We start from the raw sequence: 72,089 nt of genomic DNA, 5'->3' as shown, positions 1-72,089 counted from the left end.
ATCCGTATACCAATGTGCTCTTAATCATGGTGTTGTATATTCTCATTTTTCTTTGTTTCCCTATCTCGGTACTCCACAAAACTCCGTTCAATGATTTAATTATCGTTCTTGCTTTATTTATTCTGCTCTTAATTTCTGCATCGTCAGTACCTTCCTTGTTGAAATTAATGCCCAAATACTTATATTTATCACAGCTAGTTATTTTCTGATTATTGTCCAATATCATATCAGTTGAATCCTCACCTAGGCATAAATATTGTGTTTTTTCTACATTCATCTGCAATCCCCATTTTTCGTATTCTTCCTTCAATTTGCGAGTCATATATTCCAAATCTTCCTTATCGTTTGCACATATTATCTGATCGTCTGCAAACTGAAGGGTGTACAGGCAGGTGTTGTCGTCGATTTGGATGCCCATTCCACTGCATTTTCTTTTCCATATTGTAAGGGATTTGGCGACATAAATCTTAAACAGACTCGGTGATATGCAACATCCCTGTCGTAGACCTTTGTTGACTGTAAACAAATCTGTTATTTTGTTTCCTAATTTTACTGCAGATTTCTTGTCACTGTATAAATTTTGGACAGCTTTTATGAGAGTAAATAAAAGTTAATGTTGGAGTTTTGCAGTACTTCCCATAGTTTCGGTATCGGTATATTGTCATGATATTTTAAAATTAAATATACTAAAGATTTCCACAGCTTTCACGATATTACCTCACTCAACCGTTTTTTGCACTTCTTTCTGTTTTGCCAGTCCTCTTTCTGTAGATTTCTTCTCATAATTGCTTCGTCCACTTCATCTCTGAAGGATCTTCGGGCCTACCTTTCTATCTTCTTCCTATCGGGCTCCACTCTGTTATTCTATTTATCCAACGATTTTGTTCTGCTCTTCTGACATGTCCGTACCAGGTAAATCTCTTCTGTTCGATGTATTCTATTATATCTGAGTTAATTCCCATTCTTTTTAAAACGCTTTTCTTTAGTTCAATCGTTTAGGTAAAATCTTTAGACGTAAATTTGACTGCCTTTTCTTTAATGCAAATTGTGATGGTACACGACAACCCTCACGGAATTTTCCTAATTTATTTGTTATAAGAATAAGGTCAATATTATAGTTGCAATTTGTATAATTTATTACGACAGTAGCAAAGTTCAAAGTATTCAACTCATTCGCAAGACTGCAAACAAAGCACACGTCATTATTGAAATACGTATAGCATAACCATATATGGTAATACATATGGGCATTGTTTTTAATATAATAGATATAAGTGGGAAGGTCGAGTACCTGAGACATCGTTGTTGGATCAGTGTATTCGCTGAACTCTGCTGGCGCGTAGTCAGGGGATATAGTTACCGAGATATGGGTCACCTTGACCTATCCTAACGATAATGTCGGTCGACGTAGTTGTAATTGTACCTTTAACCTTGTAAGAATAAAGTTATGTAAAAAGTTTAAGTTTGTTTGTTCGGGATAGTGTCTTCGTCCAGCAACCCCCAACATCACATGGAGACCCGTGCCTTAAGTTAAAGAATGGAGTTTTCTGGTTCGCATATAGATTGAGGTATGCAGCTCTACACGTAAGATGGGAAACAACCAGAATAAAGAAAAAGAGGAACAGATCTTCATAAACCAAGCAGGCAACAGCGGAGGTGTGACAGCTGAAACCGGCAAAACGAGAAGCTATCAATCCCTGGAGTTTTGGGAATTGTATCGTTCAGCCTGGCCATAATCATCGTCGGATGGCTACTGTATCGACGATGGAAGAAGCAGCTTCGACGCCACATCCGACAGGAAGTATCTAAATCAATGGAGATGCTGAGGTTAGACGCCCAGAATCCAGGACCAATTTTTCTTTTTAATACAATACAGTTTAACTGCTTCTGAAGTAAGTTTGATGACTATTTTTTTTAATTTTCATATTGACATTTTTATTTTTTTTATTATATAATTACTCACTTACTTATTTACTGACACTTTAAATATTGACGGTTATCCAATATTATTGATCCTTTTATTTTACTTACATTTATGTTTTATTATAATATTTTATATGTTATATTTTGTTATATTTGATAAACTTAACGGCAATGATAAGCTTTACGAAGTAATTGAGACTTCGAGACACTAGGCCATATACTATTGAGTAACGTAGTCAGGCCAAGCCGAATTTATGTTCGAGGAAAGATTTCAACGTATTCTGGAAGATATGACTATATTAAATAGGAATCTCACAAAAGACACTATAGAACGAAGGAAAAATAAGCTAATCACAGATAAATGGGTGGAAAAACTCAGGACTATCACGGAACAGTTTAGGACGGTGCATAAAATATACAAAGGTGACAGCTGTAAGGCAGCAGAAGACAAATTCATTGCAGATATTATTGCAAAAATTGGAGAAAAAATCGAAAAAGTCCAAACAGAACTACGGAAAAGACAAGTTGAACATAACAACGACAAGATGGGAGAGAAATTCGAACTGAAAACAGCAGGGAACCTGATCCCTCACATAGGAAACACCGAAGAATCAATTAGAGCATTCATAGACGCAATTGAACTGTACGATGAATTTTTAGATAATGAGGGAAAACCGCAACTAACAAAGTACCTGTTGAAGGTGAAACTAACGCAAGCAGCAAAATTACGACTGAAGACTACTTACAACTCAAACGCGGCACTAATAACCGATATTAAAGAAAAGTTTCTAGTAAAACAATCTATCCCTGTTCTGTCAGCGGAGATCAACTCAGCGAAACAAGAGAATAGGTCAATAGAAAAATTTGGAAGAAGTTTAGAGGAGCTCATGGCTAAATTAACAATAGCACAAGCAGAGGGAAACAGAGATGCAGAAGAAGTGCTGGCCAAAGTAAACGAAAAAATTGCAATAAGCGTGTTTACTAACGGTTTAAAAAATGACACGATAAAGACAATTTTGAAAGCCAAGAACTTTAGCACTTTAGCGGAAGCGATAACAAGCGCAAAGAACGAAGAATCGCTAACTCGAACGGAAACTGCAGGAATGTACCACATGAATAAAACATATAGAGGCGGAAGAAGAAATACAACAAACGGATACAAAAATAGTTTTGACAGGAGAAAAGAAGGTAACAAGACATATAATAATAGAAATACAAATGGAAACGAAGTAAGACAATATCATAACAGAGGTAGGTCTCAAAGAAACAGAGGAGCAGGACATGGTCAACGAGGGAGAAATAATAATTGGTCGCAAGGTAGAAACCCCAGCAACAGAAATTCACCAGGAACATATTTCGCAACAGAGGAGCAGCCCCGCCAAGAGCAGCCACACACAAGCACAATACAAGAAGTAGATTTTTTTCGTGGCCCATCGAATGGAGGCAGATAATTCCACAGCAAGTGGATTAAATTATATTAATGTTTATTACAGAGGAAAACGCAAAAAACTATTAATTGACACTGGCGCAACAGTCAGCGTTTTATTTGAAGAATGTTTAGATAAAAACTACACCGACATAAACAAAACCCGACGTATTAGCTTGCGAGGCGTTACCGGAAAAACTGTATATACAAGGGGAACCTTATTGTGTGACCTTGAAATATTAGATAACTCAGAGAAGATAACGTTGACACAGGAATTTGCAGTTATGAAGAGTTTCACAAATAAAGTCGATGGAGTTATTGGTAGCGATTTTTTATACCAATATTTTGCTACAATAAATTACGAATCCTTAAAATTATCGTTACATGTAGAAGGAATGAGAAGAGATTTGGAAATGCTATCTATGGGAGAAATTTATACGATAATAATACCTAGGAGATGTGAAAAATTTTTTTTTTTCGAGATCGGGACACACTACGGAGATTTTGTAACTATACCACAGGAGATAGCGGAAGGAATTTTCTCGGCAGGAACAGTCTCAAAACCAGTCGACGGAAAAATACCAATAAGGATATTAAATATATAGGATAGAGAAATAATTGTTAAGAATTTTAGACCGAAGGTCGAAAGATTAGACAAGTTCGACGTTTTCCACATGGGAGAATCAAAACAATCGGTGAGTCGTGCCGAAAGACTTTTGAATATAATAAACACAACAAATTTATCGCTAGAGGAAAAAAGAGCAATAGAAAAAATATGTGTAAAATATTCCTATGTGTTTTTCTTAGAAAACGATCCATGCACAACGACGGACGTATACAAAGCAAAAATAAAATTGCAAAAAGGAGTATCACCTGCTTATACAAAACCGTATAGATTACCACATGGACAAAAAACGGAAATAAATAGACAAGTAGACAAAATGTTAAAAGACGGGATTATTGAAAATGCAATATCAGAATTCTCATCTCCACTACTTATAGTGCCAAAGAAAAACGATGAAAATGGAAACAAGAAATGGAGAGTTGTGATAGATTACAGACAACTAAACAACAAAATTGAGAATGACAGATTTCCATTACCATGCATAGAAGAAATCCTAGACGCTTTATCAGGAGCAACATATTTTTCACATTTAGATTTATACCAAGGATATTACCAAATAGAACTCGATTCTAAATCCAGACCGTACACAGCATTCGCAACCGATAGAGGTCAATATCAAATGACACGACTTCCGATGGGGTTAAAGACAAGCCCAGGATGTTTCTCACGAGCCATGACTATGGCAATGTCAGGTTTAAATTATGAAAACATGTTTATATATCTTGATGATTTGATAGTCTTTGGCAACAGTCTACAACAGCATAATCAGAACTTAGTGAAGGTATTAGAGAGACTAAGGAAGGTAAATCTGAAATTAAATCCAATTGAATGCTAGTTTATGAAAAAATAACTATTATATTTAGGACACAAGATTTCGAATAAAGGTATAGCACCAGATCCGGAAAAGATCACCGCATTGGAACAATATCCAATACCACAAAATGCAAAAGAAGCAAAAAGATTCGTAGCCTTTCCAAATTATTACAGAAAACATATCAATCATTTTGCAGAAATAGCCGCACCTCTAAATAGACTATCAAGGAAAAATGTAAAATTTGAGTGGACAACAGAATGCCAAAAAGCTTTTGAAAGCCTCAAGACGTCATTATCAAACCCCCCCGTAATGGAATTCCCAGATTTATCGGAGGAGAACACGTTTATTCTACGGACAGATGCATCTGGCATCGCACTAGAAGCAACTTTGTCGAACGGGAATGACAAACCGGTAGCATATGCCAGTAGAACACTTAATAAAGCGGAAATGAATTATCCTACGATAGAAAAAGAATTACTGGCAATAGTATGGAGCATTGCTAAATGGAGACATTACCTTCTACAGAAAGAATTTATTATTTTGACAGACCACTAACCATTGGTGTACCTATTTGGTATGACAAACCCTTCCAGCAGATTAACCAAATTTAGATTGAAGTTAGAAGAATACGACTTTACAATTAAATACGTAAAAGGAGCTGAAAATGTAACAGCTGACGCCTTATCACGAATAGAAGTTACATCAGAAGAACTAAAGCAACTAAATAAGGACTCAGAGAAAAGTATATTAGTGATGACGAGAGCACAAACGAAAAAGCAGGAGGAAATAGCCGATTCGAAGAACGAATGGACTGATCAACCAGACGTAGTCGAATTGTTGAAATTCCCGAAAAGTGCGGTAGAGGTAAAACTGATAGACAAGGACGATTGCAAAACAATGAAGCTAGATTCGGCTGAAGAAAATACAAATAGTAGTATATTGTACAACGAAGAAGACGATATTATTTATCTGATTCGAGATTTTCGATCAACGTCTGCACTACGAGCGTCGTTGAGAAACTCGACATATCAAGAACCTCGATCAACGTCTGCGCTACGAGCATCGTTGAGAGCCTTGATTCAAATGTGCGCACAAAAGAATATAAAGGAACTAGTACTAGTAAAGAATAATAAGGATCAGCCAATTATTGAAGAGATAAGAAAGGATCCTAAAATATTTAAAGAAAGAGATATCAAAATATGTATAGTACAAGACAAACAGAATATAGCAGATGAAAAATTAAGAAGAATTATAATTAATGATTTTCACATGTTACCAACAGGAGGGCATGCCGGAATAAATAGAATGTACAAAAATATAAGGAAATATTATTTTTGGAATAGTTTACGAAAAGATATCGAGGAATTTGTGAAGAGATGCGACGATTGTCAAAGACATAAGCATTCTATCATAACCAAACAACCTCTAACTATCACATCGACTGCCACCTGCGCATTCGACACAATATTTATAGATCTAGTAGGACCATTTGAGATGGATGACAGTGGGAATAGATATATATTGACACTGCAATGTGAGCTAAGTAAATACATAGAAGGATATGTAATAAAGAACAAAGAAGCCGAAACAGTAGCCAAGGCATTGGTAGAAAATTTTATTCTGAGGTATGGAGTACCCAGAAAAATAGTGACAGACCAAGGCTCAGAGTTTATGGCAAGAATATTTAAGGAAACATGCTCATTATTGCAAATAGAGAAACTAAACTCAACAGCATATCACCACGAAACAATAGGAGCTTTAGAAAATACTCACAAACATTTAAATGCGTACCTTAGGATACAACTATCAAAATTCCCTACAAATTGGAGTACATGGGTGCAATACTTCTGTTTTTCGTATAACATTTCAGTACACTCAGCAACGGGTTATACACCGTTCGAATTAGTGTTCGGAAAAATATGTACACTGCCGACAAATGTTCAAAACGAAATAGAACCCCTGTATAATTTTGACGACTATCCCATGGAACTGAAATACAGACAACAAGTAGCCGCAAAGGAGGCCAGAGAAACACTAACACATACAAAACACAGCAGAAAAAAAATATGTGATGCCAAAACGAGTAAAATAACTTATAAACCAGGAGATAAGGTATTAATAAAAAATGAGCCAAACACAAAACTTAACTCTTTGTTTTCGGGTCCATATACCGTAATTAAAGATGAAACGCCTAACGTAATTATTGAGAAAAAGGGTAAACAAGTAGTCATACATAAGAATAACGTTAAGCTGTATAATATATAAAAAGAATAAGTACTGAAAAGTGTTATAGTGTAAAAGTGTAATAATAGTCCACCATAAGACTTTTACTAGTACTTAAGGTTCAGTTTACATATTTATATATCTCATTTTTTTCTTTTCTCATTTTCTTTTAATATGTTTGTTTAATTTTCTTATAAAGGAGAGACGTCAGTCAGCATAAATAATATAAAATAGAGATGAAAGGAAATTGTTACTGAAATTCCCTTTCATCTTTTCCCCGCCCAGAGAGATGTGATGGTACACGACAACCCTCACGGAATTTTCCTAATTTATTTGTTATAAGAATAAGGTCAATATTATAGTTGCAATTTGTATAATTTATTACGACAGTAGCAAAGTTCAAAGTATTGAACTCATTCGCAAGACTGCAAACAAAGCACACGTCATTATTGAAATACGTATAGCATAACCATATATGGTAATACATATGGGCATTGTTTTTAATATAATAGATATAAGTGGGAAGGTCGAGTACCTGAGACATCGTTGTTGGATCAGTGTATTCGCTGAACTCTGCTGGCGCGTAGTCAGGGGATATAGTTACCGAGATATGGGTCACCTTGACCTATCCTAACGATAATGTCGGTCGACGTAGTTGTAATTGTACCTTTAACCTTGTAAGAATAAAGTTATGTAAAAAGTTTAAGTTTGTTTGTTCGGGATAGTGTCTTCGTCCAGCAACCCCCAGCATCACAAAATGAATGAAAATTAATTTCATTCGCGGGAACAATACACGAATAGTCAATATTTTTTTTTGCGTTTATTAATTGTTTAAATAAAAAAAAACGATTTTAATAGAAAATACTTAAATTCTCTTATTTTTTACAATGAATAAACTTGAAGCTTTTACAGATTGTAGCTAATTATATGAGCTATACATAATTTCAGGTTTTACGTTAATTGTTTACGTTATGCTTCATAAATAAACAATAAAGTTGTGAATTTTTTGCCGATTCCGACTATTTTTCATGTTTGTACATCATATGTTTTATACATAATATATTTTAATAAACATGGCGATATATTTTTTGGTTTAAAAAGTGTACGACTAAAAAGTAAAAAATAAAAAAAAATGAAACAAGAATGTGTGTGTACTTTGTACGCACGTAAGAAGTTATACTCCTACTACATATTATGTGATTTTTAAGACTATACCAAAAATTTAAAAAAATAAAAGAATAAAACGCACACAAACACATTGAAAAATGCCACAAAGAAAAAATGATTTCTGGACGATAATAATTGTTGGCAAAAATTTTAAATACGCATTTGCTGAAAAAAAAAATTATATAACAAATATACTTACAATCATAATATGCATAAAAAAATAAAAAAATAAAACTTGCATCGGGAATTGAACCCTTGAACTTCGTGCCGCTTTGACTCGTAATCGAAGCGTAGACTCACTCGTCCAATCGCACATTATTTATCATGTGGAAAAATACGGTAACTGAACGTTTTACTGTTTGACAATTGTTTTGAAAATTATGTAGTTTAAATTTTCTGGAAGAAAATATAAAAATATACCAAAAAACAGTAAGAAAACAATATATTAGATGAAGATTGGTAGAACTTTTGTTGGTAATCAAATTAAGTATGTAAATCAAAGCATTACATACCTACTAGATAAATAAATCTACGCGAAAAAATCATAATTTAAAAATAAAAAGCGAACCTAATTTGGGATTTCTCTCTAAAATCCGCATTCTTGAGAAAATAAATGTATGTATTTCAACCTAATCCAAATGTATAATTACAATATGATTATAATAAAAACTAGGTACTTACCAAATTAGAATGAGTTTTCCTTTTCCAAAATAGTCCAAAAGTCCAAAAATATAGGTATATGAAAACTATTTAAAAAGGCAGTATAAGTATTAACTAACTTTTGTTTGTTGTTTCTTTTCACACAAATTTTAAAACGCAACAACCATAAATAATCTAACTACAGCTGTGCCACAGTCGCCATATTGAATAATTTTTGACATGTCATTTGAACATCCAATCAGAACAAAGTTATAATGCGCATGCGCCCGGTCGCTAGGTTTTCCCATATAAAAATTTACCCTCTATCGCCGGTAAAGAAGTATAACTTCAAAAACTTAGGTAAGTCCATCTGAATTAAGGAGGCCGTTGTACCCCCCCTGTACTTCAAAAATTTTTTTAAGAAACGCTTTACTTTAGTTACGAGTTACTAAATTTAAAAATATAAAAAATCAACTAAAAAGCAAAAAATAAAAAAAAAATTCAAATTCTAAAGGATTATTCGAAAAAACTGTTAGACATATTGAATATACAAAGTCTCACACATTCGTTAAAAAATTTAAAAAATCTAGCACATTCCTTAAAGAAAAGCGTGGGGTGAAAACCGTTTATTTGATAAAGGCGCTTTTCTTTAACGAATGTGTTAGATTTTTTCAATTTTTTAATGAATATCTGAGATTTTTGTAGGTATACTTATTTAATCTGTCTAACAGTTTTTTCCAATATTCCTTCGAGTTTGATTTTTAAAGTGAAAACTTCTTTAGGGGACGTTGTGCGATTTTTGGATAGGGGAAAAAGCATTGAATTCGCGACCGTCATCGGGACCTTCATTGCGACCGTCATCGCTTATTCTATATATAATTTGTATCTATATATAAACTGTATAGAAGTATTTAAATTTAAAATAAATGTAAAACCTATTTTAGGATGGGGAAAAAGGAATTATTTCGCCACCGTCATCGCAACCGTCATCTCTTCGTCGAAATAAATTTTGTACGTATCTATATTATGTGTATTTATACATAAATTGTATAGAAGTATTTAAATTTAAAATGAATGTAAAACCTATTTTTGGATGGGGAAAAAGACTTTATTTCGCGACCGTCATCACGACCGTCATCTCTTCGGCGAAATAAATTTTGTACTTTTTGAAGTGAAAACTTCTTGAGGGTCGTTGTGCACTTTTTGGATGGGGAATAAGTATTAAATTAGCGACCGTCATCGCTTCGACGAAATAAATATTTGAAGTAAAAACTTCTTGAGAGAAGTTGTGCACTTTTTGGATGGGGAAAAAGTATTAAATTAGCGACCGTCATCGCTTCGACGAAATAAATATTTGAAGTGAAACTTCTTTAGGGACGTTTTGCACTTTTTCGATGGAAAAATGTATTAATTTAGCGACTGTCATCGCTTCGATGAAATAAATTTTTGAAGTAAAAACTTCTTGAGGGACGTTGTGCACTTTTTGGATGGAGAAAAATTATTAAATTAGCGACCGTCATCGCTTTGACAGAATACATTTTTGAAGTGAAAATTTCTTTAGGGGCGTTGTGCACTTTTTGGATGGGGAAAAATTATTGAATTAGGGACCGTCATCGCGACCGTCAGCGCTTCGACGAAGTCAATTTTTAAAGTGAAAACTTCTTTAGGGACGTTGTGCACTTTTTGGATGGGAAAAAGTATTAAATTAGCTACCGTCATCGCGACCGTCATCGCTTCGACGAAATAGATATTTGAAGTGAAAACTTCTTCAGGGACGTTGTGCACTTTTTGGATGGGGAAAAGTATTAAATTAGCGACCGTCATCGTTTCGACGAAATAAATTTTTGAATTGAAAATTTCTTTAGGGACGTTGTTCACATCTTGGATGATGAAAAAGTTTTGAATTTGCGACCGTCATCACTTCGCTGAAATAAATTTTGTACGTCTATAAATTATGTATATGTATACATAAATAGCATAGGGCATACGCACTGCGTAGGTATAGCACTTCTTTTTGAATGAGGAAAAAGCATTCAGCTCGTAATTTATATACTATAAGATTCCACTTCTATCGGCACTCCCAGGAGTGCCTTATATTTTTTTTTTGCTTTTTAGTTGATTTTTTTATTAGTCCATTCTTTCACGGTTTTTGCTCTAAATTTTAAAGAACCGCTTGGATTGACATGAAATTTGGCATACGCATAGCTTACATGTCAAAGAAAAAAAGTGATATTGTGCCGATGTGTGCTTTTGCCCTGGGGGTGACTTTCACCCCCTCTTGGGGGTGAAAAAATATATGTCCAAAACAAGTCCGGAAATGGGTAAACTGACTAATTTTAAGTAACTTTTGTTCTATAGAGCTTTTCGCCGAGTCAACACTTTTCGAGTTATTTGCGAGTGAATATGTTCATTTTTCAACAAAATAACCACATTTTTAGACGGTTTTTCGCAAATAACTCAAAAAGTAAATATTTTGTCGAAAAAACGTTCTTAGCAAAAATATAGCCTATAAAAAACTTAAAAAAATTTGTACGAGTTAGGTCTCTGGATCTCGTGGAACCAGAGTTATAGCCAATGAAAAATAGATTCATATTCACCAAATTTCAAATAGAATATTTCGACGTTAAATATCCAAAAAATTAAGCACTTTTTGGGGAAAACCCATTATAACTTTTTTTAAAGTGTTTAAAAAAGGCTTTATTTCTGTATTTACAAAAAGTTTCTAGCATTAAATTTAAGCAAGTTACGCTCAAAATAAAGTTGGTCCCTTTTGTTTTTCCAAAAAAAAAATCGGGAAGACCACCCCCTAATTAGCAACTTAAATGAAATTAATCGTTGCCGCTCCACAAATTATTTTACTTATATTGTGTTTATATGATCTGTAAGTTTCATCGATTCAAAGTGCTTATTTTTGGAAAAATTTGGTTTCAAAGTAAAATTTTTAAAAATTTAAATTTTGAAAAATATGCTTTTTTTTCAAAATAACTTAAAAATTGTTAGACGTACCAAAAATCTCGAAAAACAAAAAAAGTCAGATTTGCTTTTCTGAATATCATGTATTTTTTTGTTTTTCTGTTAGACAAAACTTGATCAAGATTTGGTGTTTCTAAATTTGCATACATTCGTGATCAGTGACTCGTTCAACCCCTTTTAACTACAGCCCTTTCAATAATAAGGACTTTGAACCCATGAAACTTACAGATCATATAAACAATATATACACGAGTCAATAAACTTGTGAAGTCGTTACGATTAAGTTCATTTAAGATACTAATTAGGGGGCGATTTTCTCGATTTGTTTTACCAAAACCAAAAGGGAATAACTTTATTTTCAGCGTAACTTGTTTAATTTTGATGCTAGAAATTTTCTTTATAAAACAAAAATGAAGCTTTTATTAAACACTTTAAATAAGTTTTAATGAGTTTTCCCCGAAATGTGCTTCATTTTTGGTTATTTCACGTTAAAATGTTCCATTTGGAATTTGACGAATATGAACCTATTTTTCATTAGCTATAACTGTGCTTCTACTAAATAAAAAGACGTGATATATACACCATTTTAATTTTTTATAGGCTATATTTTTGCTAAGAATGCTTTTTCGACAAAATACTTGCTATTTGAGTTATTTGCGAAAAACCGTCTAAAAGCGTGGTTATTTTGTTGAAAAAATGAACGTATTCACTGCCAAAGAACTCGAAAAGTATTGACTTGGTGAAAAAACTCTATGGAACAAAAGTTACTTAAAATTAGCGAGTTTACCCATTTCCTGACTTTCTTTGGACGAATATTTTTTAACCCCCAAGAGGGGGTGAAAACCACCCCCAGGAAAAAGCACATATCGGCACAATATCACTTTTTTTCTTTGACTTCTTAGCTGTGTGTATGCCAAATTTCATGTCAATCCAAGCGGTTCTTTAAAATTTAGAGGTTTTGCAATATTTTACCGTTAAAGAATGGACTATATAAGATTTTTAATTTTAGTAACTCATAACTAAAGAAAAGCGTTTGTTAAAAATTTTTTTTTGGTATTTTTTTATTTATTCTTTATGTTATCTTCTATCTCTTCTTGCTACTCTACAGCTTCTCCTTAGGAATTTCATCTCTATTGCTCTCATTTGGTTTTTGGTTTTCTAATTTATTGTAAAATATTGATCCTATTTCCAAGGGACATCATCAGGTTGAAATTATATGACATAAAATATTTCCATTCAACCAAATTAAGTCTTTTCAAGAAAGCTGTTTGAAAATGGATTTCTACTCAAATTAAGTACACAAGTTTTATTAATATTAGGATGGATTCTTTTGAGTGACTAACCCTGTATATCATTATCATCATAACTACATACATATTTTCTAAAGAAATTATAATTGGCTTTATCGTTTCTTCTCTTATTATTTCGAATGACGATTCAATCCAATTTAAATGCTTTAAATTAACTTGTCATGAAATATTTAAAAAGTAAACTATATTCAATACGCCACAAAATTTAAATAACGCTATGAAAAGCTGACAAATCGAGATTACAAAACAAACCCTGAAAGTAATGAATAAATTTGGGCAGAATTACGCATTTTTTTGTCACATTGCGTTTGGATGAGTGTTGTCAATTTCAACACTCCATTCTTTTATTCTTTATTATCCATGTATAAATCATATGCATATTTTTGAAATTGTTAATGTGAAAAGAAGTAGAGACAATAAATTATTGTGTAAAAATATAACTAAAAAAATCAGAGAGCCAGTATCTTTACAAAAAATGTTTTTTATTGCAATAAAATTAAATTTTTTCCCATCGATCTTAAATACCTAATACATATGTGCCAGTATTAAGTAGTCTAAATTCTTTAGACCTCTTTGTACCCAAGTAGTTAATAAGTAAATACAATAAAATAGGCCACAAAATATCGATTTTGTACTGGAAAGTTTGCAAATCGAGATTGCAGAAACAATCCTGACAGTGAGGATACATTGGTAGAATTTAGCACTTTTTGTCACATTACGTTGTGGATGAGACCCATCAATTTTAATTCTTTTATTTTTTTATTTAGGTAGGGATTATCGGCATTTTTTAATAGTTATTTATGATACAAGTGTTAAAAGTACACGTTTAAGGCACGCATGTGAAAGTTTGCAGAATGAGCGATAGCGAATCTACAAAAACTTTTACTTGAACTTGACTGACATTCCAAAGCACTAGTGCCTTAAAGTAGCATTTGTGCATGGAGTGCTAAAAATTGCATTTTTAACACGGTTGTAGAAAAAATTATTTATTCGTTTTATTGATAAATATGAAAGATTTCAATGACTATGATCATTTGCATAGAGATTATACCCTACAGCTATAAGTTATACTATATTATGATGTTATATATTCTGCGTTTATTTTCTTTTGTTATATTTCTATCACGTTGTTCAATAAGACCCGGGCCTAACAATTTTTTGCAAACATTATTCTATATTGATCAAATTAATCTTCTTTAGCGCCAATTAAATCCTTCCAATGCCTTTTAAATAAAGGAAAAATTCCTTATTTACCTACAATTTGGAGTTAGTATGGGACAAACACAAAAAAGGTAAGGACTTTTCTCGCTCAGAAGCAACGGCCGAAGCATTACACACTCCCGAAATGTTGCCCCGGATGGCTTTAGTGAAGAACCCAGGTGTTTACAGAATGTTTATCCAGAAACAAAAGACTGTGTTGTTACTTTATATAGATTTGACTTTAGGTACAGTGAGCACGTAAAGGTTGGAATAATTCATTTTTTCGTGAATGGGTTACTTTGGAAATAAATCCTGAAACAGGTCGATTTTTATTTTTAAATTAAGATTTTTTGGCATATATCATACTAGTGACGTCATCCATCTAGGCGTGATGACGTAATTGATGATTTTTTTAAACTATAATCGGGGTCGTGTGATAGCTCATTTGAAAGGCTATTCAATTCTCTATTCAGTAATATAAATATTAACATAATTATTTATACAGGGTGTCCAAAGAAATTATTTATTTTATCCATTTATTTATATGAATCAAAAGCAACCTTTTTGAAGATGAGGAAATTTCTGAGTAACCAAAGACTCAATCTTCAAATCCGATATCGGATGGTAAAATGTTATATCCACTATATTCTTCTCTATGGTGTCGAAGCTTGGACTGTTTGTGTTAACTTAATGAGAAAGCTAGAAGCTTTTGAGATGTGGCTTTTTAGGAGAATTTTGAAAATACCTAATTACAAACGAAATGGTGTCATTTGACAAACCGAGTTTATTGTCCTTACGTATTATGTAGGGTAGGATTTGAACTTGTTTTCATATTTGTTGAGATTATCATTAAGAATATTATGTATAACCCCTCTCAAGAGATTATACGTCTTCTTAATGACTTACGAATTAATATGGAACTATGTTATTGTGGCCTTTTCTATTGGGCATTCTAGAGCAAAAATGGTCGTACCACCCTAGATTTTCTTAACCAATTTTTTTCTTCCTTGATTCCGCTAATACGACTATATCCACAATAAATTTTTGTAATTCAGGTATAATCAATCTTGTTAAGTTTTATGGAAATTAGAAGTTACACGTATCAATTATGTTACACGTTATATGTTTTCGTAATTTAAGCTGTCATCTTTTGATCCGTCTTGTTCGAGGGTATGTTAGTAGAATTTTTAACCTGTCTTCTTTTACGAGAGATTAGCACGGTCAGGCGGCGCGCGTCGTAACAGCGGCAGCTATGCTACGATTTAAAGTATTTGTATTTCGTTATTGTCAAATTTAGTCGCGTGTTGGCTGCTGTACGATACAATGTTTGAAAGTTATGATGATTTGTCTTTTGTAATAAATGCAAGTTTACTTTATCTTAGATTAAAAAAAAAGAAACGCAGATATTGGATACATCCTATCATAAAGGAACGAAAGTATAAGGAATTTTTTTACACAGTATATAACGAAATTAATATAATAAAGGCCCAGAGAAGTTTTTTAATTTTACAAGAATGTCTAAGAAATCTTTTCAGGAGTTATTAGAAAGTATTAAAGAGCCATGTTCAAGAAATAACACCGTTATGAGGGAAAGTATATCACCTAAGAAAAACTATTTATAACGCTAAGAGGCTGTCCATTCTATGGTACCCCACTGAGCAAATACAGGTGTTAAATTAATGCCTCTTTATTATACCCCATTAATTGGAAAATAGTAATGTTTCACAAATTAATATTAACAAAAAAATTATTTAACTTAAAAGTCAAAGTACGTATCGAGAAAGACGAAAACCAGAATATACAAAACCGTAATAAGAGCAACAGTCACCTACGGATGTGAGGCATGGGTGCTAAATAAAACAGAAGAAGAAACGATAGAGTTGTGAACGGATCGTACTGAGAGCTATTTTCCGGGGAAAGAATACAGATACAGAAGACGGCTGGCATAGAAGCACCAATCAAGAACTAAGGATGCTTTACAAGGAACCAACTATAACAAGATACACAAAGTCATAAAGAATCAGGTGAGCAGGTCATGTCGAGGGGATGGATAAGGAAAGAATGTGAAAGATGGTACTGCTAAGAAGACCAGTTGGGACTAGGAGACGAGGTAGAACAAGAAAAAGACTGCAAGAAACTTTCAGGAATATATAGTATCGGTGGAAATTATACACTGGAAAGAGAAGCCAAAAATAGGGTATAGTGGATAAACATAGTTCAGCAATGTTTAAATAGACATCAAATAAAATTATATATAAGTTATTAGTATAAGATTAAAAAGGATTCAAGGCAGGTTTTGTTTAGTATAAATTGTATTATGTAAAATTGTAAATACAAGGCCTGTAGAGCATAATAAATAAAATAATAAATAAGGTAAGATAACTTTTTATTATCTTTATTTCTATGGAGTCAATAATTTTATTTTTATTAAAGTCAATCCTTCTAACAAATAACTTAAGGGGGGGTTTGGTTTGAAATATTTATTTTTTTATTATTTCAAATAAAAGTGCATACTTTCAAGAATACTTTTTGAAAATTTCAGATTGATCGGAGTAAAATTACCCGAGATACAGAGTGTTGAATATCCCTACCTTCGACCCGCTTTGTCGCGGCTTCGCGCCAGCACGCTTGAGCGTAGTGAGAAACGTTAAACAACTGTTCGCCTTCTCTTTTGTAGATAACTCCGCAATTCAAGAAACATATTACAGTATTCATCACTTTACGATTTGGCAGACAAATAAGAAGATGAAAATGCAGTTGTCAAAACTTTAAACGCATTTTTCTCAAAACTGCTTTTTCAAATGCGGTGGACATTGTAACTGAAAAACTACTTGACCGATCTACCCGAAATTTTGCATACGTTTTGATGTTTTTCGTTTTTTGCTTATTTTTTGTTCAACAATATTAAATCTGTTGGTTTTTACAAATTTTTTACCAAAATTTCGTATTTTTGACTTCTGAGTGATACCAAAAATTCAAAAATTATTATAAATAAAAAAACTTGACGTTGTTACCTCGTGAAACTCATAAGCTAATTAAATCTTTTTGAATTTTTTGTTTCATATTAACCAGTGATGAGTTCTCATGTCCACCGCAAAATCCATTTTTTTTGTGTTGCCTGCCAAAATTTGTTACCAATGGCTTATTTTTCAATATTTTGGATTAAAGTTTTTCTTAAATATTCTTTGAATTATAGTTAATATACTTATTTTATTAAAAAATAAAATAATTCTACCATAGCTTTGAAAAAGATTCACAAAAATCTGCTTGATATGTTGATTTCAAACCATACCCCCCTTTAAGTCAAGTCAAACTGGACAATGGTTATAGATTTAAAAATTCTGTTTGACTGTTTGTGAAATTAGTTTCCAAGAGTTTGAAAAATAATTTATTTAGTAGATGACTTTTTTCCAGATAGAAATGTACCTAATTAAGTTGCCCTTTAAGCTATAAGATAAAAAAATTAAAAATACAATGAGTCCCATATAAAAATAATTTGATGTGGCAGTAAAAAATTCAAGTAAAAATATAGTTCGAGTCTGTAATTTCCATCATTAAACAATATTTGGCAACACTCACAACAAAATTCGCTAGAAAACAGCTCAAACATCTGTGTTGTACCACGATACACGCATATATGATGTGCCGTCGTAGTCGTAAAACCTATTGGCGACATATGGATTCTAGGATGGGTCGTGCAACTGCATTAAAGTATAGTAAGGGATGCGTCGCTTTCGACATCTCAGCGGGGGTTCAGTCGACGTACGCCGCGCCGCCCCGTCTGTGTTAGCGCTTAACCTTCAATCGGAGGTGCCACATATTTGATTATACAGTTTTCTTCTCCTAGATAAGATTTACTACGATTCTAGAGACTTATCTTCCCTATTGGTTATATACAAGCCCTAAAACCAGGGGGCTACCACCTTCGTCCACCGCACAATTATTGTGAAGACTTTTTTTCTCTGCCATGGATGCCGTTTTGAACTTCATACGTGACTCTGGACAAAGGAACCTTAGTAAGTACTAATTTTCCTTGCCAGGAAATATCTGGAATCTGCAGACGGCAGAGATTGATTCACTTCCCCTGGTGAGAATATCCAAAAGGATTTCCTATCTGGTACCGTCGTGAAAAGACATTTCTAGTTATAAAAAAAACAAGTTAATAATTATACCTATTCAATATAAAATTATAATAAAACGAATAATGATTTATCTTGGACTCCATTTAATTGCATTCTGGCAATTTTTCGGGTTCATTTATAGGAGAGCCACCTTGTAAAAGACCGGGATTAAGATTTATGCTGGGTTAATGCATAGTAAATAAAAAACCTTAATTCGAAACACACTATAAATGATAATCTTAATGCAATGACCTCTCTTCCCGCGATTCCTTTGACCGTGTTTTCAGTTGCCCTAGTAACGGCTTGTTTGCTCCCTGTCCCAAGTGGTAATGGTGCGAGAGCTGGTAGACATTCTTGGGTAGGTATTTCAGGCAATCTGAAAATTTGTCAGGTACTTCTTCCATAATATCCTGATACAACAACGCAGACCTGTTTGGAGGGTAACGGTCATTTACCCCTAAAATTAACCCCCTAAATTAAAGTGAATTCAAAGTTAACAAACATTTATTTTCCATTATTTAGTTACATAATCAGGCGTATAATCTAAAAAAATGTTAATAAAAAATTACTGGGATTTAATAATTGGTTCTATAAGTCCCGTGAATTCAAGAAAACAGTTGTTTAAAAAAAATCCACTTTTGTAGCTTGGTTCCCTTCTGCAAAATAACTTAAGTGAATTTGCATAAAGAAACCAACCCACATGGATCTGTTTCTGCAGAACGCTGTAATGCTGAAACGATAATGTTGGTTGGTTCTTTCGCTCATAGAGGGCGGAATATATCATATGTGGCTTGGTTCTTTACTGCACAAGTATCTACGGGGTATTTTACAACAATTTTATGAGACTGTTAATAGGAAAAATACATATTTGTGGTTTGGTTCCATTCTGCAGAATCCCGTCCCTTAAAGCAATAAACTTTTTAAAACATATATTGTTAATGATGTTACTGAGAGAGGTGTAAAATTGTTGCAAGACATTTCATTGTCCCTCACAAAAGATGAAAAAGCAAGCAAAGTGTATTGTAAGTAGTTGAAAACCACATAAAATGTTTTACCGATTTCAGAAAGGCAACTTTGATTAATATTTAAACAAGCTTTTACTGATGTGATACTAATTTTTTAAATTGTAGCAGCCTTGTGTATTCCTTTATATTCAAATGTATAATTAATTAGAAAAATGCGTGATACTATGAGGTCTACCGCCGTGTTTCTACTATAGCTAGCGGTATACCGTGAGAATCGGTGTATAAGCTATAATATTACAATGCCGAAAAAAAAAAATTTACAAAGTGAATAAAAATGTGATAGTGTGTGACATCCTCCATGTTCTGAATTCTTCTTGAATATGTTGTGTATCCAAAAATTATGCTTCATTTTTCTAGATTTTTTTCTTCTTATAAGTTGGAGCAGTTCATACTTTTGATTACTTACGATGTAAACAAAATATTGTGATTTTTATTTTTTGAGTTATAGATATTCTTATAAATTTTGTCTTCTTGATGTTTGTTATTAGTCCATTTTCTTGGCTATATACAACGATTCTGTTCACCAGTCTATGAAGTCTGGTCTTGATTGTGTTCGGCTAAGATGACAGTGTCATCCGCATATCTAATGTTGTTTATGGGAAATTCATTTACCTTTATTCCAGCTGTTTTACACTTAAGAGGATCGCTTCCAAGTAGACATTAAAAAGAATTAACGACAATACTCATCCCTGTCTCACTCCACGTCTACTTTTAATTTTGTTTGACATCTGTTTGTTAACAAGTACTTTTGCTCGCTGCTTATAAACTGCTCGTCAAAAGTTAGGGATATAGAAAATTATGTTGAGTTTCATAGATGGTTTTTTCGCGAACAGACAGATTCCGCTATTTGTTTTTATTTTAGCCTTTTCTTTAGTATTTACACAGTTGTGCAAAGGTTTACTCAAACTTATTTTTTGTACTTATACCGGGTGGAAGAAAAAAATATGTTTTTCTTGTGTTAAGTTTGAGACACCCTGTAGGGAGAACGAGGTACAAATGTGAGTGAGTATACATCAGAATAATATTGTAGTCTTATGTTTTGTGAACATGCTGTTGTCTGAATGTCCCTGATATCTTTGGAAACAAAAAAAATAAACGGTTTTGTAATTTAATATGTCTGTGTTTTAACCGAAACAAAAGTTTGAGACACCTTGTAGGGAGAAAAAGACACAAATGTGAGTATACCCCGATAATATGTTGTAGTCTCATATTTTTTGAATATTTTATTTTTTTAATTTTTCTGATATCTTTAATAACAAAGAAACTAGCCGGTATTACTCTTTAATATGTTTTTCTATGTTTCACATGTGTGATGTGACGCATGTCGTCAGTTAAAACACATATTAAAGAGTAATATCGTCTAGTTTCTTTGTTATGAAAGATATCAGAGAAATTAAAAAAATAAAATATTCACAAAATATGAGACTACAACACAATATCGAGGTATACTCACCTTTGTGTCTTTTTCTCCCTACAAGGTGTCTCAAACTTTTGTTTCGGTTAAAACACATGTTAAATTACAAAACCCTCTATTTTTTTTATTTCTAAATATATCAGGGACATTTAAAAATCAAAATGTTTACAAAACATAAGAATACAATACGATTTCGATATATACTCCCATTTGTACCTCGTCCTCCCTACAGGGCGTCTCAAACTTAACATAAGAAAAACATTCCTTTTCTTCCACCCGGTATAAGTACAAAAAAGAAGTTTGAGTAAACCTTTGCATAACTGTGTAAATACTAAAGAAAAGTCTAAAATAATAAAAAAAAATGAGCGGAATCCGTTAATCTGTTCACGAAAAAAGCTACTATAAAAATTCAGCAGAATTTTCTATATCCCTAACTTTTGACGAGCAGTTTAGTATAAATCCGATATGATCCTGAGGTCATTGTAGTGTATCTTCTTTAATTTTAGAACATTCAATAATTGTTCATGTCGCACTTTGTATATTAAGGGAGAAAAGAGCTTCACGCGTTGCTAGGCCTTTGCGAAACCCAAATTGTGTATCATTAATGTCTATGTCCTCTAGTTTATGACATATTATGTTAAATTATCCACGCCAGAATACACTCTAAACTGGAGCTGGATATTAGTGACACTTAATATGGATTCCACAATGGTATGGGTACCAGAGAGGCATTATTCTCCTTCCACGTGCTGACACAGAGATGTTTGGATGTTAACCGTCCTCTTTACGTCTGTTTTATAGATTACAATAAAGCGTTTGGAAATTCTGAAAACTAAAAACCTAGACGAAAGGGATTTAAGTCTTATAACACACCTCTATTACAATCAGCGAGCAATAGTAAGAATTGAAAAAGAAACATCTGAAGAAATGGAAATAAAGAGCAAGGCAAGGCTGCATACTATCACCTCTATTATTAAACGCTTATTCTGAAGAGGTAATGCGCGAAACTCTGGAAGATGAAACAGTCGGCATAAGAGTAAATGGAGTCTTAGTTAACAACATCAGATATGCAGATGATACAGTAATAATAGCCGATAGTTTACAAGACCTGCAAAGACGCATGAGTAAAATAGTAAGGTGTAGTAGGGAGTACGGACTCTCTCAATATCAAATAGACGAAGTTTATGAAAATTAGTAAAACCAACCATAATAATAACGAAATCTTGATAGTAGAGGGCCAGCAGATCGAAAGAGTACAAAAGTACACTTACCTAGGAACACTTATAACAGAAAATAATGACTACACTGCAGAAATCAAAGTCAGAATGGAAAAAGCACGTTCTAATTTTATGAAAATGAAAAAGGTCCTATGTAGCAAAGATATAACATTAGCTCTTGTACTCCTAACAAAATGTTACGTATACAGTGTACTATACTATGAAGTGGAATCATGGACGTTAAATGTAGAGACAATGAGACGACTTAACGCCTTTGAAATGTGGACCTATAGAAGAATTACGAGGGTTGCCTGGGTAGATAGAGTTACGAACAACGAAGTACTGAGAAGAATAGGTAAAGAGAAGGAAGTTGAACTTACAATTAAAGAAAGAAAACTACAGTATCTCGGACATGCGATATGGGGCGAGAAGTATGGCATCCTGCGACTCATAATGCAAGGAAAGATATATAGCAGAAGAAGCATCGGAAGAAGACGAATTTCATGGCTGAAGAACCTGAGAGAATGGTTTGGATGCAGCTCAAAACAACTATTTAGAGCTACTGCCTCAAAAATTAAAATAGCTAGGATGATTGCCAACCTCCGTAGCGGAGATGGCACCTGAAGAAAAAGAAGGTTATGGATGACTTGCAGTAGCAGCTTTGGCAAATGGAACATCAAGCTGATGGTGCGGTAATCAATGCATTCCCTTGCATTTTTCTGGTTCTTGGCTCAAATACCTACCCGAAAATGTCTACCAGCTCTCGGACCATAAGCATGTGAACGGCGCAACTGTCCTTATTCCGATCAGGTGTGCTCCGGTTATAAATTCCGCAGAATAATGTAATCAATTTCTCCGAGATTTTTCAAAAAGAAAATAAATTACGTAGATTTAGTGCAAATTTTGGCGTGTTGTGTTGGAAATAGGTTAAAATGTAACAAAGGATAAGGGCACTAAGGACTGTAAATCCAGCTGGCTGTATGTTTTACGATACTTTTATACCAGATAAAATTCGACAATGAACTTAACACTAAAATAAATAAAATGCTTCACATGAACAAGAGATTGTAAAAAGTATATATTGAAAATAGCTTCAGAACAACATGTAAAAAGTATCTCTGAACTTTTTCTTTTTATCACAGATGAAAAATGAATAATATTTTTCCCTTGATTTAATTAACTTTGGTTCTTTTATCCGATATCTGTTTTAATGATTTACGTTCCTCTTCTTCTTCTTCTTCCTCCTCTTCTTCTTCTTTTTCTTCTTCTTTTTGTGTAGACATGACTATTTGTAGACGTGTCTATTTTTCAACGTGCCTCCCCGCCTCTCCGGCTCCCGTAAGTTGTCGTTAGATCGGTTTCGTGGTCGTCAAAACGGATATTATTTGGCAATTAAAAATTTAACAATTAATGTTTTAATAATAAGTATGACCTCCTCTTGCATTAATAACTTCTTTCATATGATTAACCATAGATCTAATCAAGTTTTCTATTGTATTTTGTGGGATGTTCAGCCACTCTCCTTCTACCGCGACAATAAGCTGAGGAATCAAGTTTGGGATATGAAGCTTAGCTTGAATTCTCTGTTTTAGCTCATCCCATAAATTTTCTATGAGAATGAGTCAAAAATGAGCCAAAAATCTACTCTCGTAACGTAATTTTGCACTATTCTTAAGGTATGCGTCCTTGAATTGTCTTAATAAATATGTCTCCAATGTAGTCAACGTAATATACTACATGCATTGAAAAAATTTCCTCGATGTATCTAGCACAGTGGCGGCTCGTGATTTTTACAATAGAGGAGGCTATACCTAAATCTAAAATATCTAGAAAAATTTGCACTAACAAAAAAAAAAATGCGCCAAAAAATGTAATATAAGGCCCCATTTTTTGACCATTTTTTATTTACATTTCATAATATCATCATAATTCATAATTTCATAATATCACATCATTCTAAAAATAATTAGTCTAATTGTAAAAGTTTAATACTAAAGTTTGTGTCGTTTATTTGTTAACAATTCCATCTTTGTAAGTAGATATGCATATCAAAATAAATACCTACAGATTTGAAGTTTTGCAGTCCATACAGGTTGACGGTTCACATTTTTTAAGATACTCAACTGAATTTTTTTAATTCTAAACGCGGCCTACTGCGAATCCAAAAACATGATAAATTACCGATATTTTGCTTTGAGTTACTAATATCGGAAAAAGTTATTTGAACAAGTTGTTCCAAATATTATTCTAACCCCCAATACCAAATTTCATAACAAAATTCGCACTTTTAGTTTTTTCATTATTTTTAGTCAGGACCCTAAAATTCGTTGTCCCGAGATGCACGCAACGGCAACGGAGCAGAGAAGCTAGTTAGCCTCCGTTGGTAAATCTCCAGGCAGCGTGTGATGGCACATTAGATGCCACTGTTAAGAGACCGGGTCTCCTTAAACGTCTGCTGCGCTACGCGGAGCATTAGCAACGGAGGCTGGCCGGCTTCTCAGCTCCGTTCATGCATCTCGGGATAACCCAGGGTCCTGCCTACAATAATAATAAAAAAACTGGACGTAATCATGCCTTCTAATTCTAATGCTCCGTGCGTATATTGATAATATGGAATTTACACGTTGTATAATATTGACAGTGCTTGTTGTTTTTCGCGATTCAAGATAAACAAAACAGTATAGCGTGTGTAAAAAATTTATGGGGAGGCTAAGCCTCCCTTGCCTCCTCTGACGAGCCGCCACTGATCTAGCACCCATTAAACCTCCTCGCTCGTGAGGTCAGTTATCCCTACGAATGAAAACAAGGTCGGTTCGTGCACCACCGAAAACTTCACTCCAGGCTATGCAGGAACCACCTCCATACGGACTACGCTCTTCAATGGAGTATTCTGCAAATCGCTCTCCTCGTCTTCGGCACACCTTCCTTCTTCGATCTCTACCATAAAGGCATATTCTGGTCTCATCTGAGAACAGACCAGATCCCTATTGTTCCAACGCGCAACGTCTAGTTCAGATGATCACGTTTAAAAAGACAGGCGTGCATTTGACGATGATTTGTAAGTTTTTGGCAAATTCCAGAAACTCGAGGAGTCGGTTTATTTTCCTTCAGTCTTCGTCTTACTGCCGAATAACTAATAACCACTTTTCTTGCTTCACGGAGCTATTGTTGCACTTGAACGGCAATAAGTTTAAGTTAACGATTTCTTAATATTGTTCACACAATAAAGCGATCATCGCGAGCAGTAGTAAATCGCTTTCTACGGTTTTCAGTTTTGAGGAAAAAGCGTTTAAAGTATTGTCAACTTTTATTTTCAATTTCTTTTTTGTCTGTCAAATCGTAAAATGATGTACCATGAAATGTCTTTTTGATTCGCGGAGAACCTAATTTACAAAAAAAAATGAGAACAGCTTTTGACCGTTGTTCACTACGTTCAAGCGTGCTGGCGCTAATCTGCTCAAAGCGAGTCGAAAATAGGGATTTCAACACTATCTCCCTACCACCGTACACCTTCGATTCGCTTTACAGCTAGTTCGCGCCAGTGTTGAGGCACTGCCCCAGCTACATGCGGGTCATGGATGCTACTCAATTAAACCTACGTTTGTCTTCGACAAACCCTACACAATCGAAACAAGACAACATAGGAAGTCAAACGTGGCAAATGCATATTGAATCTACACCTATGGCTCCAAAACGGAAGAAGGCTCAGGATGCGGAATATATTCCAGATCACTGAACCTTAGTATAAAATGGGGTATGGGCAAAAATGCCAGCGTAGTTCAGACTGAACTGGCTGGTATCTCCATAGCCGCAAAAGAGATAATCGGGAAAGGTATAGCCGGCAAAACTATAATAATCTGCACAGACAGCAGACAAGCGCTACTAACCCTGAACAGACCACGTGTTATATCAGGGCTAGTAATGGAGTGCCATGAATCACTAGTCCAAGCTTTGGATGGTAACAACATCATCCTGAGGTTGGTTAAAGGACACAACGGAAATAAAGGCAACCGCATTGCTGACCAGCTAGCTAGGAAGGCAGCAGGCCTAAGACTCTTAGGACCTGGTGATCTTTTTGGCTAGACAACTGCAACAATCGCGGAAATTGTCAAATGTCACTCCCATAGGCAAACCGTGAAAAGATGGGAAGAAAGGCCAGGATGTAGACTTGCCAAGGTAACTAAGGAACCTTGGGAAGTCAGCATCAGAAAAGTACTTGAGAATGACCAGGAAAAGTCTACGCTTGACAGTTGGTTTTTTAACTGGCCATTGTCAACTAAGAAAACACCTCCATACACTGGGGCTAGTAGACACATCTCTATGCAGGAGGTGTGAACGAGATGACGAAACTGTCGAGCATGTCCTATGTGAATGTCCGGAGTTATCGTCAATACGAGAGTATGCGTTCGGCGAGCCTTGGCCTACACCTGCCGATATAGGGGAGATGTCACCAGGTGATTTGTCCACCTTCCTGGAAATGGCAGGATGGATGATGAACTAAGGACGACAACCCCCTGGAAGGATGTACAATGAGTCAATTGTGGCCTAAGTGCTGTGGGACTTGACTCACACTCCCTACTCTATAGATACAGAGATAGTTCGCGCCAGCACTCTTGAGCGTAGTGAGAAACGATCAACAGCTGTTCTCATTTTGTTTTGTAAATTAGTCCGCCATTCAAGAACATATTCTGGTGCGCATAACTTTACGATTTGACAGACAAAATGACAAAAGTCAAAGTCAGGGTAGCCTTGATGATTTCCAATCTCCGATAGGAGTGGCACAAGAAGAAGAAGACAAAAAAAAATTGAAAGTAAAAGTTGACAATAGTAACGCGTTTTTCTCAAAACTGCTTTTTTCAAAGGCTGTAGACATTGTAACTCAAAACTACTTGACCAACCCACCTAGAATTTTGTAAACATTTTTTTTAGATATTCCTTAAGGTCACGCTGTCGGGATATTTTTTGTTTTATGCTTATTTTGTGTTTAACAATAATAAATATGTAGATTTTCATCCTTTTTTGGAAAAAAAATCGTTGTTTTGACTTCTGAGTGATATCAAAAAGTCAAAATTCGATATAACTAAAAAAACTGGACAGCGGTATCTCGACAAACTCATAAGCTAATAAAATCTTTTTGAATTTTTTGTTTATCATGGTCCAATGATGAGTTTCGTTGTCCACCGCCAAATTCATTATTTTTTGAGGTGTCTTCAAAAATATGCCACCGTTGGCTTACTTTTAAATATTTTTCCTTGAATTTTTTCTTGAATGATCTATGAATTGTACTGAACATGCCTGTTTAATTTAAAAATAAAATAACTTTACCATACTTTAAAAAAAATGTGCTTGAAATATTGATTTCTACCTCTACGGCCCCACCTTAGCTATTGCTAAGGATAGCTATGACACGATTTTGATAGGCAACCCATGCTAGAAATATTTATCCGTGTGTGAAATTTAATAAAAAAAATGTTTCATCCGGAAAGCAAATGGGTACAGATTGACCTATATCGGATCCATTACTATAATGAATTATGGTAGGGGAGCAAAGTACGCTAAATGTGCAGTCACTCGAGCGTTATGGGGACCTAATGGGTTGTGAACAGTAGGTCCTAAAACCAAAAGAAGTTAAGTAAAGTTTTGCATTTTAGTGGGGACTTTCGATTTTTAATTTAATTTTCCATTTCCAACATCGATTTTTTAGATTATAGTGCCATCTATTCATAATTCGAAAAAATGTCTCGAATAAAAGTTACTTATTTTTACCTAAGGAATGCAAATCTGCAATAAAAAAATGGAGGCTCCCATTTAAGATTTTAAAGTACCCCCACCCCACCTCCGTGGTGGATCGTGTTTGGTGGCATTCGATAGATTTTTTAAATATGTATATTGAATAAGTCTATTTTTCAGTTTTTCGATCTGATGTTCATTTCGCGAAATATCTCGTGATTCGTATTTTTAATTTAAAATTCACCTCCCACCCCTCTCCGTGAGAAGTCGTGTTTGGTATCATTGGATAGATTTTTGAAAAATATTGAGCATGCATTTTTTAGTTTTCTGATCTCTCATTCATTTCGCGAAATATTCGTTTTTTTCTTGTGAAAATTTGGGGCTCACCCATGCTCAAATCATCAGATTTTTGAAATATACACTTTTTTGCATGTACTTAACTTACCTTATCTTAATCTGACGATTTCGAGTTTTTCTAAGGATAGATTTTTTTTTTCGGCCTCCCCTTAACGAACTCCCCTGCATTAAAAGCCAGTATATGGCAGAGAGGTACATTTTCAGGGTACAAGGGTAAAATGAACAATTTTATGCAATTTTTAGTTGCAAAGGCAATAGTAACAAATTTTGGCACATTTCTTATTACCGCTAAATACATCAAATACACACTTTTTTCACAATCAATGAAAAATTAATACTCATATTAAAGCGCATTAAATTATCTTTCAAACTAGTGTAGGAAACAGATTTTGAACCTCGCAAAATGGACACAAATCCGGTTTTATTTTTTTTTCTGGTATATCAAGGGCTGCTTATTATGAGACAAACATTTTCTTAAAAAATTTCGCCCCGGAAGCCCCCTTTTCATCCCTTTAAAGGGGATAATTTTTGGTTTTTGCGAAACGTAGCCCTTCCTGTAAGTTTTACAAAAAATTTATTAAATAGTAAAATGAAGAGGACTATATTTCCTACTATTTATTTTCCGACAGCATATGTCTATCACCCACCGTTTAGCGGGGGTGACGCCCCAAAGTTGACATATTTTTAAAAAAGATGTTTGTAAAAAAAATTATTTTCCCTCAACTGTAATGAAAATTAAGAAGAAACCCTGCGGCAATTAATCACAAATAAGTGGCTGATTTTTGGTATAGGTTTCATTTAAGGGTAATTGCAAATTTTGTAATTATAGGGTGGTACATTTTAAAAGACCCCTTTTTATAACATCTGAACCGCCTATGCTAGAGTAAAAAAACTTTCAGCGATTATCCATGTACTGGTGTTATTTACAAATTTGTATAATACATCCCCATATTTTCCCCGGAACCACCCCAATAAAAGGAGAATTAATAAGGAAAATTATCAAAAATGGATTTTTGGCCACCACTGTGGCTTTAGGGTGCAAAGAAAATAAAATATGCATAGGTCATAATGTGTAGCAGACAGTGTGTTCTTTTATTTTCCATAAGTAGCTTATCAATAAAATGAATAGGTGACGAGAAAAAAAAAACAAAACTGGAGGCCGCCAAAGCATTTCTGAGGTTTACGGCGCCACTGTGCCGTAACGGTTGCTTATACGAAAAAAATGCATAGGACCTTATTTGTAGAGAAAATAGTGGTCTTTAATCGTGTATAAGTTTTGTTTAAAAAAAATGCATAGTTAATGAGAAAATCGTAAAATCATGCTCTTCAAGGGATAGGGGTAGTTTCTGCAGTTTATTATCAAGGATAGGGGTACTTTCCGCAGGGATGTTGCAATAATCATATATATTTATGAAAAACCCCATTGATGGAGCACATGTACATATGGGCTAAAAAGCAAAAAAAAAATTTTAACCCCCTCATTATTTATTTTTTTTATCTACAGGGGTTGCATCAAGAAATCGCTTTTGGTGTCCATGCATGGGTAATAATAACGTGCACAAAATATTATATGAATCATTTTAATAAAGGGCATGGTGTGTGAATGATTCCAAGAAAATCACTATCTTTATTAATTCTCTTTTTTCTTTTGGGGTGGTTCCGGAAAATAAATGGGGGTGCATTATAGAAATATGTAAATAACACCAGTAAATGGATAATCGCTGAAAGTTTTTTTACTCTGGCATAGGCGCTTCAGATGGTATAAAAAGGGGTTTTTTAAAATGTAACACCCTGTAATTAAAAAATTTGAAATTGCCCTTAAATGAAACCTATACCAAAAAATCAGCCACTAATTTGTGATTCATTGTCGCAGGGTTTATTCTTAATTTTCAGTACAGTAGGGGAAAAATAAGTTTTTAAAATCATCTTTTTTAAAAATTTGTCAACTTTGGGGCGCCACCCCCGCTAAACGCTGTGTGATAGACATATGCTGTCGGGAAATAAATAGTAGGAAATATAGCCCTCTTCATTTTACTATTAAGTAAATTTTTTGTAAGACGCACAGGAAAGGCTACGTTTGGCAAAAACCACAAACTACCCCCTTTAGAGGGATGAAAAGGGGGGTTCCGGAGCGAAATTTTTTAAGAAAATGTAAGTCTCATAATAAGCACCCCTTGATATACCAGAAAAAAAAAATAAATAATAAAAATATAATAATAATAATAATAAAACCGGACTTGTGTCCATTTTGCGAGGTTCAGCCTCTGTTTCCTACACTAAACAGATGCCTTTTTTGACTCGAGTAATAGTTTTTGAAAAAAATATAGTGTAAATCAGTTAGAAGTGGGCAATTTCTATGCACGCAAGTTAATATACAAATATCTGTCTTTTCAACACAAACATTTTTTAAACTTCCCCGTATCACTCCGTTAATTAAAAAAAACTTTCCCTGTACCCTTTTACTAGAAAAACATAGGATACGTTATTGTTTGCTTTACACCGAACCGAATTGTACCTTAACATTGGCAAACAAGCTCGATCGCTTTTTTTGGGGGACTTTCGGGGTATCGTTTCGGGATGTGTTACGGTTGAATTGGTCCTTTTCCAAATTAATGGAGGCATTTTTTGCCTACAAACACCAGAATGTGGTTTAAATTATTACATAACTGCGAAAAGGGTGTTTCATAGAATATGTTGGATTTTGGAGCTTAGTGTTTGTTGGTGGTTAAAACTATTGTGAGAAGGCTAATGGAAATTTATGATATAAGTTGTAAATTTATACTAAAATGACGTTTTACATTTTCAGTGAAAAATTATAAACTATCATAACCACAACTTTTTATTTTAATTTAGTTTAAAACTTTATATACATACACTGCGCAACAGACGCATAATTTTATATTTCAAATTTTAGCGGAGACATGTTTACCATCTTTACTACACATTGTAAGGATTATTTATCGGTAATACTGCAAAAGGCTAATTTTTTCATTTTTGGCAAAAAAATTGAAAACATGATAGCAGTCCTTCATTTGAGTTTTAATTTATTTTGGTTTGAATATGTTTTGCTAAACTTTCAAAGGAGTTTTAAAGCTTTTTAACTTTTACGTTTTACTTAAGATAAACTACCAACAGCAGGAAAATCGAAATTTGTCAGAATATGATTGCATTATAGCCCGATTAAAGAACAATCTGACCCCTAAAAAAAATAAAGGAAGGATAAAAATTTGGGAATAGGTAGTTGGAATTATCTATTATTATATAAGAAAAAGTTTACAATTCTACATCCCCTCCATTTTTCAAAAATACAGGGGAATACCCCACTCTCGAAGGTGAAAAATATACATTCAAAATAAGTCCGGAATTGAATAAAATGACTAATTCTAAGCAACTTTTGTTCTATAGAGTTTTTTTTCTAAGTCAATACTTTTCGAGTTATTTGTAAGTGAATATGTTCATTTTTAACAGAAAAAAACATGTTTTTGGACGGTTTTTCGGAGATAACTAAAAAGTAAGTATTTCAGCGAAAAAATATTCTTAGCAAAAATATAGCTTATAAAAAACTGAAAAAAATGGTGTATGCTTGAGGTCTGTAGACCCAGCAGAAGCAGAGTTGTAGCTAATGAAAAGTAGGTTGTTCTTCATAAAATTCCAAATCGAATATTTCAATGTGTAATAACCGAAAAACGGAGCACTTTTCGGGGACATCCATTTCAAATTTTTTTAAGTGTTTAAAAAAAAGGAATATTTTTGTTTTTTAAAAAAACTTGTAACATTAAAAGTAACTGAGTTACGCTCAAAATATTGTTGGTCCCTTTTATTTTTTGGTGAAAAAATCGCGAAAATCACCACCTAATTAGCATCACAAATAAATTTTATCATTACCACTTCACAAGTTACTTTGCTTATGTATTATTTATATGATCTGTAAGTTTTATCGGTTAAAAGTGCTTATTTTTGAAAAAGCTGTAATGGCTTGAACGAGTAACTAATAACGAGTTTAGGCAAATTTTGAACAGCCATAGCATAATCAATTTTAGTATAACAAGAAAACAGAAAAGGAAAAATATTCAGAAAAGCAAAACGTACATTTTATTACTCTTTAAGATTTTTGGTATTAGTAATTATTTTTAAGTTATTTCCACGAACAATTCCATTTTTTTCAAAATTAAAAAAAATGTTTTATTTTAAACCCAATTTTTTTCAAAACTGAGCATTTTGAACCAATGAAACTTATAGAAAATATAAACAATACATAAGTAAAGTAACTTGTGAAGCGGTTACGATTAATTTTATTTGAGAAGCTAATTAGGGGGTGATTTTCGCGATTTTTGTACCAATAAATAAAAGGGACCAACAATATTTTTAGCGTAACTCACTTATTTTTAACGTTAGAAATTAAAAAAAAAAAGAATAGAAATAAAAAATTTTTTAAACTCTTTTAAAAAGTTGTAATGAATTTTCCCCGAAAGGTGCTCTGTTTTTTGGTTATTTCACATTGAAATAGTCGATTTGGAATTTGACGAAGAATAACCTACTTTTTATTAGCTACAACTCTACTTATACTGGGTCTGCACACCTCATGCGTACACCATTTTTTTCAATTTTTTATAAGCTATATTTTTACTAAGAATATTATTTCGTTAGAGTAGGTACTTACTTTTTGAGTTATCTGCGAAAAACCGTCCATAAACATGTTTTTTTATGTTAAAAATGAACATATTCACTCGCAAATATGTAACTCGAAAAGTATTGACTTAGTGAAAAAACTCTATAGAACGAAAGTTGGTTAGAATTAGTCATTATATCCAATTCCGGGCCTATTTTGAACGTATATTTTTTCACTCACTCAGGTGTTCGTAAAATTTTGTGTACCCTGATCGGGCTATTATCATTGTTAGAATTGTCAACAATTTCAAGAATTTTAACACGTTTTGCTATACAAATAATAAAATCTAGAGATATAGTAGGCCACCTTAAAACCCTACAAAAAAGTCTATTGGATTCTAAGGACAGGCCAACAAATGCCATGCCAGTCAAATTCTACTTCGAAACATCATTTGAAATGCTCATAAAAAACTACCAAATGGGTGAAGAAGTTAAACCGAAACTGGAAGAAGGTTTACTCGTGTGGTATCCGGATGGATCTAAGATAGATGATAGTGCAGGAGTGGGAGTTACTGGGTGCAATTTAACGCTATCTAAATCTCTTGGAAATCCCAACAATCTTTCAGACAGAAATACATGCTATATACATTGCTGCCCAAGAAAAAATCTTTATTTTATCAGACAGCTAAGCCATCTTAAAGGCTCCAGAGTTATTTACTTGTGATTCATACTTGGTTTGGACTGTAAACAATCGCTCAAGAAACTGGCGGAACGCAACAAAGTAACTTTGATGCAAGTGCCAGCTCACAAGGGAATTGTAGGAAATAAGGAAGCTGACAGCCGCACAAAATATAAGGCTAGTAACCTATTCCAGTGTCCAGAACCCTTTTGTGGACTATCTAAAAGCCACATCAGAGAGAAACTCCAGATTTGGGAACTCAATCAACTACTGCAACAAACTGCCTTCTCGAAATAAGTACAAAAAAGATATCAAAATGATCAGATAGTGAGAATCAGATAGATCTGTTTTGCAAATTAGTAAAATTCCAAGAAAAGATTAGTCTAGCGCCCTATGACGTAGGAAACGACTCACCTAGGAAGCTAATTAACTTTGTCAGAATTCTTGCCATCCCTGGTATTCTTGTCATCAGGATTCTCGGCAACTAGTTTAAGGTATGCACAAAAGATCTCTATTTGTTGAAGTGCAACGAGGCTACAAGGCCTTAATAACCCCAGGTAATCTAACCCTTTTACTAGAAAAATATCGGATACGTTATAATTTGCACACCAAACCGAATTAAACGTTATCATTGGTAAACATATTGCTTCTTTGGGGGGCTTCGGAGGTCACGGTTCGGGATGTGTTACGGTTGAATTGGTCCTTTTCCAAATTAATGGAGGCATTTTTTGCCTAGAAACACCAGAATGTGGTTTAAATTATTACATAACTGCGAAAAGGGTGTTTCATAGGATATGTTGGATTTCGGAGCTTAGTGTTTGTTGGTGGTTAAAACTATTGTGAGAAGGCTAATGGAAATTTATGATTTAAGTTGTAAATTTATACTAAAATGACGTTTTACATTTTCAGTGAAAAATTATACACTATCGTAACCAGAACTTTTATTTTAATTTAGTTTAAAACTTTATACAGTACGTAAATCGTTCTGCTGGACATTGGGAATATAAATTGAGATCATTATTGTGGCAACTGCGCTAGCGCTAACCTGTGTTAGTTGAAACTTTTGTTCGAGTAAGAGTTTCTGGTGCAATAGAGCTGTTAGAACGAATAGATTGAGTGATTTTGAATGCAAGGCAGTCCATAAATAAATCAAAAACAAATATTATTACTGATAAATTAATAATTGTACTTATATTTATATCATATATTTTATTTAAAAATTAATTTCCAAATTAAACAGACACAGTTTTCCCATTAGGTCAAAAATAGTTCTACTACAATGACACGTTTTGACGTTTATTTGTGTCACCCGAAATTGCCCCTTAATGCTAATATTATCATTGAGATAGCGAAGTTGCCACAATTATCTTAATACAATACAATGTATGTATTTATGTATCTAAATATACAATGTATGTTCCCTATGTCCAGCTGAACGATTTATGTACTGTATACACTGCGCAACAGACGCATCATTTTATAATTAAAATAGCTGAGACATGTTTACCATCTTTACTATACATTGTAAGGATTATTTATCGGTAGTACTGCAAAAAGGCTAATTTTTTCATTTTTTGCAAATAAATTGAAAACATGATAGCAGTTCTTCATTTGAGTTCTAATTTATTTTGATTTGAATATGTTTTGCTAAACCTTCAAAGGAGATTTTAAGCTTTTTTTGGGGTCTTTATTTAAAATAAACCACCAACAGCAAATCGAAATTTGTCAGAATATGATTGCATTATAATTGTTTGAAAAGTCAACAATTTCAAGAATTTACTAAAAGGTCTGGCTGGCCATCTAAAAATCCTATAAGAAAGTCTATTGACTTTGTCTTTTTTAAATGAGAATAGGGGTCATATGATACCTGATTGCAAAGGGTATTGAATTCTCTATTTAATAATATAAACATTAACGTAATTATTTATACATAATGTCAAAAAAAGTTTTAATTAAATTAATTAAGGCAAAAAGAAGAATGCATGCTATTTATTAAATTCAAATTGCAGATTATTGTTGTCACAAAACAGGAAAAAATGTTAATTTGACAAATAAATCGCTCCCCGACTTCGTTAGTGCCATAACCCCGAAATCGCAAACTTTTCAGGAGAGTAAAAACAAGGTTTTATGTGAACTTTTCTTTTTTATGTTAACCAAATTCTACACTCATGTTGACTATACATGTATGTAGCTATCTAATGCTAGTATTTATTTTTAATTATTGACATTGCTTTACCCTGAAATTCACCCTTAAAATATGATAAGGCGCTATTGCTGGGGCGCCCATATTTAAAATTCGAGGCTTACGGCCTATGAACCTGTATTAATTCAATGAGATAGACATCGTTTTCTTGCACGTTAATGAAATAAAACTTCAAAATTGTAAAATATTGGTCAATATATTGTACTGTATTTAGTAAACTATATTTGTTATTTTATAAATATACAAATGAGGATATTATTAAAAAAAACTAAACACTGTCATTGTTTAAAATGATAAGATCATTCATGACTTTAAAATGGTCAACATGGGACCATGAGCTTCGGGAATGACTCACTGACTAAGCAGCATCTTCAATATCACGCTTTTTCGTTTCGTCAATATATTTTTTTTTTCTTGTAGGCATGCATCAGTAATAATTTGACAGGTTTTTTGTTGCTTTGTCGCTGTTTGAAGAAACCTTTATTTCATCTATGTCTCCGTACGAAGTAGCTATTAAGTAGTAGTCCGGCCTTTCGTACCTTGCAATCTTGATTTCAGTAATCTTATGCTTCGGGCCAGCTTCATCAACATCAAAGTTGGCACCAATTTGTTTTTGGAGTGCCTTGAAATCGTAAAAACCTGCATGAGACATTTCTTTCACTTCAAATGGTTTTCTGGTCTTCTTTGCTTCTCTAATTAGAGTCACATATTGCTGAAGTATATAAATTCATTTTCTGACGTTATCGAATAATCACCGTCCTTTTTTACTTCGTGTTGCAAGGAATTATCGCGCACTAGACGCAGCATCAAGGCGGCTTTTGAATTGGTATTCATTGTGCTAAAGGAATAGGAAGGAAAATATTAATTATGTTTATTGAATGTATTTATACATAGCCCATGTATTAAGGAATGTGATAATGCAATGAGTCAAAATGAAATTCTAGAGCTAATAAAAACTCAGTTTCAAGATTTAAAAAAAGATGCTACAAATTCGCTTTAAACTCTTAATGACTAATAATAAGTAATAGCGTCTAATGCCAGCATATATCAATTATAGTTATCCTTCAATAACGCCTTAGCACATAATGTATTGCAAATGATCTACCATCGGAAATATATTTCTAATCAAGTTCGCATTACAGCCATAACACAAGTTAGGGCAGTCAGCAACGTTGAGTGTTTCACACAAACACACAATTCCAATTTGCATTACTGCCATATCACAGGTTAGGGCACTAGAGAAGTTTTACTTGAGTAATTTTTCTTGTTTAACAAATGCATGATCACATGTTAGGGCAATATTGAAAAATGAAATCTACTTACCACACATCTACTCTCGACCACAGCGTGACCCAAATAGACAAGGCGAAAACGGCGGGTTCGAAGGGAAAAATATTCCCATGAGATTTTTTTGTATAATCACATTCGTGAGATATCCCAGAATAAGGTTCAAGAAGTCGCCCACGTGAAAAGTGGGCCAATTTTTTTTAAACAATTTTTTTTAATTAAATTGCAAGAATCAATATTTTTGGCCCGAACAATTTTTTATTTAATTTTTTGGACCATTCTGGACAAAAAAGGTCTCTTATAATTTTTCTCTGAAGTTGATCGTTTTCGACTTATAAGCAATTTAAAATTGAAAAAAACGAAAAATGGCGATTTTTGAGGCTTAATAACTCGGTTAAAAGTTATTATTATGAAAGTCAATATATGACTAAATCAAAGTTTAAAGCCACCCCTACAAGATCCTGAAGAAATTTTTGTCATTATTTTATTACTAAGCTGTTATTTTTAAGTAATTATAATAAGCACCATGCACGTGTGCGGCCGCTGTAAATTCTGAGTGCGAGAGAGAAGCTATTCCAGCAGTCCAATTGTGCATCTTACTCGCACTCACATTTACAGCGGCGTCAATATGATCTAACCGCTCTTTTTATTAATTAAAAATAACAGCTTAGTAGTAAATTAATGACACAGATTTCTTCAGGATCATGTAGCGGCGACTTTAAACTTTGATTTAGTCACTTTCTGACTTTCATAATAATCATTTTTAACAGAGTTATTAAGTCTTAAAAATGGCCATTTTCGCGTTTTTCAAATTTTAAATTGCTTATAACTCGAAAAAGATCAACTTTACAGAAAAATTATAAGAGAGTTTTTTTGTCCAGAATGGTCCAAAAACCCTAAAAAAATAGTTCGGGCCAAAAATATTGATTTTTTGCAATTTGATTAAAAAAAATTGTTAAAAAAAAATTGGCCCACTTTTCACGTGGGCGACTTCTTGATCCTTATTCTGGGATGTCTCACGAATGTGATTATGCAAAAATATCTCATGGGAACATTTTTCCCAACGAACCCGCCGTTTCCGCCTTGTCTAAAACTGTCTTGTGGCGGTCTTGCTGTCGCCGGGAGCGCGAAAACAGGAAAACGTCATAACGACACAGGCGCAATATCTTGATTTTAAGATAACTAAATTACGAGTATATGAAATTATTGCACAATGAAGACAACACCTAAATGAACATATTAGGCCAAAAAACAATTTTCCATTTTTTTAGGGTTATGGCACTAACGGAGTCGGGGAGCTAAATATTGTTTTTCGCTTAAATTCAATGTTAAAGCTGCTACTCCACCTGCCTCTTGTCAGTTGGAACATTTCATTTAATCAAAAATCAATGTTTATTTTTCAAATATTTTTTTTTCTGTTTTGTAACAGTAATGTATCTAGAATCAACAAAATTACATACATTCTTCTTTTTGTGTCAATTAATTTAATTTAAAAAAAATTCTTTTGGTCACTGTGTATAAATAATTATGTTCCATCATATATCAACTTAAACCCAAAAAAATTAGTATGACTGAATAGGTATTTTGAGAACCTTTCAAACGAGGTATCACTTGCCATGAGGTCCCATTTAAAATTATCGGTCACAGTGGCTTTGTAGCGTCATCTGTCACTATTACGTCACCTGTCATAACTAGTCAAGAAGCTTACGTCCGTTTATTTCCTCCCTCCAAATTTCACTATTATAGGTATAACCGTTCAAAGATGCGAGGGGGGTACGCACTTTTGTCTAGCACCGTATATAGGGCTGTAGCACCAATGATGATGATGCACTTAGATTGGTTTCATTATCTCCATCCTTTGGCTTCCGATAAAGCGCCATGTTTCCTTTTGCTGGTCATACAAATCATATTCGATCTCTTGGGAAAGTATTTCCAGTCATAATGTTTGATTCTTTTGAAAATGTGATGAATAGAATTTTTAAGGTATGTGCCTTTTTTTATACATGCATCATATTGTCATACTCGTTGGTATTACAGGAAAATATTTTTTCTAGTGTGTTCTTCTTGGTCTCTAACAATAAAAACAAGTAATTTTTATTTAATTGAATATTTTTACTGTCTATTGAAAAAGAAATGTTTTACCGTTTTCTATATTAGTCTAGTAAAATAAGATTACACTACATGTAAATCAAAATGTAAATTCGTACAGGTTGGAACAAATTTTATATCAAAGTTTAGGTGAGTACAAAAGATATTTTCAAGAAAGTATCCAAATCATATAAGGGGATCATTGTTTAAATAATTAAAAATGGGTAATTTTTGTACAATATTTACTTTTTTAACGGCTGAGGTAATTTAAATTTTAATGAAGGTCTTTAGTGCTTTTTCTACAAAGCTGAAGGACAAATCTTTCACCTAAGACTTACTAAATTAAATTTGACCCCTTATAAAAATTCTAAAAATCAAATTTGCAAAAAAAATGGTAAAAAAATATTTAATAATATATGAGATATTTAATTTGTTTATCAATTGTTACTACATTTTCAACTGCAAAAACGCGGTTGTTACCCAAATAATATAAACCTGTTTAAAATCTCATTACTTTTATTTTTATGTATGTTTTCGATAAATTAAAATTTCAATTTAACACCACTCTAAAATGACATTTGAAAATTGTTCTAATTTGTTTATAATTTGTTTTTTTAATAACGTCGCGGGGATTAAACATTTTGAAATGCTGTTCCGATAATCGGGTTCCTGGGAATTTTTCACTAATTAACAAATTTTTTTGTCGTTTTTTCTTCTGCTTTTTTATAGTAAAAGATATAGTTTTCCTCATATAAGGGGTTTCATTAAGAATGTCCAATCCCTGAGTTGTCGATTCTAGACTTCAAAATATTAAGATTTAACAAAAATTACCTAAAGAAAATATGGCTCCTTATTGAGTTACAGGGTGTTTTATTTAAAAATTTAAAAATTATTTTTGCTCAGTATTTTAAAACTGTTGTATCATTTTCATACTTGGTAAGAAGTGTAGGTATTATACACCCTATGAAATTATGTTAAATACAGATTTCCGTCTATTACAAGAGGCGTACGACAGGGAAAAGCAAATGGTTGACCCTTCCCAAATTCTACGTCACTGGCGAAATTGCCATTTTAGCCAAATTTTTAGATTCTCCAATACCCTCTATGAAAATTAATTACTCTCCACTCGTACCGATAAAGTCATTAGTTTTCGAGATATTTCAAGTTAAACATGTAACGGTACAGTTATTTTGGTTAACGTGTTCTGTCGCTTAATTTTTAATTTCAAATATCTCGAAAGCTAATCATTTTATCGTTAAGACTAAAGAGTATATTATTCATTCTTAACGATAAAATCATTAGTTTTCGAGATATTTGAAAGTAAAAATTAAGCGACACAATATATCAATCAAAATTACTAAATAAAACTGTGCCGTTACATGTTTAACTTCAAATATCTTGAAAACTAATGACTTTATCGTTACGAGCAAAGAGGATGTTATTTACATAGATAGTATTGGTGAATCTAAAAATTGTGCTAAAATGGCAATTTCACCAGTGACGTAGAATTTGGGAAGGGTCAATAATTTATTGTCCCCTGTGGTACGCCTCTGGTACTAGCCGTAAACTTGTATCTAACATAATTTCATAGGGTGTATAGTACTCACACTTTCGACCAAGTATGAAAGGAAACGTCGAATAGTTTTAAATAATGAGCAAAAATATATTTTTTTTATTTTTAAATAAAACACTTTGTAACTAAATAAGAAGTCATAATTTATTTAAGCGATTTTGGTTAAATCTTAATATTTTGAGGTCTAGAATCTAGAACTCAGAGATTGGACATTCTTAATGAAACCCCCTCTATAAGCTAAACTATATTTTTACTATAAGGAAAAAAAAGACGAAGAAAAAGCGACGAAAAAATTTGTTAATTAAAGAAAATTTCCCAGGAACCCGATCATCGCAACAGCATTTAAAAATGTTTTATCCCCGCGACGTTATAAAAAAAAAACAAATTTTCCCCTCTATTTTAGAAAGGAATTAAACTGAAATTTGAATTTATCAATATATTTATCGAAAAAAAAACCTAAAAATAAAAGTAATGAGGTATTACACATATTTATTTTCTTTTGGTAACAACCGCGTGTTTGCAATTGAAAATATAGTAACATTTAATAAACAAATTAAATATCTCATAAATTATTAAATATGTTTTAACCAATGTTTTTTTGCCTAATACTGGTAACATAGCGCAACTTCTCCTATTAAATAAAATAATTTATAGTGCTTATTTAAAATGCAACTAATATTTTTTTGCAAATTTGATTTTTAAATTTTATATATAATTATTTAAATAAATAGGGGGTCAAATTTAATTTAGTAAGTTTTAGGTAAAAGATTTATCCTTCAGTTTTGTAGAAAAAAATCTTGAAGGTCTTCATTAAAATGTAAATTACCCAAGCAGTTATAAAAGTAAATAGTTATTGTGCAAAAATGACCTTTTTAGTTATTTAAAAAATGATCCCCTCATATGATTTGGATACTTTTTTGAAAATATCTTTTGTATTCACCTAAACTTTGATATAAAAGTTATTCCAACCTGTTCGAAATTTCATTTTGATTTTTTTTTATTTTATTAGGCTATATACCAAAAAATATTCCCTCATAAAACCAGCGCTTCATCTGCTAATTATTGGTCTCTTCATTAAAAAAAACAAATATTAGTCTTAATAAAAATTGATGTTTGTATTAACTATGACCTATAAATAGTATTTAAATATTTGATATATGTCTACATCCATTACAAATCGAAGAAAAATCGTGTTGAAATGTTCCTGAACAGTGAAGGGCGCCTGATGCTAATCCTTCCAATTTGTCATGGGCCTGCACTGTCTCCCCCCGACTTTGCCGGCATCCCACGGCACGGTTCAATTGGCCTATTTCCAAATTATCTGCTCTAACCATGGATAAATAACTGGCAGGTAAAGCTAATCAGTTCTATGTCTGGCAGCAAACCAGCAGAATTTCCATTCACAGCACACCTGATCGGAATAAGGACACTTGCGCTGCCTGCGCCCTTCACGTGCTCTTAACGGCTACGAATACGGAACAAACAAGCTGTTGCTATGGGGATGATGCGAATCATGTCACCACAGTTATTCTTACAATGTACCTAATACGCAGAATATTTCAAATAAAAAATAAATTCGAAAGATTTTAAATGAGATGCAAATGTAAGCTGTATTACTTTATTAAGTCAACTACATTTTTCAAACTTATATTACCTCTCCGATGGTTAATATTTAAAAACTGTTCTTAAATTTCTTAAATTATGCAGAAAGATACTGTAAAAGTTTTATGGGTGGATTGATATGTGAAATTTAATAAGTAAAGTTTTCATTGTAAACATAAATTAATGTTAATATAGGATTCTTTCTGCGATATCCATTTGGTTACTATCGATTGGGTTTGCCAGTTTGTGCTGCAATGTCTTGTAACGGCTAGCTTTTTCAGGACGACACACTCAGCAAAACACAGGTTAAAAACAGAGTAAATGTATTTAAGATATTTATATACAGTTCAAAATAACTAAATAAAATATAATTCTATTTTCTGCAAAGGGAAAATAACATCATAATTATTACGGTCATCAAAACATATGAGCACATAACATATGAACATAATAACAATATGAGCATAGTACAATACTCAACCAAATATTATATACAACAGCAATCACGCTCCACGGAATCAATCTTTTTACCCATTCAGACTTGGAGCTTATCTTTTTTTTCTCTGATTCTGGCATTGGTTAACTAGAACTATTAGCCACGTAATTGTATAACTTATCACTAACTCAGGTGTAATGTGTAGTGTGTGTGTTGAGTAAGTGTCTTGTTACTTTGCAAAGTCGACGTCATTGTCTTTGCAAAGAGACGCTAATTGTATCCGAACGTCTGCGGTCCCTCCGGTGAGTACCGATCCCACAAGGACAGAAACTATTTTCATTTATTAATTTATAATAAATAAAAAAATTCCTCACCCTGGTGAGATTCGAACCCACTACCATTCGGAACTTCCAAAGGTTAGGCTCTCTTACCACTGAGCCACAGAGGGGGTTGGAGCTTATCTAATTTCAATCAAACAGCGACACACAATCGCTCGTCCCCAGATCGGAGGTGGCCACTGGCCACTACCGCCATTTCGGTAACGGTTACGGCAGAACGCCACGTCAATACTGAGGCGCCTACCTCGGCAGAGTCCCAACCCAACCCGTCGCATCTCTGCCACTCAGCTCTTCTTGATTCAATCCGTCAAGAAGAACTGACTTTATGCAAGCAAGCAAGCAATTTGATTCAACCCGACCTGTGGGAGATGTCCACCCTATCGAAAAAGTACATTCGGCTGTAACAATTCATTGGGGCGAGGTGTTTTGACCCGAGTAAAAACAGGGATCACCCCACCTCGCTCCAATGCCCCAGGCCATCCATTTCCCCCCATAGCACGCTGATGCGCGATGGAGGCACAACTATCGTAGCCAAATGCTCTTCACGATGGAATCCTGGGTAATAAGATTCCATGTGTTACCCTAATCGAATGCAAAATACTAAGCCAGCGTGAAGCGCTCTATGCCTTTATCTTCTTAATTACTTATCCGCGGAAGAACTGACTTTATGATTCTCCTCCTCGTCTTAAATACGCTCTCCGTGCCATTTCTCCTTCGGTTTCGCTTAGTGGGGTATGTAAAGGGGATGCGCCAAAATGGATATTCCTTCGATCATCTATGGTTGGCCTGCCGATCGCCAGCTGTGTGCATCATATCATTACAGTCTAAATATCGTTGCAATTTTTGAAACACTAGAGTTGCAGGAATTTATTAAAATGACAAAAACGTTAGAATATTTCATATTATATTTATTGTTGCACATCCTACATTCAAATTAAAAAAGACGCGTAATAATAAAAACGTATTGTTACACTACTAACTCTACTAATTTGACTTTTTTATTTTGAATTGACTTGTATTTATTTTTTAAACTCTAACTATTATTTATTTAAATAAAGAGAGACTTATTTCGTACTGTTTTATTTACAAGACTTATTTAAATATACAAAAATCAAACACACTCCGTTAACAATTCACTAACTAAACTATAATTTATTTCAATATTACAAACTTTAATTTATTATTAACCCGAATTCGTGACAATTCACGCGTCGATAAAATACTAAATTTACAAAACAATTCGTGGGCTATCTATAGTATTCATTTTCAAACATCCATAAACTTCTTTCCGTGTTGCAAACCCCTCGCTTGAAACTTGCTTGAAGGTAATTCGAATATTCTCGAGGTGAACAGAAGGAATCGAACGTCTCATCGATGTCTCCAGTACAGGTTTTTTTGTTTGCTATGGGTTCCTCTTTTATGAAGTGGCGCTGAGCGGTCTTAAATAAATATTGAGGGTCATTCAGGTAATTATCATAACATTGCCCCCTCCTTAAGAGATGGTTCCTCCTGGAACCTTGTCGGGACTGGAACTGGATGCTAGTATCGGCAACTGAACCCTCTTTTACAACTCCCAGTTGTATAAAAGTGACAAGGGACGGTCTTCGCTCCGCACCAGTAACTATGCGGATTGCAACAGACTAATACTTGGACCTCCATGTCTTTAAATATTTCTTCCACCATATTCCAGTCTAATTGGTGGCATTCTAACTTTGGCATGGCTAACTTTTGTACGTCGGACTCCAACACGTGCTCTCTCAATTGGAATAATGCATCCCATACATCTTGGTAGGTAAGTTAGTCATAGCTCAAAACGATTACACAGGTCGTCTAAATACACCAGGTACGTTTTCCAAGATAACCCTCTCAACACATTTTCCATTGCAGAGTATTGCAGAGTCCAAACGGCATTATGTTTGAATTTCCATAATCCAGATCATAGGCGTAACCAGGGGGGGTTTGGGGGTTATAACCCCCCATTGGGATGTACTTTGAGCTCTATACGCTTAACACCATACCCTCTAGAGACCTTCCAGTAGTTGTAACCCCCCTTAGGGCCTTTTAAGTCCCCCCTTAGGGCCATCCTGGTTACGCCGTTGATCCAGATCCTATAGTGACGGCTCTCTTCTTATCAATTGGGCCCATTTCTATCTGCCAATACCCAGACTCCAAGTCCAACGTAGAAAACAATTTACTTCCAGCCAATGAGTCCAACGTGTCGTCGATCCGAGGCAGAGGATAACTATCTTTCTTGATAACATTGTTCAACAAACGGTAGTCCACACAGAACCTCGTAGTTCCGTCATTTTTTTACCAGGACAACCGGAGAGACCCATGGGCTCGTAAAAGGTTCTATCCCCCCGTCTTTCTTCATTTCTTGAGCAATCCTTTCAGCTTCCTCTTTATTCGCCTGTGGTAATCGTCGAGCTGTTTGACGAATTGGCCTAGCGTTACCAGTGTCAATTTTATGTTTGACAACGTTAGTTCTTCCTACCTTTCCTCCTTTCGGTACGAATATGTCACGATACCGTCGAAGAAATTACCTTAATTTCCCTTTCACCTTTTGATTTAGAGACTGACCTGCAACTGCAACCATTTGGTCGCACTTGTTGGAATTATCCAACGTTGTCATCCGACGGATTATGGACTTCACGGGTACACAAGTTCCTATTTTTGTCTCCCTCTTGATGGTCACCGGGTAGTCTTCTTCTTCTTCTTTTTTTTTTGTAGACATGATGTTTTTAATTTGCCTCCAGCAAGTTGTCATTCCATGGTTTTCGTGGTCTTCCCACTGATCGTTTTCCTATTGGGGAACCGTCTCTCGCCGTCCTTACTAATATATTTGTTTTCATTCGACTTATGTAGTCGTTAAATCCTACTCCTACTCTCCTACTCCTCTGTTTTTCACAAAGTTATTCATGTTGTCCACCTTGCATCTCTGTCGTATATCTGCACGTATATAGCTCTATCTCATAGTGTCTTACCATTGACTTTTCGAAGTGTTTTTATCTCTGCTGTTTCTAGCTTTCTTTTTGTCCTTTCTGTACCAGTGTTTCTGCCGCTTATGACATATCAACCAGATGTGAGAGCACGCAAAATAGAATTCTATTTTGCTGACGTCACAAAACGAATTTCACAATGCGAGAATCGACGGTTGCTAGGCAACGGGACGTCACTAAAATAGAATTCTATTTGGCGTGCTCCACTACAGGGCCTGGATTCCGTGCACTGTAGATATCTACAGTCGCCTTCTATCGATGTCAATTGTCATGAAAATATTTGAATTTTTAGCTTTAATTGAATTATTTTCTAGTTTTGCTAGGTTATACTCTAATTGATGCTGAAGTGACACTTAGTAAAACAAGAAAATATTTGAATTAAAACTAAAAATTCAAATATTTTCATGACAATTGCCATCGACAGAAAGCGACTGTAGATATCTACAGTGCACGGAATCTAGGCCCAGGTATTGTGGGGAGTTCTGTGTTGCCTAATGTAACATCTAGGATTATTTTAAACATCAAACTGAATTTTAATATAAATATGTAAATATAACAATATTTAAAGGGTTGCTCTATATTTTGGTGGCTCAAACATGTAAAAACCTGTAAGTATAACCATCATGAACTTTTTAACCTTAGTCAAAATTTCATATTAATGTTCGATTTCACCTTCTTCTTCTTCTTCTTCTTCTTCTTCTTCCTTCTTGTATGTAGGTTTTAAAGCCTGTTTCTTCTTCAATATTAGCCTCCTAAATTTAAGTTCTTCGTCCATTTGGTGACTTATCTCGTGCTATTCGTACTATCCTATCCTCTGTCATTCTACTAATGTGTTCGTTCCACTCCTGTTTCCGTTTTGTCACCCATCCATTTATGTCTTCTACATTGCATGATCTTCTTATGTTTTCGCTTCTCTCCCTATCCAACAGACTTTTCCCTGATATTCGTCGGAGTATTTTCATCTCTGTTGTTTCTAGTAGTCGTCTCGTTTTAGATGTGTCAGGTCTTGTCTCCGCCGTGTATGTTAACACAAGAATAAAAAACCGCTAAACGCCTTAAAAATGAGTGGCGCATACAATATTCCAGCTACAAAAGATCTGATATGAATATTACGAAAATTCTAGATTTATTTTAAAAGATTTTTCCATAATATTTGCTAAATTTGAAGTAAACGCGCCAAAAAAGAGTAACTTTGATAAAGTTTGAATTTTGAATCTCTTTTGTGGCGCGTTTACTTCAAATTTAGCAAATATTATGGAAACATTTTTAAAATAAAACTAGAATTTTGTTTTACATCAAAATTAAAATACATTTTCGCGCCACGTAATATTCATATCAGATTTTTGTAGCTGGAATATTGTATGCGCCACTCATTTTAAGGCGTTTAGCGGTTTTTTATTCTTGTATATTCTTGTATCAGGAGATTTTCAAAGTTATTTATAAACTAAATGTATGAAGTTGAATGCAATGTTCCTCTATTACTTGTTAAGCTTTATAAATGGTCACCTTTGTGGCATTATCTCCTAAATGATCTAGTGTCCACCGAATGTACACTAGATTTTTTTCTATTCGAAATAGATTGAAAAAGAATATTGAGATAACCGGTAAATGAAGTCGGATTGCCCGTTGCCAGATCAAATTTAGCATCGTAATCACTACAACTACATAAACCATTTCGGGAATAATCGTTAATTGGATTATACTTTTGTAGCTTAATAACTTCTAAAGCTTAACCGACTTTCATCAGTAAACATGAGTTTGAAACGTATTTACCAGTAGTATCTGATGGATCTAAGGTCAAGTATGATAACTGAAGCTATTACAGGAACTATTGAGCTTGAGGAACCGTTTTTCCCGTAGGAAATAGATTTGATCATACTTATGAAGCCTATAACTTAAAAATTCGAATTTTCCCGGATATGATGTATACACCGTTAGATTCGTCTAGAGTCCTTCTACAAACGCTTAGTATTGGCGCAATTCGTAGGTTGAAATTTTGAGTAATTGCCGAAAAATAAAAATTTTCAAAGTTTAGTTTTTCAGTTTTTCGACCATACTGAGCCGTGTATATATCTGATCGTGACGGCTTGAATACCATTTAAAAGCCTAACTCAACACTATTGATTTGGTGTATTTGCAGTTCTCCTGTCTCTTCTTGATCCAAAGATATATATCCCCAAAAAATATGCCGTTTTGTACTTACCAAGTCCTCTAGCTGGCTTATGGGTGGTCAAAAGTCACAAACTACACCGGTTCTGAATCGATCCTGACTCCTTTTTCAAACACAGAAAAAAAATTCAAATCGGTTTAACTTTCAAACACACATACATATTCACAAACATTTTCCCTTTTTTAAATAAAAATTGAGTCATATTTCTGAGCTCGGTAACTTTTAAATGGTATAACCAATTTTCAAAATTAGACATGCGTTGAAAAGGTAATGATCAGTACTATTAGGGGCCGCAAAGGTCGGACTTAAATTTTTGAAGTTTTTGGGAGTTTTGGGGACGAGAACGAAAAACAGACCCTAAATAGAAAGGGCCGTAAAATCCACACCCTTGGACTAAATTGGATGGTTGATATATGAATGGGTGAGTCTTTTTCTGAACTTTAAGATGGAACTTGGCCCATGTTTCAAATCAGTCAGATTTAGAAAATCGAAAATTTCGTGTATATATATGATGTGATCTTGATTATTGATATGAGATGATATTTTTATATGTCATTTAATTTAATCAATGCATTAATAATAATCTAATTAATTTACCAGATCACATATCAATATGTTTTCAATCTCAGGGCTTTTTATAAAATTAATTACTTACTTACGTGGCTTCTAAGTATTTCTCAATGGTTCCTAATCGGGATAGGAAAGAAAAGAGTAAAATAATAACACATATGGGTTACAATTGTAATCAAAATATTGTTTATTTTATTTAAATGGCAATCACTGCTTAATATTTGCTATATCTTATTATTCTTAAACATAACATTTACACATGGGAATCTTATTTCCTTTTGGTTTCCAATTGAAAGTTTTTATTAACATTTAACTATTATGATTTATTAGCAACAATTCTATTTAAGTTTGATGAAGCTTTTCTGATATTATTGATTATGTTTCTTCAATTTTAAATGTGGTATTTAATACGAAAAACCCATACATTCATGTCCAAACAAATGAGACTGACCTTTTTCTGGTGAACTGAGAATGTCTTCACACAAGACCCGTTTCCTGCTATCCTTGGCTGCAATCAAAACCTCGTCCTGGCTTCCAGTAATGTTCTCCTCTGAAACTAGCTCGTATATCTCTCGTTTCCTGCTTCTGTCGTGATGCTGTGTTCTACCTTTTTCGAAACTGCAATCAGCTACCGGGAACTCTTGGCTCAAGGAGGTTCTTTTACTCTCAACCTGGCCTACCTCTCGTTCCACGATAGATACTCCACACTCACGGAACTACACCGGCTTTCTCACTCTCCGTACACTACCGTCTACTACTGGACTTCACTTCTCGACAGCTCAAAACATTCTGATCTCTATTTGTCATTCATTCCCCTACTTTCTAAATATCCCTTCCAGATTCACAAATCAAACTTCCACCACCAACTCTCATTCGCAGTATTCCTCAAAACCAATTTTTAATCTTTCTAAATATGCTTAATGGATTTCAAAAGAAAAATAGTTAATTCCCATTCTAAAATTACTTTCTACTAATTACAAAATTTAATGATCTATTATCTACTTCAACTGAGTCTTATTTAGCATAAGCTAATGATCGAACCTTCCGCGAACTACGATAATGACCTATTATCGATTTCACTTGAGTTTTATTTAGCATAGGCTAATGATCGAACCTTCCGCGAACAACGATAATGGTACGCCATTCACTTTGTTTATTCTAAGCGCATTTTCCCGAGTTTCGTTTAATCACTTCTTAAAATTAAATATAACAATTTGTTGTATACAGGTTGTTCTAAATTTATATGCCCGTGGTTGAGAAAATTGAAAATATTTTATATTAAATTGAATTCTGTTTATAATTATCAAAATTTAATTTTCATATCAAATAGAAATATAACAATATAGTGTCGCGTGTAGGGAGGTGTTGGTGTGCGCCACTGGCGAGAACTGCCGTTCTCTGGTAATAGCTCTAATTGCTACTTAATAGATTCTTGCTTTTGTGTCTTGTCTTAGGTGTTTGTTCTTCCAGATTGTATCATTAAGGGATCCCGCCTCTTTACTTGCTTTTATGCTTTGTTGTCGTACTTCCTCTTCAACATCTCCGTAACTATTGGTTATATCTATTCACAGATATCTAAACCTTGCTTCCTGCTTTTTTATTTTTCCATCAATTTCGATTTTACATCGTAGTGGGTATTTAGATGTGGTCATACATTTGGTTTTTTCTGCTGATATTATCATATTGTACTTCTTGGCTGTTATATTGAAGATGTGTGTTAATCTTTGGAGATCGTCTTCTGTCCCGGCGATTATTGAGGCGTCACGTCGTCTTCGATTTCCTTAAAATGGTTATATTTATTTCAGGTTAACACACAGAGGATGAAGTTTTTAGTTTGAATACGTTCTTTAATGTGACCCTTCAAAGGAATTTTTTAAATTAAATTTACTTATCATAAAGGATTTTTCTAAATTTTTTGTAATTAATGGTATACATCCAACCACAGAAAATTCTTTTTCCTTGTGGATTTTAAAATTTATGTACCTATTATTTTATTTGAGACACCGTGTAAATTATCGACGTTTTTCAGTCAACATTCTTAGTCCACATAAAAATCCTAAAGCAAAACGGGCCATAAATAGACTAAGTCCTACTCAAAAAACCACTCGCATGAATTCTTGATGCCGCTGAATTGTGTCAGAAAATTGCTTTTTTCAGCTATTTCTTAGCAATGGACTCTTCTGCAAGATGAGCTTGTGGCCGTATTGTCGTTGGGATAATGGATTTTCTGAGTATGTTTAAAAGATGCACAACAAAAATATAGTTTTTCCTTATTCTGTTAGCGAAGGGCTAAAGAATGTTCCTAGTGGGTCGGCCAAAATTTATTAAGATTGGGAATTAAATTTTTTACGAGATTACCTACCTTATTGAGGAAAAAAAGAAATCATAGAAGATGTCCTGAACGACAAATACCTATGTAAAATATTATTCGGGAATTTAAATATTTATGAAAAAGCATGCATTTTTATTATTAGGCCCACAAACTTGTTTAATAATTTCTATCCATATGGAATCGGTACGTACCTAAGGGGCCGCAGTTTTTGGATATAATAATTAGTAAAGCCGACTTTACTAAGTAACAAGACATTTACATAACACACACACTGCACATTACAATATAATTTCATTGTGAGATCAACTGTACCGTGCCAATGGTCTTACTTGTTGAGGCATTAAGGTTAAATAATAAAACTAAGGGATTAAGGAGGAGTTTTTCATTGAATCGCTTAGTTTTCAATTATCAAGCAAGATTCAATGATTTTTTTTGTCTATCAATTTTCCGCGATTTAAAAGAGGAAACTTTAATTTTGATGTGGTTTGGAAGTCTCTTTTACTAGTAAGTCAGAAACATGTTTTCCCCACTATCGGTTATTAATTTATGAATTTTTAACATACAAAAAGTTGTCAAGTGATTTACTATTTACTTTCTCGTTATAATAGGCTATTGATTATGTATTTTGGAAAGGAACTACAACTTTAACGGGGTTTTATTATTTCATATGGTCAATGGACCTCTAAATAATAAAAACCCGTGGAGTGCTACCATTTAAAGGGGTGCGTTTTTGAGAAAGGGGTGAATTAGGCCCTAGGCACAGGGCGAATTAGGGTGAGTTCTATGCACTTTTGGTACAAACATGTCTACAGGAAAATTGTTCCAGGTTAAATTTACTATCGAGACATCACCTTTTAAAGTCAAAAATATTTTTGTTTTTACAAAAATTATTCAAAAGAAAAGCAAGAAAAAAACACAAATGATAGCAATTTGGTTTTTGCCCCATAACTTTTTTCCACGGGGATGTGGGTATAGACATTGCTTCACGGAAAAAAATATTCCATCCTTTCTATTTAAAATGGCGTTTGGTAGAATTCTCTATGATTTATATTTTCCAAAATATGATTTTTCAAAGTTCGCCACTCACAGCGATTTTGGCCCATTTTGCTTGTTACTTCTCAAACATTGTTCTGTAACTTTTTTCTACGTAGCTTTAGGTATATGCATTGTGACATTTAATAGGAAGAAAAGTTAATTGCCCTTAAAGTGATCTCCTATAGAAGGCTGTGTGGCTATTTTTGAGCAAGATATGGTTGTTCATTTTTTTAGACTTTTAATGATTTTTGATATATTATACGATTATTTCTAAATTTCTTATTATAACGTTTTTTATGGTATATTTAGGTATATACATTGTACAATAAAAAAGAAAGCTTATTTTCTTTACTTTAAAATGGTGTACACATGCAAGAGGTCCTACTAAGTTGAAACCACATGGAAAACTTTTTTATTATTAACTTTATAAAAAAAAATATTAATTATAAAATGCTCTGCATAGTCTAAAACCTAAGATCCAATCATCAGATATAAAATTGTTTCAATAGAGTACGAGGTATATTAAAAAATATGAATTTCGCTCAAGAGTAAAGTACCTTTATATTTCACAATATCGAAAAGTGTTATTAAGAAAAGTTATTTGGAATTAAAAATTATGTTATAATATGCAATTATATTCTTCTAATTGAAAAAAAAATAAAAAAAATTTGAAATTTTTCTCTGATTACGGATACCCTTGGATATCCTACGAAGATCTTGTTTAAAATAGTCCTAGAATTTTTTGCAATACACCATTTTAAAGTAAAGAAAACAAGCTTTACAATGTATATACCTAAATTTACAAGGAAAATATTCATAATGAGAAATTTAAGAAATAATCATTAAAAATATCAAAAATTATTAAAAGTATAAAACCTTGAAAAAGCATAGCTTGCTTATAAAGAGTCTTGTAACCTTATACAATAGACCATTTTAAAGGTAATTGACTTCTCTTTCTACTAAATGTACCATTGCATATACCTAGAAATGCGTAGAAAAAAGTTACAGAACAATGTTTCCGAAATAATGGGGAAAATGTCCCAAAAATGATGTGAGCGGCGAAATTTGAAAAATCCTATTTCAGAAACTATAAATCCCAGAGACTTTTACTAAACTTTATTTTAAAGAGGAAGAATAGAAGTTATTTTTCACTAAAGCAATGCCTATACCTCTATCCCTGTGGAAAAAAGTTATGGGGCAAAAAACAAAATTGCTGTCTTTCGTGTTTTTTCCTTGCTTTTCTTTTGAATATATTTTTGTAAAATAAAACATTTTTGACTTTAAGAGGTGATGTTTCGATAGTAAATTTAATCTGGAACAATTTTTCTGTAGACATATTTGTACCAAAATTGCATAGAACTTACCCTAATGCACCCTGTGCATAGGGACTAATTCACCCCTTTCTCAAAAACGCACCCATTTAAATGGTAGCACTCAGCGTTTTTTTCAAATTTAGAGATCCATTGACCATATGAGACAATAAAATCCTGTTAACGTTGTAGTTCCTTTTAGCTCTCTTATTTTGAACATTATCAATAGCCTATAAGTTTCTCGGTAGCATACTCGTATATAAAGCATACGGTCAATATAAAGTTGCTCGAGTATGCTATATAAAGCATTCTTCTTCTTCGTCTAGCCATTCACGTCCACATCTGAACATAAGCCTCTTCAAGTCTTCCTTTCCATTGTTTTTTGTTGTACGCTACTTGTAGCCAATTTTTCCCGGCAGTTTGTTTCACATCATCTGTCCATCTCATAGGAGGTCTGCCGCTGGGTTTTTTGTGTTGGTATGGTCTCCAGGTTAGAATTGTTCTGTGCCATTTGTTTAGATCGCTCCTAGCTACATGTCCATCATCATCACTGGCGCTACAACTCTTCGTGAGTCTTTGCCGCGTTTACTATTGCCTTCCATGTTTGTCGGTCCTGTGCCACTAATTCCCATTGTCGCACTCCCATTTTCTCTAGATCTTCTTTGACAGCATCTTTCCACCTTTTTCTACCCTACAGACCTTCTTCCATCTGGCCTTTCCCAGAACACATTGTTTATAAGGCGATTGTCGTTACTGCGTATCACATGCCCTGCCCATCTGAGTCTATGAGCCTTTATATATCTGACTATATTTTCTTTTCCGAATAGAGACTCTAGCTCGTTATTGTATCTGCGCCTCCATTCGTTTGTCACGCTGTCTCTGCAAGGGCCATATATCATTCGAAGGATTTTACGTTCCCACACCATCAATTTATTTACTTCTCTTTTTGTTAGCGTCCATGTTTCGCTTCCATACGCGACTATCTATCAGCGAGGTTCCTACAGCCTCTGCCGCTTCTCGCATTTCGACCGCCATCGTTCTCTGTCCATCCATTCGTCTTCTTTGATGGCTCTATCTTTCATGATGTGCCGTACATTTTCTTCCCAGGCAACTGAAGGTCTTCCCCTTCTTCTTCTTTGGTGTGGTATGTAATTTAAAGCTTTCTTTGGCCATCTATCTTCATTCATTCGTTTCACGTGACCATACCACACTAGTAGTCTAGTTTCAATTTTATCTACACTGGAATATACAGTATGTGTCCTCCTTCTAATATCTTCATTCCTGATGTGATCTTTTTTAGATATACCACACGCTCTCCTTAGATAATCCATTTCTACTGCTTCTATTCTTTTCCTATCTTTTTTTGTCATCTGCCAAATTTCTGCCCCATAAGTCATAATAGGCTCTACCAAGGTACGATAGATTGTCAATTTCGTTTCTTGCCTTATATCTTTAGACCACAGTAGAGAGCTCAGAATGTTTACCGCTTTTTTGCCCTGCTGCGTTCTCTTTTCGATGTCTCTTTTGGTAGTGCCTTCTTTAGATATTATAGATCCGAGATATTTATATTCATTACATCTTTTTGTGGTTCTAATTTCTAACTCTGGATCTTCTTCATCATCCCCTATTTTAAGATACTCTGTCTTTGACATATTCATATTGAGGACCCATTTTTCATATTCTTTCTTTAGTTTTCTAAACATGTAGTCCATGTCTTCCTCATCATTCGCTACTACCTGATCATCTGCAAAAAACAAAGTTGTTAGACATTTACCACTGCCTATGTCTATTCCCATTCCGGATACTTGTTTCCTCCATTGCTCTAGCGATGATTGAATATATATTTTAAATAAAGTCGGAGACAGACAACATCCTTGTTTAAGCCCCTTTGATATAGGGAATGATTCAGATATAAAGTTTCCTTCTTTAACGACACTTCTTGCATTTTTGTATATATTTGCGATAGCATCCACATACTCTCTACTGAGACCTACCTTCGTCAATGTTTGAAACAGTTTTTTCAAAGGTACCGTATCGTATGCCTTCTCCAAATCTAAAAACAATAGGTGGGTAGATAGATTCCTTGCCTTCCGTTTTTCTATTACCTGCTGCAGAACGAATATATTATCAGTGCACGATCTTCCTGCACGAAATCCACTTTGTTCTTCCATGTCTTCGTATTCTGATTCTATTCTTTTCTTTATTATTCGACCGTACAACCTCCCTACTGAGCTGGTAACAGTTATTCCTCTATAATTAGAGCATATGCGTTTATCCCCTTTCTTGAATACTGAGCTGATGTATCCAACATTCCAATCATCAGGGATATTTTGTCCTTTTAAGCATTTATTAAATAGTTGAACCAACATCTCATGTAATATGTTTGGTCCGTACTTTACCAACTCAATTGGGATGTCTCCAGGTCCTGCTGCTTTACCGTTTTTAGATCTTTTGAGGGCTTCGCTTAACTCTCCGGTTGTTATTTCACATACGCGACTGCTGGTCGTATTATGGTCTTATATATCTGGATTTTTGCACCTCGTGAAAGAAGTTTTGACTTCATTAGATGTTTCATTGCCAAGAAAGATCTATTCTACATGTCAGCTACATATCCAGCGTATTCCCATTTCAATTGTAATGACTTTTGTACCACATCGGTGACTTTGGTTTTCTGTCTTATCCATGTGTTTGTTTTCCTGTCCTTAAGTGATATGCCAAGCATTGCTCTTTCCATCGCGTGTTGAGTGACTCTGAGTATGTTCATATTCTTTTTTGTGATTGTCCATGTTTGTGCCCCATATGCTAATATCGGAATAGTGCATGCATCAAAAACTTTAGATCTAAGATCTAGTTGAATTTGCTGATTTCTGAGTATATAGTTCAGTTTGCCGAATGCTGCCCATGCTAACTTTCTTCTTCTTTTTATTTCTTCCGTTTGAATTTCTCTATTTAGTATTACTTTTTGTCCTAAGTATATACAGGGTGTTTCATTAATAATTGTCCATATAGTAACTGGAGAAACCTTAGCACAACATACGAAGATTTAACCTAAAACACTTAAATAAAATGTTGTTCCTTACTGAGTTACAGGGTGTTTTGTCTAAAAATTTAAAAACTATTTTTGCTCAGAATTTTAAAACTATTCGACGTATCTTTTTCATACTTGGCAGAAAGAGCGACTACTAGACACCCTACTAAATTGTGATAAACAAACGTTTCTAGCTACTACCAGAGGCGTACTACAGGGGATGGTGAATGGTTGGCCCCTCTCAAATTCTACGCCACTGGAGGAATTACTATTTTAGTGCCATTTTTAGATTCTACAATACTTTCTACGTAAATAATATACTCTTCATTGGTAACGATAAAGTCATTAGTTTTCGAGATATTTGAAGTTAAATTATGAAACGGCACAGTTATTTTGATTAATTTATGATACGATTCATATGATTAAAATTTAAAAATTATTTGTACCCAGTACTTTAAAGCTATTTGGCGTATCCTTATAATACTTGGCAGACAGTGTAGGTACTTTACACCCTACTAAATTAAAATAAATAAACGTTTCTAGCTACTACCAGAGGCGTACGACAGGGAATAGTGACTGGTTGACCTTCCCAAATTCTACGCCACTGACGAAATTGCTATTTTAGTGTAATTTTTTGATTTTTCAATACTTGTTATGTAAATAATATACTCTTCATTCGTAACGATAAAATGATTAGTTTTCGAGATATTTGAAATTAAATATGAAGCGACACAATACACTTATCCAAATAACCGTGTCGTTTCATTTTTAACTTCAAATATCTCGAAAACTAATAACTTTATCGTTACGAATGAAAAGTATATTATTTTCGTAGAAAGTATTGGAGAATCCAAAAATTAAATTAAAATAGCAATTTCGCCAGTGACGTAGAATCTGGAAAGGGTCAACCATTCTCTTTCCCCCGTCGTACGCCTCTGGTAATAGCCATAAACGTTTGTTTAACATAGTTTAGTAGTTTGTATAGTACCTATACTTCCTGCCAAGTATGAAAAGGATATGTCGAATAGTTTTAAAATGATGAGCAAAAATAGTTTTTAAATTTTTAGATAACACACCCTGTAACTCAGTAAGGAACCACATTTTATTTAAGTGTTTTAGGTTAAATCTTCGTATTTTGTTCTAAGGTTTCTCCAGTTACTATATGGACAATTATTAATGAAACACCCTGTATATTCTTCAACTTTTTCTATAATTTTGTCGTTTATTATTGTCACGGTTTCTTCGGAGTGCATGACTTTTGTTTTGTTTAAATACATTTTCAGTCCTATTTTAGAAGATTCTGTGTGTAGTTCTGAAAGCATGGTTTGCAGTTCTTGTAGGTCAGTAGCTATCAGGATTATGTCATCAGCAAATCGTAGATTACTGAGGTAGCGGCCATTGATGTTTATTCCCTTATATTTCCAATTTAGATTTTTAAACACGTCCTCCAAAACTAAGGTCAACAGTTTGGGTGATAGAGTGTCTCCCTGTTTGATGGTACAGGGTTCTTGTATTCATTTTCATTTAGGGAGTATGCACCTGTAGCTTGGTTCATAGTTTCTTTTATTAAGTTGATATATCTGCTGTCTATTCTACAATTTTGCATTGCGTTTATTAGGGCCGTGTGTTCTATAGTGCCAAAAGCTTTTAAAACATATACATGCTTATAAAGCATACTCGTATATAAAGCATATGTACAGGATACTGTCAATTTCTGGTAAAAAGATGATTTAAAAAAAAATTAAGGCTATGGGTACATACAAATATTTTACGTGTATCCCTACTTTTTCTGTCTTTACACGGCAAATTCCGTGTAGTAAAATTCACACTGGTATGGATATGTAAACATTACTAGAATGTCATTCTAATTGAAAATGTCATCATTAATTTAAAGAGATGGCTTTTGAATGTTCTTGGATAACTGTTATTTTTATAATTGCAAATTATTAATTCAGTTAATAACTGTGATAATTTTTTCACTAACTATGTAGCCAGTGATTGTAATAATTTATTTGTACAACAAAAACTAATACTCAATTGAGAAAAGAGTGATTTTTTAATAATATATTGTTATGGAACGCTTACAACTTTGAACATCTTTAACAACAAAATATTTGGATCACAGAATATATTATCCTGATTTATTCTCTGCTTGGATCTTCCACAAATAATACACAATAAATAACTTTTTATTAAGTTCACGTCTTAAATCAATAATATATCAATAATATTTAATCAATAACTCAAAATATTCCCGATGCAATGTCAAATATTTAAAATTGTCACTGATTGTCAGTGTCTGACTGACAATATTATATTCGGCTGAGTGCGTTGTAAGACAAAAATAGATTTGGAAAATATTACCACGGCATTGTGTTCATTTTTTTCGAATCCTGAAAAAACCAATAAATATTTTTGAAAAATTTAAACGCAGAATGAAAGACTAAATTATTACCGAGGGCCGAAAGTCCCTTAGAATAAATAAAAAGTTTATTTTGAATGAGATATTTGAAATTAAACATCACACTAAATTTTCTCTTAGTTTTTCACCCCTGTAACTTATTAAAATAAACATTATAGAAGTTCTCAGGGACTTTCGGCCCTCGCTAATAACGTAGTCTTTCATTCTGCGTTTAAATTTTTCAAAAATACTTATTAGTTTTCTCAGGATTTGAAAAAAATGAATCCCCATTTGAATAGCATTGCAGCCGAAAATACGTACCGATCCTCTTAAGAAACGCTTTTCTTTAGTTACGAGTGACTAAAATTAAAAATATTATAAAAAAGTCAACTAAAAAGCAAAAAATAAAGAAATTCAAACTCGAAGAATTATTCGAAAAAAACTGAAAAAAACTGTCAGAGAGATTAAATATATAAGAATCTCACACATTCGTTAAAAAATTGAAAAAATCCAACACAATCGTTAAAGAAAAGCGTGGGGCGAAAACCGTTTATTCGATGAAGACGCACCACGCTTTTCTTTGACGAATGTGTTAGATTTTTTGAATTTATTTTTATTTTTTGCTTTTTAGTTGATTTTTTTATAATATTTTTAATTTTGATCACTCATAAATAAATAAAAGCGTTTCTTAATTTTTTTTTCATATTTTGTTTTACTTTTTAGTCTTACACTTTTCAAACATTATAAAATATATCGTCATGTTTATTAAAATATATGTATAAAACATATGATATACAAACATGAAAAGTAGTCGGAATTGGCAAAAAATTTTAAACTTTATTGTTTATTTATGAAGCATAACGTAAACAATTAACGTAAAATGTTAAATTATGTATATTTCATATAATTAGCTACAATCTATAAAAGTTACAAATTTCTTCATTGTTAAAACAAGAGAATTTAAGCATTTTCCATTAAAATCGTTTTTTTATTTAAACAATTAATAAACATAAAAAAATTGTATTGACTATTCGTGTATTGTTACTGCGAATGCATATGTCTGCACATTATCATTCATTTGCATTGAAAAAGAGGCAGTCAAATTAACGTCTAAAGATTTGACCCAAACGATTGAACTAAAGAAAGGCATTTAAAAATTAATCAGGATCTACTCGATACGTATTTTATATATATATATATATTCATTCTACACTTCCAAAAACATTTCACATCTGACTTATAATTACAATAGAGTGTATACATCAGTATTCGTTCTCATCAATAGCATCAAAACTTGTTATGAGCCAAAGCCTTCTTCAGAAAAATCCTCCATTCACCTTTGTCATGTCAATTCTTCTTCATGCTCTAACGTCAATTGATTTTAAATATTGATACCCAAGTCTCGGTCCAACTGTGGCTCGTTTTCCAATCAGCCTGATTACATGCTCTATCCATCTATGACGTGCTACCTTAACGAATTTTACAACCTCAGCTTTCTGGAAACTTCTATACAAGCAGTAAACTGCTTGCAGTTCTTGATCCTTCAATGTAAGTTATCACGTTTCTGCTTTATATGTTAGCGACTGTCTTACAGAAGACAGAGACTTCCCACCTAATAGGCTCATTTATCGCTGTCGCAATCATCACCCATTTTAAGATAACAGCGCGCAGTCTAGATATTATGTCTATGGTTTACGTTGATTACTACTGAATGTTTTATGATAGCAGTCAACAAAGTCAAAATAACCATGTTATTGTCCAAAATCCGCAATGAATAGGTACCGTAAGAAGAAGAATAAGAGGAAAATCTCGTCTAGAACTTGGTTCAAACCAATAGTTTTAAAGAAGTATTGGTATCCAACATAGTTAGCAATTATTTAATACCATAAAAGGAGATTCATTGTGTATTGAATAGATATTTTGACTAAAAAAAAACGATAAAATCCTTTATAAAAGGTATATTTTTTAAAAATCCCTAAAAAGGGCTACATCACAGAACTAGTTTTTGATCGGATGACGGATCATCATCAGTGTTTACATAAAATGTGTATAACATGCTAAGATAATGCAAAGTATTTAAAATTATGACTACGGTTTTAAAAAGTTATAGGTTATACTCATGTGAATCTAACATGCTAACCACCAAAATAAAAAATATGTGGGTAAAAACCCTTTAAAATTGTTCCGTCATGGGAACATAGATGAAAAATGTGAAATTAATCATGGAATCATGGATGTTTAAAATATCCAATGTTTTATGCTCTAGGTACCATTGAGCTCGAATTTGACTTGTTCACATCATGACTACATATATGATAGCAAGTGGCAGTGACAGCGGAAATTCCGAACGATGACATGACGGAAATGACAGTTACACAGGAAGTTAAAAATGTCCCTGTTAGTTATGTGAAATCTATTGTAAAGCTTGTTAAATTGAGAACAGTGACAACGATCACTCCCACTGTGGTAAATAATCAATTAAAATGAAAATAAACTTGATGTTATAGTTAGAATGTTTTTAATGAAGGTGGTAGGCAAACCACATTACACATTAAATCTAAACTGTGAGAAAACGATATTAAGCCCTCTTGTGTTTACACCTGGGGTTTGGAAAAGCAATTTTATGTTGATTGCAAGTTATCGATTTTATTTGAATAGTTGGTAGTTGTTAGAGTATGTGTAAGTTCAAGAAAAGATCACAGTAGAGGTGACATAAGTGTAAAAATGTCTCAATAATCGAGGAGGGATGTATAAAATAAGCTCAGACTTAGGCGACTAATTCCCAAGGACCCCACAGGTTACCCTGAACTCTAAGGGTTTGACAAAACAAACCGTCATACGATGTAGTTAACAATAGGGGAGAGGGAGAGGGTGGAATGTAAGAAGTATATGAGATAATTAATGAAAATGTCACATGAGCGGGACCCAGGAAGAGAAGTGAGACTATTAGATTTGGTTTTAGTATGAATGAGTGTTATCCAGTGGTGTGTTATGGTGATGGCAGATTAAATAGATGGGGTGAAAATAGTCATAGATATTATATAGATGAAAATTTAGACATGGAAATGTATGTGGATGATGATAGCAGATGATAGTTTATATGTGTATCACTGCATAGATTATAGTAGTTTGATGGATGGAGATGTAAAAGAAGATCATTGTGGATTGTACCAAATCAATTGTAAATGTGACTGTAAGAAAGTGAAGGAAGTAATAAAGGGGTGGAAAGTAATATTGTAATTAAGAAAAAAGTTGTCGATGAAGTGGATGGAAGTCCCGGTTGAACGAAACATGGCGGTTGACACAGTTCGGACTTTTGTGTTTTTCTTTGATTATTTCTAGGTCCTCGTACAAGTCCAATTTTAAGAAGTCTTTCTGTGGGATAATATGCAGTATGTTGTGGGATATTCATGTAGTTGATACTCTCTTTATTTATACAAAATTTTAAATACTGTGCATTATCTTATCAGGTTATACACATTTTAGGTTAACACTGATGATGATCGGTCAACCGATCCAAAACCAGTTCTATTCTGTGATGTAGCCCTTTTTAGGGATTTTTGACAAATATACCTTTTAGAAAGAATTTTATCGTTTTTGTAATAATATATGATATACAGCCAACTACAGGAAAACTTTTTCCTCGTGGATTTTTTAAAAAAGTTGTTAATTGTTTTTTTTTGTGTAACGGTGTATATTTTTGTAACACTGTATAACTTTTTTAAAAGGACATTCACCTTCATCAACCTCCTGACCTAATGCCCCCTCCACATCACATTCACTTATTCAAAATACGTCATCAGTTCATAATAACATCTTTTTTAAAGTCCACCTCTGCCTATAGGGTCGATACTCTCACCCCGTGCCATGACGCATGATCGAACCTGTTGCCCGCGTGGGTCCTTTGGGATGCTGGAAGAATTATCCTTTTCGATATAATTGCATTAATTGCACTGTATTTACCAATAATCTTAGTGAGAATGAAACGATTTTAGTTGGTGGTGTTGGCAGTAATGATTCTATTCAGAAATGTGTTGTGAAATTGTAGAAGCCTGTGAATTAAAGCAATCTTTTAGGTAAGTCGTAATTTTTTTGGAATAAAAGTTTATTATTTATCCACTTGAAATTATTTAGTGTTTATGAACTGTATTATTAATTTGTTATTAAGCAAAAAGTATTTAGTGGACTTGTTTAATGGTATATATTGTTTTATACAAACAGACAAAGACAATGAAAGTAGGTTACATATTTATAGTAGATACCGCAAAGACCAACATATGTTTATTTCAAAAAAGCTGTTATAACAGCTTATTATAACTATTATTATTTTTATAACAGCTGTTATAAAAAAATTATATTATTTGTTTTATAAATACTTTAATATGTTTAACTATAAGCGTTGGTTCAATGCACTTGTCACAAATATTTAGTATGTTTTAAAATACTCCAATTTCTATGTGTTCCTACGTGTTCTATATCGTCTATAAAGGTTATTGTTGCGACAGTCTATTTGATCTGGTTTTTATGAGTAGCTTTGTTTTATTTGCATTTATTGCTAGCTCTACTCGGTGCCAGCCTATCTTCTTCTTAGGGTGCCTGTCCGTTCCGAACGTTGGCGATCATTCTGGCTATGATGACTTTGTTGGTTGCTATACGAAATAGTTGTGTTGAAATTTTTCTATAACATGCTCTCAGGTTAGCAAGCCAAGATATTCTTCTTTGTCCTGGGCCTTTTTTCCTTCACGATGTTGACTAAATCTGCGGTTGTGTTCATCCTCCGTAGTACTTCTTTATTGGTGACTTTGCTCATGGCATCTTCCGGATCCTTCTGTACAACCATAGCTCAAAAGCCTGAAGTTTCGATTGAGTTTCCGCCTTCAATGTCCACGTTTCTACTCCGTATAGAGTACACGTAACATTTAAGGAGCCTTATTTTGTTGTTAGGGTGAGATCATGGCTCTTGAACACAGAGCTCATAGTCAAGAATGCACTTTTTGCCGTTTCGATGCGACATCAAATCTCTTGAGTATTGTTCCACGACCCATTGATTATAGTTCCCAAGTAGCTGTATTGTGAGAAACGTTCAATTCTCATTTGAGTCACATATAGATTTGCTCCAATTATGTTTTTCTTGCTGATGATCATTAGGTTAGTTTTGCTGGTGTTTACATCTAGTCCAGCCTATCACCCTCTTTTAGTCCTGGTCTTATTTGAAATAGACCTGTCATCTCATATTATATCTGTACCTGAGCCACTGTATACATCATTCTCGTTCAGATGAGTTTAAATTTACTTAATATTTTTTATACATGTGCTTGTTTAAAGTCGACGAAAATGTTATTAGTCCAGAAAGCCACTGCGCATCCGCTAGGAAAAATATTCCGATTCGGATTTTTTGCACAATCTTACTCAAAAAGGACCCCTTTTAACAAATTTGCATGTTGTCAGGACCAAAAGTGGATCAAAAATTTTTTATACGTTTTTTTTTGTTTTTTTCCTAAATTCTTTTTTGCATGGAACAAAGTTTTTTGGGTTTTTTGGATCATTCCAAACAGAAAAGGTCTTTAGTGACATTTCTCTAAAGTTGATAGTTTTTGACATAATATAAGCGATTAAAAATTGAAAAATTGCAAAATTGGCAATTTTTAACCCTCAAAAACTATGTGAAAAACTGAAAATTTGAATGTTGCCAAAGTAGGTAGATATTCTTTGAACATCGATTGATGAAATCCCGAAGAGTTTTTTGCAATAAAATATTCAAAACTCCTTTGTTTTTTAATTGCTAATCAAGCGTGCGCGACACTATTTTCCACCGACAGTATGGTGCAAATGAAAGGAATAAATTCGTTTTTTCGTAAACCGGCGACTTTAAGGAAAAATCCCGAAACATGTCGATTTTTATTTTTAAGTTATGATATTGTAGCATATGTGGTATACTAGTGACGTTATCCATCTGGGCGTGATGGCGTAATCGATGATTTTTTTAAATGAGAATAGGGGTCGTGTACTAGCTCATTTGAAAGGTTCTTCAATTCTCTATTCAGTAGTATAAGCATTTATATAATTATTTTTACAGGGTGTCCTTCTACTTCTTTTTTTGTTAAATAATTTAATTTAATAAAAAATTTTTGGACACCCTGTATAAATAATTATGTAAATGTTTACATTACTGCATAGAGAATTGAAGAACCTTTCAAATGAGCTACCACACTACCCCTATTCTCATTTTAAAAAATCATCGATTACGTCATCACGCCCAGACGGATGACGTCACTAGTATACCATATATGCCACAATATCATAACTTAAAAATAAAAATCGACCTGTTTCATGTTTTTTCCTTAAAGTTGCCGGTTTACGAAATAACGAATTTATTCCTTTCATTTGCATCATATTGTATACACATGCAACGGTGGAAGATAGCGTCGCACACGCGTGAATAGAAATTAAAAAACAAAGGAGTTTTGAATACTGTATTGCAAAAAACTCTTCGGTATTTCATCAATCGATGTTTAAAGAATATCTACCTACCTTGGCAACATTCAAATTTTAAGTTTTTCACATAGTTTTTGAAGGTTAAAAATGGCCGATCTTGCAATTTTTCAATTTTTAATCGCTTAAATGTCAAAAACTATCAACTTTAGAGAAAAGTTACTAAATACCTTTTCTATTTGGAATGATCCAAAAAACCTAAAAAACTTTGTTCCATGCAAAAAAATAATTTTAGGAAAAAAAAAAGTTAAAAAATTTTTGATCCACTTTTGGTCCTGGCAACATGCAAATTTGTTAAAAGGGGTCCTTGTTTAGTAAGATTGTGCAACAAAATCCGAATCGGAATATTTTTCCTAGCGACTATATAGACATCAATTTGTTTAACCGTGAATAGCTGGTCGATGGCTGACCTTCCTTTTCTAAATCCTTCCCGATATCTCTGCGAGGGATTGTAGTCTATGGTTAAGAATAACCGGTAAATATTTCATATCCACAACACAGCAAGAGATTCTTCTATAGTTTTGATGTAGAAGTTTGTAACCCTTTTTACGAATTACGCAGATGATACTCTTCCACATAATATATTATACTCTCACCCCGTGCTATGATGCATGATCGAACCTGTTGCCTACGTGGGTCCTTTGGGTTGCTGGAAAAATTTATCCTTTTCGATATTGCATTAATTGCACTGTATTTATTACCAATAATCTTAGTGAGAATGAAACGATTCTAGTTGGTGGTGTTGGCAGTAATGATTCTATTCAGAAATGTGTTGTGAAATTGTAGAAGCCTTTGACTTAAGGCAATCTTTTAGGTAAGTATTAATTTTTTTGTTGGAAATCAATGTTGGAATTTCAATGTAAAGCAATCTACTGGAAATTATTTAATGCTTATGAACTATATATTAGTTTTTCGTTAAGAAAATATATTGAGTTTTTTTTTTTTGGCATAGGCTTTTGCCATTCAGCCAGTCACAACTTTTTTAAAGCAATATATTGAGTTGACTTATTTAACAATAATAAGTGTTTTCTATAAACAGACAAAGACAATGAAAGTAGGTTACATATTTTTATATTAAATGGCGAAAAGACCAACTATGCTTATTTAACGAAAACTGTTCTAACAAAATCTTGATAGAAAAGAAATTATATTATTTGTTGAGAGCATATCTATATTATTTGTTTTATAGATATATATATTTTTAACTGCAATCATTTTTTTATAATTCTACGCACTTGTCCGTAATTTTTAGTGTATTTTAAAATACTCCAATAATAACTTTTCTTTATATTAATATTGCCAAATAAATTATGGGCTACATTAGCATTTTGACTACTGTGTGTATCAGAAGTGGTACACAGTAAGTTTTACTAACGAGTGTGTGTTTCATATTACAAAATATTAATAGGTACTTAAACTGGAGAAATATTTTATAAATTTCACAGAAACTGAGATATATTGTTCATTGTCAAATTATTTTATTTGAAGCATTACAAATAATCATTTTGTAAAAATCTGTTCAAAAGATCGTGTCAAACTATGGTAGGTACACAGAGCTTGTGACAAAAGTGATTGTCTGGAAACTAATATACACCACCCTTAAACAAAATGGTTACTCTTTTATCTAAAAATTGTGTATAGCAAAAGACAGTAATTGCATAAAATCTTTTCATTACATGCCTTGCAAGATGATTTTACGCTGTTAGAGTACCTCATGGCAGACGCTTTTCCATTTTTTTCTTAAATGTTACATAGCACTGTATGCTTCCATCTATTCTATGGCTCTATAGCCCTATTCAAGCTCCGACCTCAAACAGCAAATCTCTTCATTCTAACCTAACATAATCTAACCAAACCTAATCTCTTCATTCGTTACGGTATGTAGCCATTCTCCTCCACGATCGACTATCAAGGAGATTTCTTGCGGCTTCATCCACATCATCCTCTTTGCATGTGTCTCTTCACCTGCATTCTTGCATTTAAAAATTTTTTGGTTATTCCTGTTCCGAGGCATAATCCTGTTTCTATTAGCTGTATGGTTGTAAAGTCTATCAGTAGGGTGCTAGACTCCCTCCTACTTTATCTGGGCTTGGGACCAGCAACAGTTCTCTGGAACTACTCGATGCACCCAATAAAACTGCAGAAGTTCATGTGGTATGGAATAATATATATGGTATTATATGTATATGGTATGGAATAACTCTATGCAGAATGAGGGAGGCACGTGTGGTCAAAATAGCAAGAGATAAATCACCAATTATGATAAAGACAACTATTAAGGAAAATGGGAAAGTCCCAGATACAGAATCCATTCTGTACCTCAGAGCTAAACTGTATTAACTCACAAAGTTAAAATTTTACAAGAGAGCAGTTTAAAAGAAATATAAAGAGTAAATTTTAAATACGATTTTTATTTCTTTTTGTTCAAATATGTGATAAACACTATCTGATAAATATAAATGATACTATATTACTGTATTTGTTATTTTTATACCTCTTTAATTTTTTGAAAAAACATGGACTTAATACAGTTTCGTCATGAAAACAATTACCAAGTTCGGGAGATAATATAATGGTAGTTGACACACATGAATAAATAATCTGGAGATAATACGATACATGAAACAAAATTTAGTCAAGAGCACTTATTTTTTTTATTAAATGAAATTAACAATATCTATAAAACAAAATGAGTAAACAAAACTAACGAAAAACGAAACTCAAAGGATCATGAGTGTTGTTCACTTACAATTATTTTGAAAAAAATTTATAAATCGTCATCTTTTTTCTCGGAGTGGGATAAATTTTTACAAAAATTATGAAATTCCTTTGGCTTATCGTGAATCACAGGCAGGGCCGTAGGAAACACAACACACCTAGGATTTCTGTTAAGATCAACAGATTGGAAAGTTTCCGAACTAAACTTAGTTTTGAAAAAAGTAATCCTAAATTATCGCTAACAGTGGACATAGTGGACAACACAGTGGACATAGTGGACAACATCTGACATACGAAAGTCTGTATTCTGCTGAGTTTTTTTCTTATAAGGAAAGGTGAACAGTTAGAAGATTTGTTGTTGTAAAGAGTTTTAAAATCTCTGAAGTCATTTAGTTCTACTTCCATTTATTTTTCACAGAATACTGACTACTAGTAGCACACCGAGGTTTTACGACATCGTTCCATGGAGTAAATACTTTTTACATGTGCAAGTGATATTAACTCCACTAATACTAGTGATAATACTTTTATTTTGCTGGGTATTAAGTGTAAACGACTGTTTAGCTCGAAACTACGGAGGGACTTACTACACTTTAACGTTGCCAATCTTTGAAACCACGTTAAATAGGATTTAATATCGTATCGCATATGAAAAGTGTGAAATCTGTTACGTAGAAAGTGAAATAATATAATTTTTCAAAAAAATGGAGTTAATACAGTTTAGCTCTGAGGTACAGCATTATTTATTATAATAATAGACACTAATTTAAATCTGAAACTTTCCTTATTAGAACCCCTTTTTGTTAACATTCTAAATGCCTGCCTTTTACAATTTATAAGGGAAAGAGACGACGAATATAGAAAGCGAAAAGGATTCTACCATATGCAATCACATTCCGCTTTCATTCCTCTAGGAAAAGGTACGAAGAAAGGTTCTTAGTACTCACAATCTGAGTAAAGATAGAAGTGACTTGAAAGATAATTTATGTTTTAGTTCAATTCAGAATTCCTTTCGTTTTGATTCAGAGGCAGGCAGGCATCTACACTGATAAAGTTTTAAACAGAAACAGCTGTCTGTGGATTGTACATCGCCTCTGAATCGAAATGAAACATAAATTGTCTTTCAATTCACTTCTATCTTTACTCAGATATATAAATAATTATATTACAATTTACGACAAACACAAGTTCATTTTCCAATTAGTATAGAATATCTACTAAGTTATCATAAAATGGAAATATTTAAATTACTCATAAATCTCATAAATCTCATTTAAATTACTCATATTTGACACGTATTTGACAAGTATCCTTTAAGGCGTACAATCAAGAGCTCTAAGGTGTATATTCGAGAGCTCGAAGTAAAAAAAATATAAAATGTGACTTAATTTTAATTAATATTATTATTTAATCTAAATTGGTGAAATTTTAACATTTCAGCGTTTTTTTTATTATGGCGACAAATAGTTCATAACAAATATTCACCTTTAATTAATAAATAGTATATAAAGAGTCCACAAAAAATACATAACTTTAATCAACAGATCTTGAAAATTAAAAAAAAACAAACAAAAATTTGCCGAAAAATAACGTTTCGATATCTAAAATCCAAAGTTTATACCGAGGAAATAAATAGTAGGGAAGAACTTCTTGATCGGATTCCAGACCCCTTCCAACAAATGAATAACCCTGACGAGATTAGGAAGTCAGTCAGACAAATAACAAAAATAGCCAGACTTTGCCTTTAACAAGGTGGTGGCCATTTTGAGCAATTTCTATAGTTTTGATAAGTTATTTTTCAGAATATAAACAGAAAGACATTTCTGTTTTTTTTTTTAATTTTTAAGATAGTTCGTTGATTACATAATAGTGCGGCAGATTCGTGCAAATATTATAAGAATTGCACATTTAATGATACAAGCATATAATTTAATCCACATACTGCACATATAAAAGTTCAAATTTAGATATGAGGCCATCTCAGATATTACCGTTTACAAAAATGGCGGTCATTCAAAATGGGCGACTATACATATGTGACTAATAGCACGATATATTTTGAATGAAAAGTCCGATTTCAACCAAATTTGGTACATAGGTTCTTTTTGTGATTTACAAGATCGATGTCGTGAACTGGAAGAATCGGTTTACCAGAAGTTGTGGTTTTCCTGGTTTTTATGTAAAACTATTTTATATTAGGTAAATAATTTATTTTCAATTTTTTCACCCTGTATATATTAATTTTTCAAAATGGTAATAACACCATTGAAAAGATCGTAAGAATATGTTTTAGGAAATATTTTGAACTTTTTAGTTATGTTAATTACCATTTAATAAATGCATATCATATCTTCACATGTACCTATGTGTGGCAGATTCGTGCAAATATTTAAGAATTATTGTGGATTTAATGGTAGAAGCATATAATTTGGACCACATATACCTACTACACATTCAAAAGTTCAAATTTAGTTATGAGGCCATCTCAGATTTTGCCTTTTACAAAAATGGCGAGCATTCACAATGGCGGCTATACATGTGTGACTAATAGCACGATAACTTTTGAACGTAAAGTCCGATTTCAGCCAAATTTATCATCAAGGTTCGTTTTTTGATGAATAAGATCGAGGTCTTGAACCGAAAGGATCGGTTTACCAGAAGTTGTGTTTTTACTGTTTTTTATGTAAAAATATGTTGTTATTTTTTCAATTCTTTCACCCTGTATATATTAATTTTTCAAAAAGGTAATACCGCCATTGAAAATAGTGTAAAAATATTTTTTAGGAAAGATTTTGAACTTTTTAGTTATGTTAATTACCATTTAATAAATGCATAACGTATCTTCACATGTACCTATGTGCGGCAGATTCATTTTGAATGCACACTATTTTTGTAAAAGACAAAATCTGAGATAACCACATATCTAAATTTGAATCTTTGTATGTGTAGTGTGTGTGGTCCAAATTATATGCTTTTACCATTAAATGCACAATAATTCTATTATTTGCACGAATCTGCCGCACATAGGTTCATAGGTACATGTGAAGATAGGTTATGCATTTATAAATTGGTAATTAACATAACTAAAGAGTTCAAAATATTTCCTATAAAATATTTTTACGCTGTTTTCAACGCCGGTATTAACTTTTTGAAAAATTAATATATACAGGGTGAAAGAATTAGTAAAAAAACAACATGTTTTTATATAAAAATAAGGAAAAACACAGCTTCTGGTAAATTGATTCTTCCGGTTCAAGACCTTGGTCTTACACATCAAAAAAAGAACCTATATACCAAATTTGGTTGAAATCGGACTTTTCGTTCAAAAGTTATCGTGCTATTAGTCACCTATGTACAGTTGCCATTTTGAATGCCCGCCATTTTTGTAAAAGGTAAAATCTGAGATGACCTTATATCTAAATTTGAACCTTGATGTATGTAGTATATGTGGTCCAAATGATATGCTTCTACCATTAAATGCACAATAATTCTTATAATATTTGCACGAATCTGCCACACATAGGTACATGTGAAGATACGTTAAGCATTTATTAAATGGTAATTAACATAACTAAAAAGTTCAAAATATTTTCTACAAAATATTTTTACGGTCTTTTCAATTACGGTATTATCTATTTGAAAAATTAATATATATACAGAGGGAAAAAATTAAAAAAAAACATATTTTTACATAAACAACCAGTAAAAACACAACTTCTGGTGAACCGATTCTTCTGGTTCACCACATTCATCTTGGAAATCGAAAAAAGAACCTATATACCAAATTTGGTTAAAATCGGACTTTTCGTTTAAAAGTTATGATACTATTAAAATATGTATAGCCGCCATTTTGAATGCCCGCCATTTTTGTAAAAGACAAAATCTGAGACGGCCTTATATCTAAATTTGAACCTTTATATGTGTAGTATATGTGGTCCAAATTATATGCTTGTATCATTAAATGTACAATTGTTTCGCATATCGGCCGCACTATAAAGTTATGTATTTTTGGTGGACTCTTTATTATTTATTCGTTATTTGAAGGTGAATATTTGT

This window comes from Diabrotica virgifera, chromosome 7, assembly GCF_917563875.1.
Source record: "Diabrotica virgifera virgifera chromosome 7, PGI_DIABVI_V3a".
Classification (NCBI taxonomy): domain Eukaryota; kingdom Metazoa; phylum Arthropoda; class Insecta; order Coleoptera; family Chrysomelidae; genus Diabrotica; species Diabrotica virgifera.
This window is presented reverse-complemented; position numbering follows the sequence as displayed.